At 48.9% G+C, this 70,955-nt stretch overlaps 2 protein-coding genes and 1 non-coding gene across 6 annotated transcripts; 2 read left to right on the top strand and 1 right to left on the bottom strand.

Annotated features, from left to right (window-relative positions):
- Window positions 1-17,413: 17,413 nt before the first annotated feature.
- Window positions 17,414-23,770, top strand: LOC116946585 (uncharacterized). Of its 3 annotated transcripts, none has more exons than XM_032961641.2 (5): window positions 17,414-17,817; window positions 19,588-19,792; window positions 20,463-20,604; window positions 22,021-22,125; window positions 22,554-23,770. In XM_032961641.2, the coding sequence occupies exons 2-5, from the start codon at window positions 19,597-19,599 to the stop codon at window positions 22,801-22,803; spliced, it is 693 nt and encodes a 230-aa protein (XP_032817532.2). In that variant the 5' UTR covers window positions 17,414-17,817; window positions 19,588-19,596; the 3' UTR covers window positions 22,804-23,770. The 3 variants fall into 3 exon arrangements, with proteins under 3 accessions (XP_032817532.2, XP_032817530.2, XP_032817533.2); XM_032961639.2 differs by having other exon boundaries at window positions 19,559-19,792; XM_032961642.2 differs by having other exon boundaries at window positions 19,559-19,792; window positions 22,499-23,770.
- Window positions 23,771-24,376: 606 nt separating this feature from the next.
- On the bottom strand, window positions 24,377-50,815 carry RPN2 (ribophorin II). 2 transcript variants are annotated; one of them, XM_032961636.2, is made up of 18 exons: window positions 50,746-50,815; window positions 48,231-48,409; window positions 47,543-47,638; window positions 45,803-45,978; window positions 45,098-45,173; window positions 44,276-44,410; window positions 43,592-43,768; window positions 38,965-39,083; window positions 38,222-38,327; window positions 34,704-34,795; window positions 32,720-32,834; window positions 32,070-32,264; window positions 31,396-31,482; window positions 30,946-31,041; window positions 29,009-29,084; window positions 27,975-28,104; window positions 26,528-26,599; window positions 24,377-24,972 (listed from the first exon to the last, which is right to left on the bottom strand). In XM_032961636.2, exons 1-18 carry the CDS (start codon window positions 50,756-50,758, stop codon window positions 24,954-24,956), a joined length of 1,959 nt encoding a protein of 652 aa, XP_032817527.1. In that variant the 5' UTR covers window positions 50,759-50,815; the 3' UTR covers window positions 24,377-24,953. The 2 variants fall into 2 exon arrangements, with proteins under 2 accessions (XP_032817527.1, XP_032817529.1); XM_032961638.2 differs by lacking the exon at window positions 26,528-26,599.
- A 1,692-nt stretch (window positions 50,816-52,507) lies between these two features.
- Window positions 52,508-52,581, top strand: TRNAI-AAU (transfer RNA isoleucine (anticodon AAU)). Its single transcript has one exon. It is a non-coding gene; the product is annotated as a tRNA-Ile (tRNA).
- Window positions 52,582-70,955: the final 18,374 nt, after the last annotated feature.

The raw sequence follows: 70,955 nt of genomic DNA, 5'->3' as shown, positions 1-70,955 counted from the left end.
TGGAGCTAGTGTGGCTGGCTAGTGCTAGAGATGGAGCTAGTGTGAGTGGCTAGTGATAGAGATGGAGCTAGTGTGAGTGGCTAGTGATAGACATGGAGCTAGTGTCAGTGGCTAGTGCTAGAGATGGAGCAAGTATGAGTGGCTACCGCTAGAGATGGATCTAGTGTGACTGGCTAGTGATAGAGATGGAGCTAGTGTGAGTGGCTAGTGTTAGATATGGAGCTAGTGTGAGTGGCTAGTGCTAGAGATGGATCTAGTGTGAGTGGCTAGTGTTAGAGATGGAGCTAGTGTGAGTGGCTAGTGTCAGAGATGGAGCTAGTGCGAGTGGCTAGTGTTAGAGATGGAGCTTGTGCGAGTGGCTAGTGTTAGAGATGGAGCTAGTGTGAGTGGCTAGTGCTAAAGATGGAGCTAGTGTGAGTGGATAGTGATAGAGATGGAGCTAGTGTGCGTGGCTAGTGCTAGAGATGGAGCTAGTGTGAGTGGCTAGTGATAGAGATGGAGCTAGTGTGAGTGGCTAGTGATAGAGATGGAGCTAGTGTGAGTGGCTGTGATAGAGATGGAGCTAGTGTGAGTGGCTAGTGCTAGAGATGGAGCTGGTGTGAGTGGCTAGTGATAGAGATGGAGCTAGTGTGAGTGGCTAGTGCTAGAGATGGAGCTAGTGTGAGTGGCTAGTGCTAGAGATGGAGCTAGTGTGAGTGGCTAGTGTTCGAGATGGAGCTAGTGTGAGTGGCTAGTGATAGAGATGGAGCTAGTGTGAGTGGCTAGTGATAGAGTTGGAGCTAGTGTGAGTTTCTAGTGCTAGAGATGGAGCTAGTGTGAGTGGCTATTGCTAGAGATGGAGCTAGTGTGAGTGGCTAGTGTTAGACATGGAGCTAGTGTGAGTGGCTAGTGCTAGAGATGGAGCTAGTGTGAGTGGCCAGTGTTAGAGATGGAGCTAGTGTGAGTGGCTAGTGTTAGAGATGGAGCTAGTGTGAGTGGCTAGTGATAGAGATGAAGCTAGTGTGAGTGGATAGTGATAGACATGGAGCTATTGTGAGTGGCTAGTGATAGAGATGGAGCTAGTGTGAATGACTAGGGCTAGAGATGGAGTTAGTGTGAGTGGCTAGTGCTAGAGATGGAGCTAGTGTGAGTGGCTATTGATAGAGATGGAGCTAGTGTGAGTGGCTAGTGATAGAGATGGAGCTAGTGTGAGTGGCTAGTGTTAGAGATGGAGCTAGTGCGAGTGGCTAGTGTTAGACATGGAGCTAGTGTGAGTGGCTATTGCTAGAGATGGAGCTAGTGTGAGTGGCAAGTGTTAGACATGGAGCTAGTGTGAGTGGCTAGTGCTAGAGATGGAGTTAGTGTGAGTGGCTGGTGCTAGAGATGGAGCTAGTGTGAGTGGCTAGTGCTAGAGATTGATCTAGTGTGAGTGGCTAGTGATAGAGATGGAGCTAGTGTGAGTGGCTAGTGTTAGACATGGAGCTAGTGTGAGTGGCTAGTGCTAGAGATGGATCTAGTGTGATTGGCTAGTGTTAGAGATAGAGCAAGTGTGAGTGGCTAGTGTTAGAGATGGAGCTAGTGCGAGTGGCTAGTGTTAGAGATGGAGCTAGTGCGAGTGGCTAGTGTTAGAGATGGAGCTAGTGTGAGTGGCTAGTGCTAAAGATGGAGCTAGTGTGAGTGGATTGTGATAGAGATGGAGCTAGTGTGAGTGGCTAGTGCTAGAGATGGAGCTAGTGTGAGTGGCTAGTGATAGAGATGGAGCTAGTGTGAGTGGCTGTGATAGAGATGGAGCTAGTGTAAGTGGCTAGTGCTAGAGATGGAGCTGGTGTGAGTGGCTAGTGATAGAGATGGAGCTAGTGTGAGTGGCTAGTGCTAGAGATGGAGCTAGTGTGAGTGGATAGTGCTAGAGATGGAGCTAGTGTGAGTGGCTAGTGATAGAGATGGAGCTAGTGTGAGTGGCTAGTGCTAGAGATGGAGCTAATGTGAGTGGATAGTGTTCGAGATGGAGCTAGTGTGAGTGGCTAGTGATAAAGATGGAGCTAGTGTGAGTAGCTAGTGATAGAGATGGAGCTAGTGTGAGTGGCTAGTGCTAGAGATGGAGCTAGTGTGAGTGGCTATTGCTAGAGATGGAGCTAGTGTGAGTGGCTAGTGTTAGACATGGAGCTAGTGTGAGTGGCTAGTGAAAAAGATGGAGCTAGTGTGAGTGGCAAGTGTTAGACATGGAGCTAGTGTGAGTGGCTAGTGCTAGAGATGGAGTTAGTGTGAGTGGCTGGTGCTAGAGATGGAGCTAGTGTGAGTGGCTAGTGCTAGAGATTGATCTAGTGTGAGTGGCTAGTGATAGAGATGGAGCTAGTGTGAGTGGCTAGTGTTAGACATGGAGCTAGTGTGAGTGGCTAGTGCTAGAGATGGATCTAGTGTGAGTGGCTAGTGTTAGAGATGGAGCGAGTGTGAGTGGCTAGTGTTAGAGATGGAGCTAGTGCGAGTGGCTAGTGTTAGAGATGGAGCTAGTGTGAGTGGCTAGTGCTAAAGATGGAGCTAGTGTGAGTGGATTGTGATAGAGATGGAGCTAGTGTGAGTGGTTAGTGCTAGAGATGGAGCTAGTGTGAGTGGCTAGTGATAGAGATGGAGCTAGTGTGAGTGGCTGTGATAGAGATGGAGCTAGTGTGAGTGGCTAGTGCTAGAGATGGAGCTGGTGTGAGTGGCTAGTGATAGAGATGGAGCTAGTGTGAGTGGCTAGTGCTAGAGATGGAGCTAGTGTGAGTGGATAGTGCTAGAGATGGAGCTAGTGTGAGTGGCTAGTGATAGAGATGGAGCTAGTGTGAGTGGCTAGTGCTAGAGATGGAGCTAATGTGAGTGGCTAGTGTTCGAGATGGAGCTAGTGTGAGTGGCTAGTGATAAAGATGGAGCTAGTGTGAGTAGCTAGTGATAGAGATGGAGCTATTGTGAGTGGCTAGTGCTAGAGATGGAGCTAGTGTGAGTGGCTAGTGCTAGATATGGAGCTATTGTGAGTGGCTAGTGATAGAGATGGAGCTAGTGTGAGTGGCTAGTGATAGAGATGGAGCTAGTGTGAGTGGCTAGTGATAGAGTTGGAGCTAGTGTGAGTGGCGAGTGCTAGAGATGGAGATAGTGTGAGTGGCTAGTGTTAGAGAGGGAGCGAGTGTGAGTGGCTAGTGTTAGAGAGGGAGCGAGTGTGAGTGGCTGTGAAAGAGATGGAGCTAGTGTGAGTGGCTCGTGTTAGAGATGGAGCTAGTGTGAGTGGCTAGTGCTAGAGATGGAGTTAGTGTGAGTGGATAGTGCTAGAGATGGAGTTAGTGTGAGTGGCTAGTGTTAGAGATGGAGCTAGTGTGAGTGGCTAGTGTTAGAGATGGAGCTAGTGTGAGTGGCTAGTGTTAGAGATGGAACTAGTGTGAGTGGCTAGTGATAGAGATGGAGATAGTGTGAGTGGCTAGTGATAGAGATGGAGCTAGTGTGAATGGCTAGTGATAGAGATGGAGCTAGTGTGAGTCGCTAGTGATAGAGATGGAGCTCGTGTGAGTGGCTAGTGATCGAGATGGAGCTAGTGTGAGTGGCTAGTGATAGAGATGGAGCTAGTATGAGTGGCTAGTGTTAGAGATGGAGATAGTGTGAGTGACTAGTGATCGAGATGGAGCTAGTGTGAGTAGCTAGTGTTAGAGATGGAGCTAGTGTGAGTGGCTAGTGTTAGAGATGGAGCTAGTGTGAGTGGATAGTGCTAGAGATGGAGCTAGTGTGAGTGGATAGTGCTAGAGATGGAGCTAGTGTGAGTGGCTAATGATAGAGATGGAGCTAGTGTGAGTGGCTAGTGCTAGAGATGGAGCTAGTGTGAGTGGCTAGTGTTCGAGATGGAGCTAGTGTGAGTGGCTAGTGATAGAGATGGAGCTAGTGTGAGTGGCTAGTGATAGAGATGGAGCTAGTGTGAGTGGCTAGTGCTAGAGATGGAGCTAGTGTGAGTGGCTATTGCTAGAGATGGAGCTAGTGTGAGTGGCTAGTGTTAGACATGGAGCTAGTGTGAGTGGCTAGTGCTAGAGATGGAGCTAATGTGAGTGGCCAGTGTTAGAGATGGAGCTAGTGTGAGTGGCTAGTGTTAGAGATGGAGCTAGTGTGAGTGGCTAGTGATAGAGATGAAGCTAGTGTGAGTGGCTAGTGATAGAGATGAAGCTAGTGTGAGTGGCTAGTGATAGAGATGAAGATAGTGTGAGTGGCTAGTGTTAGAGAGGGAGCGAGTGTGAGTGGCTAGTGTTAGAGAGGGAGTGAGTGTGAGTGGCTGTGAAAGAGATGGAGCTAGTGTGAGTGGCTCGTGTTAGAGATGGAGCTAGTGTGAGTGGCTCGTGTTAGACATGGAGCTAGTGTGAGTGGCTAGTGCTAGAGATGGAGCAAGTGTGAGTGGATAGTGCTAGAGATGGAGTTAGTGTGAGTGGCTAGTGTTAGAGATGGAGCTAGTGTGAGTGGCTAGTGTTAGAGATGGAGCTAGTGTGAGTGGCTAGTGTTAGAGATGGAGCTAGTGTGAGTGGCTAGTGATCGAGATGGAGCTAGTGTGAGTGGCTAGTGTTAGACATGGAGCTAGTGTGAGTGGCTAGTGCTAGATATGGAGCTAGTGTGAGTGGCCAGTGTTAGAGATGGAGCTAGTGTGAGTGGCTAGTGTTAGAGATGGAGCTAGTGTGCGTGGCTAGTGATAGAGATGAAGCTAGTGTGAGTGGATAGTGATAGACATGGAGCTAGTGTGAGTAGCTAGTGTTAGAGATGGAGCTAGTGTGAGTGGCTAGTGTTAGAGATGGAGCTAGTGTGAGTGGATAGTGCTAGAGATGGAGCTAGTGTGAGTGGATAGTGCTAGAGATGGAGCTAGTGTGAGTGGCTAGTGATAGAGATGGAACTAGTGTGAGTGGCTAGTGTTAGACATGGAGCTAGTGTGAGTGGCTAGCGCTAGAGATGGAGCTAGTGTGAGTGGCTAGTGATAAAGATGAAGCTAGTGTGAGTGGATAGTGATAGACATGCAGCTAGAGTGAGTGGCTAGTGATAGAGATGGAGCTAATGTGAGTGGCTAGTGTTAGAGATGGAGCTAGTGCGAGTGGTTAGTGATAGAGATGGAGCTAGCGTGAGTGGCTAGTGATAGAGATGGAGCTAGTGTGAATGACTAGTGCTAGAGATGGAGTTAGTGTGAGTGGCTAGTGCTAAAGATGGAGCTAGTGTGAGTGGCTAGTGATAGAGATGGAGCTAGTGTGAGTGGCTAGTGATAGAGATGGAGCTAGTGTGAGTGGCTAGTGTTAGAGATGGAGCTAGTGCGAGTGGCTAGTGTTAGAGATAGTGTGAGTGGCTAGTGATAGAGATGGAGCTAGCGTGAATGGCTAGTGATAGAGATGGAGCTAGTGTGAGTGGCTATTGCTAGAGATTGAGCTAGTGTGAGTGGCTAGTGCTAGAGATGAAGCTAGTATGAGTGGCTAATGTTAGAGATGGAGCAATTGTAAGTGGCTAGTGTCAGTGATCGAGCTAGTGTGAGTGGCTATTGCTAGAGATGGAGCTAGTGTGAGTGGCAAGTGTTAAACATGGAGCTAGTGTGAGTGGCTAGTGCTAGAGATGGAGTTAGTGTGAGTGGCCAGTGTTAGCGATGGAGCTAGTGTGAGTGGCTAGTGATAGAGATGGAGCTAGTGTGAGTGGCTAGTGCTAGAGATGGAGATAGTGTGAGTGGCCAGTGTTAGCGATGGAGCTAGTGTGAGTGGCTAGTGATAGAGATGGAGCTAGTGTGAGTGGCTCGTGATAGAGATGGAGATAGTGTGAGTGGCTAGTGATAGAGATGGAGCTAGCGTGAATGGCTAGTGATAGAGATGGAGCTTGTGTGAGTGGCTATTGCTAGAGATTGAGCTAGTGTGAGTGGCTAGTGCTAGAGATGAAGCTAGTATGAGTGGCTAATGTTAGAGATGGTGCAAGTGTAAGTGGCTAGTGTCAGTGATCGAGCTAGTGTGAGTGGCTATTGCTAGAGATGGAGCTAGTGTGAGTGGTAAGTGTTAATCATGGAGCTAGTGTGAGTGGCTAGTGCTAGAGATGGAGTTAGTGTGAGTGGCCAGTGTTAGAGATGGAGCTAGTGTGAGTGGCTAGTGATAGAGATGGAGCTAGTGTGAGTGGCTAGTGCTAGAGATGGAGATAGTGTGAGTGGCTAGTGTTAGAGAGGGAGCAAGTGTGAGTGGCTAGTGTTAGAGAGGGAGCGAGTGTGAGTGGCTGTGAAAGAATGGAGATAGTGTGAGTGGCTCGTGTTAGAGATGGAGCTAGTGTGAGTGGCTCGTGTTAGAGATGGAGCTAGTGTGAGTGGCTAGTGCTAGAGATGGAGCTAGTGTGAGTGGATAGTGCTAGAGATGGAGTTCTTGTGAGTGGCTAGTGTTAGAGATGGAGCTAGTGTGAGTGGCTAGTGTTAGAGATGGAGCTAGTGTGAGTGGCTAGTGTTAGAGATGGAGCTAGTGTGAGTGGCTAGTGATAGAGATGAAGCTAGTGTGAGTGGCTAGTGCTAGAGATGGAGCTAGTGTGAGTGGCTAGTGATCGAGATGGAGCTAGTGTGAGTGGCTAGTGTTAGAGATGGAGCTAGTGTGAGTGGCTAGTGTTAGAGATGGAGCTAGTGTGAGTGGATAGTGCTAGAGATGGAGCTAGTGTGAGTGGATAGTGCTAGAGATGGAGCTAGTGTGAGTGGCTAGTGATAGAGATGGAGCTAGTGTGAGTGGCTAGTGCTAGAGATGGAGCTAGTGTGAGTGGCTAGTGTTCGAGATGGACCTAGTGTGAGTGGCTAGTGATAGAGATGGAGCTAGTGTGAGTGGCTAGTGATAGAGATGGAGCTAGTGTGAGTGGCTAGTGCTAGAGATGGAGCTAGTGTGAGTGGCTATTGCTAGAGATGGAGCTAGTGTGAGTGGCTAGTGCTAGAGATGGAGTTCTTGTGAGTGGCTAGTGTTAGAGATGGAGCTAGTGTGAGTGGCTAGTGTTAGAGATGGAGCTAGTGTGAGTGGCTAGTGTTAGAGATGGAGCTAGTGTGAGTGGATAGTGCTAGAGATGGAGCTAGTGTGAGTGGATAGTGCTAGAGATGGAGCTAGTGTGAGTGGCTAGTGATAGAGATGGAGCTAGTGTGAGTGGCTAGTGCTAGAGATGGAGCTAGTGTGAGTGGCTAGTGTTCGAGATGGACCTAGTGTGAGTGGCTAGTGATAGAGATGGAGCTAGTGTGAGTGGCTAGTGATAGAGATGGAGCTAGTGTGAGTGGCTAGTGCTAGAAATGGAGCTAGTGTGAGTGGCTATTGCTAGAGATGGAGCTAGTGTGAGTGGCTAGTGTTAGACATGGAGCTAGTGTGAGTGGCTAGTGCTAGAGATGGAGCTAGTGTGAGTGGCTAGTGTTAGAGATGGAGCTAGTGTGAGTGGCTAGTGATAGAGATGAAGCTAGTGTGAGTGGATAGTGATAGACTTGGAGCTAGTGTGAGTGGCTAGTGATAGAGATGGAGCTAGTGTGAGTGGCTAGTGTTAGAGATGGAGCTAGTGCGAGTGGCTAGTGATAGATATGGAGCTAGTGTGAGTGGCTAGTGCTAGAGATGGAGCTAGTGTGAGTGGCTAGTGATAGAGATGGAGCTAGTGTGAGTGGCTAGTGATAGAGATGGAGCTAGTGTGAGTGGCTAGTGTTAGAGATGGAGCTAGTGAGAGTGGCTAGTGTTAGACATGGAGCTTGTGTTAGTGGCTAGTGATAGAGATGGAGCTAGTTTGAGTGGTTAGTGATAGAGATGGAGCTAGTGTGAGTGGCTAGTGATAGAGATGGAGGTAGTGTGAGTGGCTCGTGATAGAGATGGAGATAGTGTGAGTGGCTAGTGATAGAGATGGAGCTAGTGTGAATGGCTAGTGATAGAGATGGAGCTAGTGTGAGTGGCTATTGCTAGAGATTGAGCTAGTGTGAGTGGCTAGTGCTAGAGATGGAGCTAGTATGAGTGGCTAATGTTAGAGACGGAGCAAGTGTAAGTGGCTAGTGTTAGTGATCGAGCTAGTGTGAGTGGCTATTGCTAGAGATGGAGCTAGTGTGAGTGGCAAGTGTTAGACACGGAGCTAGTGTGAGTGGCTAGTGCTAGAGATGGAGTTAGTATGAGTGACCAGTGTTAGAGATGGAGCTAGTGTGAGTGGCTAGTGTTAGAGATGGAGCTAGTGTGAGTGGCTAGTGATAAAGATGGAGCTAGTGTGAGTGGCTAGTGTTAGAGATGGAGCTAGTATGAGTGGCTAGTGTTAGAGATGGAGCTAGTGTGAGTGGATAGTGCTAGAGATGGAGCTAGTGTGAGTGGATAGTGCTAGAGATGGAGCTAGTGTGAGTGGCTAGTGATAGAGATGGAGCCGGTGTGAGTGGCTAGTGCTAGAGATGGAGCTAGTGTGAGTGGCTAGTGTTCGAGATGGAGCTAGTGTGAGTGGCTAGTGATAGAGATGGAGCTAGTGTGAGTGGCTAGTGATAGAGATGGACTTAGTGTGAGTGGCTAGTGCTAGAGATGGAGCTAGTGTGAGTGGCTATTGCTAGAGATGGAGCTAGTGTGAGTGGCTAGTGTTAGACATTGAGCTAGTGTGAGTGGCTAGTGCTAGAGATGGAGCTAGTGTGAGTGGCCAGTGTTAGAGATGCAGCTAGTGTGAGTGGCTAGTGTTAGAGATGGAGCTAGTGTGAGTGGCTAGTGATAGAGATGGAGCTAGTGTGAGTGGATCGTGATAGAGATGGAGATAGTGTGAGTGGCTAGTGATAGAGATGGAGCTAGCGTTAATGGCTAGTGATAGAGATGGAGCTAGTGTGAGTGGCTATTGCTAGAGATTGAGCTAGTGTGAGTGGCTAGTGATAGAGATGAAGCTAGTATGAGTGGCTAATGTTAGAGATGGTGCAAGTGTAAGTGGCTAGTGTCAGTGATCGAGCTAGTGTGAGTGGCTATTGCTAGAGATGGAGCTAGTGTGAGTGGCAAGTGTTAAACATGGAGCTAGTGTGAGTGGCTAGTGCTAGAGATGGAGTTAATGTGAATGGCCAGTGTTAGAGATGGAGCTAGTGTGAGTGGCTAGTGATAGAGATGGAGCTAGTGTGAGTAGCTAGTGCTAGAGATGGAGATAGTGTGAGTGGCTGTGAAAGAGATGGAGCTAGTGTGAGTGGATCGTGTTAGAGATGGAGCTAGTGTGAGTGGCTCGTGTTAGAGATGGAGCTAGTGTGAGTGGCTAGTGCTAAAGATGGAGCTAGTGTGAGTGGATAGTGCTAGAGATGGAGTTAGTGTGAGTGGCTAGTATTAGAGATGGAGCTATTGTGAGTGGCTAGTGTTAGAGATGGAGCTAGTGTGAGTGGCTACTGTTAGAGATGGAGCTAGTGTGAGTGGCTAGTGATAGAGATGGAGCTAGTTTGAGTGGCTAGTGATAGAGATGGAGCTAGTGTGAGTGGCTAGTGCTAGAGATGGAGCTAGTGTGAGTGGCTAGTGATCGAGATGGAGCTAGTGTGAGTGGCTAGTGTTAGAGATGGAGCTAGTGTGAGTGGCTAGTGTTAGAGATGGAGCTATTGTGAGTGGATTGTGCTAGAGATGGAGCTAGTGTGAGTGGATAGTGCTAGAGATGGAGCTAGTGTGAGTGGCTAGTGATAGAGATGGAGCTAGTGTGAGTGGCTAGTGCTAGAGATGGAGCAAGTGTGAGTGGCTAGTGTTCAAGATGGACCTAGTGTGAGTGGCTAGTGATAGAGATGGAGCTAGTGTGAGTGGCTAGTGATAGAGATGGAGCTAGTGTGAGTGGCTAGTGCTAGAGATGGAGCTAGTGTGAGTGGCTATTGCTAGAGATGGAGCTAGTGTGAGTGGCTAGTGATAGAGATGGAGCTAGTGTGAATGGCTAGTGATAGAGATGGAGCTAGTGTGAGTGGCTATTGCTAGAGATTGAGCTAGTGTGAGTGGCTAGTGCTAGAGATGGAGCTAGTATGAGTGGCTAATGGTAGAGATGGAGCAAGTGTAAGTGGCTAGTGTTAGTGATCGAGCTAGTGTGAGTGGCGAGTGATAGAGATGGAGCTAGTGTGAGTGGCTAGTGTTAGAGATGGAGCTAGTGTGAGTGGCTAGTGTTAGAGATGGAGCTAGTGTGAGTGGATAGTGCTAGAGATGGAGCTAGTGTGAGTGGATAGTGCTAGAGATGGAGCTAGTGTGAGTGGCTAGTGCTAGAGATGGAGCTAGTGTGAGTGGCTAGTGTTCGAGATGGTGCTAGTGTGAGTGGCTAGTGATAGAGATGGAGCTAGTGTGAGTGGCTAGTGATAGAGATGGAGCTAGTGTGAGTGGCAAGTGCTAGAGATGGTGCTAGTGTGAGTGGCTATTGCTAGAGATGGAGCTAGTGTGAGTGGCTAGTGTTAGACATGGAGCTAGTGTGAGTGGCTAGTGCTAGAGATGGAGGTAGTGTGAGTGGCCAGTGCTGGAGATGGAGCTAGTGTGAGTGGCTAGTGTTAGAGATGGAGCTAGTGTGAGTGGCTAGTGATAGAGATGAAGCTAGTGTGAGTGGATAGTGATAGACATGGAGCTAGTGTGAGTGGCTAGTGATAGAGATGGAGCTAGTGTGAGTGGCTAGTGTTAGAGATGGAGCTAGTGCGAGTGGCTAGTGATAGAGATGGAGCTAGCGTGAGTGGCTAGTGATAGAGATGGAGCTAGTGTGAATGACTAGTGCTAGAGATGGAGCTAGTGTGAGTGGCTAGTGCTAGAGATGGAGCTAGTGTGAGTGGCTAGTGATAGAGCTGGCGCTAGTGTGAGTGGCTAGTGATAGATATGGAGCTACTGTGAGTGGCTAGTGTTAGAGATGGAGCTAGTGCGAGTGGCTATTGTTAGACATGGAGCTAGTGTGAGTGGCTAGTGAGAGAGATGGAGCTAGTGTGAGTGGTTAGTGATAGAGATGGAGCTAATGTGAGTGGCTAGTGATAGAGATGGAGCTAGTGTGAGTGGCTCGTGATAGAGATGGAGATAGTGTGAGTGGCTAGTGATAGAGATGGAGCTAGCGTGAATGGCTAGTGATAGAGATGGAGCTAATGTGAGTGGCTATTGCTAGAGATTGAGCTAGTGTGAGTGGCTAGTGCTAGAGATGAAGCTAGTGTGAGTGGCTAATGTTAGAGATGGAGCAAGTGTAAGTGGCTAGTGTCAGTGATCGAGCTAGTGTGAGTGGCTATTGCTAGAGATGGAGCTAGTGTGAGTGGCAAGTGTTAAACATGGAGCTAGTGTGAGTGGCAAGTGCTAGAGATGGAGTTAGTGTCAGTGGCCAGTGTTAGAGATGGAGCTAGTGTGAGTGGCTAGTGATAGAGATGGAGCTTGTGTGAGTGGCTAGTGCTAGAGAGGGAGCGAGTGTCAGTGGCTAGTGTTAGAGAGGGAGCGAGTGTGAGTGGCTAGTGTTAGAGAGGGAGCGAGTGTGAGTGGCTGTGAAAGAGATGGAGCTAGTGTGAGTGGCTCGTGTTAGAGATGGAGCTAGTGTGAGTGGCTCGTGTTAGAGATGGAGCTAGTGTGAGTGGCTAGTGCTAGAGATGGAGCTAGTGTGAGTGGATAGTGCTAGAGATCGAGTTAGTGTGAGTGGCTAGTGTTAGAGATGGAGCTAGTGTGAGTGGCTAGTGTTAGAGATGGAGCTAGTGTGAGTGGCTAGTGTTAGAGATGGAGCTAGTGTGAGTGGCTAGTGATAGAGATGGAGCTAGTGTGAGTGGCTAGTGATAGAGATTGAGCTAATGTGAGTGGCTAGTGATAGAGATGGAGCTAGTGTGAGTCGCTAGTGATAGAGATGGAGCTAGTGTGAGTGGCTAGTGATCGAGATGGAGCTAGTGTGAGTGGCTAGTGTTAGAGATGGAGCTAGTGTGAGTGGCTAGTGTTAGAGATGGAGCTCGTCTGAGTGGATAGTGCTAGAGATGGAGCTAGTGTGAGTGGATAGTGCTAGAGATGGAGCTAGTGTGAGTGGCTAGTGATAGAGATGGAGCTAGTGTGAGTGGCTAGTGCTAGAGATGGAGCTAGTGTGAGTGGCTAGTGTTCGAGATGGACCTAGTGTGAATGGCTAGTGATAGAGATGGAGCTAGTGTGAGTGGCTAGTGATAGAGATGGAGCTAGTGTGAGTGGCTAGTGCTAGAGATGGAGCTAGTGTGAGTGGCTATTGCTAGAGATGGAGCTAGTATGAGTGGATAGTGCTAGAGATGGAGCTAGTATGAGTGGCTAGTGATAGAGATGAAGCTAGTGTGAGTGGATAGTGATAGACATGGAGCTAGTGTGAGTGGCTAGTGATAGAGATGGAGCTAGTGTGAGTGGCTAGTGTTAGAGATGGAGCTAGTGCGAGTGGCTAGTGATAGAGATGGAGCTAGTGTGAGTGGCTAGTGATACAGATGGAGCTAGTGTGAATGACTAGTGCTAGAGATGGAGTTAGTGTGAGTGGCTAGTGCTAGAGATGGAGCTAGTGTGAGTGGCTAGTGATAGAGATGGAGCTAGTGTGAGTGGCTAGTGATAGAGATGGCGCTATTGTGAGTGGCTAGTGTTAGAGATGGAGCTAGTGAGAGTGGCTAGTGTTAGACATGGAGCTAGTGTGAGTGGATAGTGATAGAGATGGAGCTAGTGTGAGTGGTTAGTGATAGAGATGGAGCTAGTGTGAGTGGCTAGTGATAGAGATGGAGCTAGTGTGAGTGGCTCGTGATAGAGATGGAGATAGTGTGAGTGGCTAGTGATAGAGATGGAGCTAGTGTTAATGGCTAGTGATAGAGATGGAGCTAGTGTGAGTGGCTATTGCTAAAGATTGAGCTAGTGTGAGTGGCTAGTGCTAGAGATGGAGCTAGTATGAGTGGCTAATGTTAGAGATGGAGCAAGTGTAAGTGGCTAGTGTTAGTGATCGAGCTAGTGTGAGTGGCTATTGCTAGAGATGGAGCTAGTGTGGGTGGCAAGTGTTAGACATGGAGCTAGTGTGAGTGGCGAGTGCTAGAGAGGGAGTTAGTGTGAGTGGCCAGTGTTAGAGATGGAGCTGGTGTGAGTGGCTAGTGCTAGAGATGGAGCTGGTGTGAGTGGCTAGTGCTAGAGATGGAGCTAGTGTGAGTGGCTAGTGTTAGAGATGGTGCTAGTGTGAGTGGCTAGTGTTAGAGATGGAGCTAGTGTGAGTGGCGAGTGATAGAGATGGAGCTAGTGTGAGTGGCTAGTGATAGAGATGGAGCTAGTGTGAGTGGCTAGTGATACAGATGGAGCTAGTGTGAATGACTAGTGCTAGAGATGGAGTTAGTGTGAGTGGCTAGTGCTAGAGATGGAGCTAGTGTGAGTGGCTAGTGATAGAGATGGAGCTAGTGTGAGTGGCTAGTGATAGAGATGGCGCTATTGTGAGTGGCTAGTGTTAGAGATGGAGCTAGTGAGAGTGGCTAGTGTTAGACATGGAGCTAGTGTGAGTGGCTAGTGATAGAGATGGAGCTAGTGTGAGTGGTTAGTGATAGGGATGGAGCTAGTGTGAGTGGCTAGTGATAGAGATGGAGCTAGTGTGAGTGGCTCGTGATAGAGATGGAGATAGTGTGAGTGGCTAGTGATAGAGATGGAGCTAGTGTGAATGGCTAGTGATAGAGATGGAGCTAGTGTGAGTGGCTATTGCTAAAGATTGAGCTAGTGTGAGTGGCTAGTGCTAGAGATGGAGCTAGTATGAGTGGCTAATGTTAGAGATGGAGCAAGTGTAAGTGGCTAGTGTTAGTGATCGAGCTAGTGTGAGTGGCTATTGCTAGAGATGGAGCTAGTGTGGGTGGCAAGTGTTAGACATGGAGCTAGTGTGAGTGGCGAGTGCTAGAGAGGGAGTTAGTGTGAGTGGCCAGTGTTAGAGATGGAGCTGGTGTGAGTGGCTAGTGCTAGAGATGGAGCTGGTGTGAGTGGCTAGTGCTAGAGATGGAGCTAGTGTGAGTGGCTAGTGTTAGAGATGGTGCTAGTGTGAGTGGCTAGTGTTAGAGATGGAGCTAGTGTGAGTGGCGAGTGATAGAGATGGAGCTAGTGTGAGTGGCTAGTGATAGAGATGGAGCTAGTGTGAGTGACTAGTGCTAGAGATGGAGCTAGTGTGAGTGGCTAGTGTTAGAGATGGAGCTAGTGTGAGTGACTAGTGCTAGAGATGGAGCAAGTGTGAGTGACTAGTGCTATTGATAGAGCTAGTGTGAGTGACTAGTGCTATTGATGGAGCTAGTGTGATTGGCTAGTGTCAGAGATGGGGATCGATTGAGAGGGAAAGTGGGAATGGATATTGTCACCGTTGGGGGCTATTCCTGTGACCTGCAATGAAAAGGGGAGGTCTTGATTTGAAGCTTTCGTGACTACAGGAATCCATACTCTTTGGTTCTTCAGGTAAAATTACGTATAAATAATAAATCACGACGTTTCGGGCGCAACACAAGCGTCCGTCATCAGGTGGGAAAGCGATGACGGACGCTTGTGTTGCGCCCGAAACGTCGTGATTTATTTTATTTTCTACCTACGTGACTTTACCGAAAGACCCAAAGAGTGTGGATTCCTTCAGTCACGAAAGCTTCAAATCAATACATTGAATGCAGTATTTGGGTGTTTGTTAAACGCGCGCTGTGGAATGCAAAATGTTAACAGCATCTGAACCTGCTGTTACACGAGGGAATTGGCATTAAGCACTGCCGTCTTCAATCCCAACAGTCAGTGTGTAACAATTAATATATTAATTGGTCACACGCGCATATATGCACATGTATAAATATATGTATATTTTCAAGAACGTTTCTCTGCAGTCGCTCACAAATATGACCATAAGTGCATCGTGCATTCTAAATGTGAACGATATAACGCTGAACAATAATCATGGACAATACAACCGATTTAACCATTTTCAAATACTTACATAATTTTGGATTATCCGTTAATAATTGATGTGCTTCTCTTCAAATGAGTGTTGATCAAAAGATGCCTCCTGGTTTAGTTTGCTGGGAATGACCCTTTGAAGGGTGGCAGCTCTCTCACTAATTGAGTGAAAGCTGCTCTAATTGGATGAGCCTCCCATTTCCATACTCTTTGGTTCTTTCGGTAAAGTCACGTAGGTATAAAATAAAATAAATCACGACGTTTCTGGTGCAACACCAAGCGTCCATCATCAGGTGGGAAAGCGATGGCCTGCTGCTGAGGCAGACTGTTTTAAAAGGTTTGAAATGGTTGTAGCCCAAGGGTCATAAAGAAGTGGCCGGGTCTAGTGATGTTAAAGTGAGAAATTAGCATGTAACTGTAAGATATTAGGAGAGCGGCCTCCTAAACGAGGGCACGGAAGTGGCTATGTTAATGTGAGAGATTAGCATGATGTTAATGTGATAAATTAGCACTTTAACATCACTAGCCCCGGCCACTTCTTTATGACCCTTGAGCTACACCCATTTCAAACCTTGTGCCCGAAACGTCGTGATTTATTTTATTTTATACCTACGTGACTTTACCGAAAGAACCAAAGAGCATCCAATGGATTCTTGGATTTGCATGTGCGGAGATTTGAGTGTAACCCCCTCGTACGCGGCGTGGTGAGGCTTCTCAGGGGTTCTTCGGGTGCCTCGAACGCGAAGCCAAACGCCTCACGAATGGAACTGCCCCAACATTCCACTCGAGCAACGGCCCTCCCTCATAAAGAGTCTCGAGATTCAGCGGAAGCTTTCGTGGCGAAACGAAGGATTTTTAAAACGAAGTGATGTCAATCTAGATTTGGGGCTTTCGTGACTGCAAGAATCCACCCTCTTTGGTTCTTTCGGTAAAGTCCACGCAGGTAGAAAATAAAATAGATCACGACGTTTCGGGCGCAACACTGGCGCCCGTCATCAGGTGGGAAAGAACAAAAGAGTATACGGTTGATATCATTTAATTATCATACGCGGAGATCGTTTGCTTGGTGCGTGTCCATTATCGGGCTCTCTAACAGCACTTGCACCTATACAGCCGTGTGTGAAAGACCGTGAGCGTGTTGGGAGCGTCAGCGTGGCTGTTAGCGCACCGCGTTACGAACGCAGCGTCCCGAGCTCGAATCCGCTTCTAAACGAAGATGCTCTTGTTGTTTTACCAGGTAAGGCTCTCACTGAGCTATATAGCTCTGTTTCATGAGTGGACCCGGCCACAAATGATAGCCCAATGAAGTGGTTTATTACGTGGAAATGTATCGTAGCCAAATTCTCTAAACGTATGTTTCTAAATGTCGAGGGGAAAACCGGAGGACTCGGAGAAAATTCCACGCGACCACGGGGTGAGAGAGACACCGCAAACTCCAAATATACAGCAGCAGGCGTCAGGGTCGGAGTCTAACCCACGATCTCCCGTATCCGCCACCGCAGCACCCCGATTCATCGCTAACATTAGTGGCAAATGGTAGCAGAATCTGCCTCCCCTAGGTCGACTCAGCCATAAACGAATACCCGGCGCGATGTGTCAACAACAACGCTGGGGGAGACAAAGGCGGTCGCGCTTGGTGCTGGCCGCACTATCCCCTCGGGCTCCGTTCCGGTCCTTGATTAGGTGCTCGCGAACTGCACTTGCCCCAACAGCTTGTGTAGCCTACACGGGGAATCGTTGTCTTTGTTGATAAAGGTACGTGCGTGGGTTTGCAACGAAGGCGTGGAAATGTGCAGTTTCGAAATAAATGAACTCGATGACGCAAGAGGTAGAACCCTTTACATACCTCCCACACATAGAGACTAAGACAAAGTCCCCCCGTATAGCCTTAACAGACTGTTGGAGCAAGTGCACCTATGAAGGCTGGCACGGCACACGAGGGGGTGGGTGGTCAGCACCACGCCTGCCCGCCTTTGTATCCCTAGTGGCGATATTGACACAACGCATCAGGTACTCATTTGAGGCTGAGTCGACCAAAGGAAGGCCTGAGACCGGTTCAAATAATCGTCACTGGTGTTGTCCGTTAGCGGAAATTGAACTCTGGTCGTCAGGTTCGTAGTGCAGCGCGTTTACCACTACACTACCGCTCCCCCATGCGCATACACAAATATGAAGACAAAGATCCCCTGTATAGCCTTAACAGACGATTGGAGAAAGTGCTGTTAGCGAGCACCTATGAAGACCGGCATGGTACACGAGGGGGTGGATGGCTAATACCACGCCCGACCGCCTTTGTCTGCCGAGTGGCGATGTTTACACATAACACAAGGTACTCATTTGAGGCTGAGTCGACCTAGGGGATTCCTAGGGCCGGTTCAAATAATCATCACCGGTGTTGGTCGTGAGCGGGAATTGAAGTTGGGGTCCTTCCCCTGCACCTCCAATTATCACGGTTGGCTACGTACGGTGCGAAAGAAGTTCAACATGAATACGGGTCGTCGGGTTCGAAGCGCAGCTCGCTAACTACTATGCCACCGCTCCCCACATAAGCACACACACCTACAAAGATACACACACACACGCACGCACACGGACACCCGTTCGCCCTCCCCCGCCTCGCCCCGACTATAAAACCACAGGTGTTCCCACCGAGAACAGGACCAGGCAAGAGCCAGACCGAAGGTGTCACCTCCACAGAGGACTGCCTCTTACTTTCCCGCACACACAGACTCATAGAGCCGGTATATAAGCGCGTTTTGAGCCCGTTGCATTGAGCCGGTGTATACAGCGCCGTGAGACGGCTCACTGAATCGACATTTTACTGAGTTTTGAAACCGGTTCGCTCCGGTGTTATACCACTGCTCTTTGAAGCCGGTACATTAAGCGGGTATATTGCTGTGTTTTGAGTTAGGTACATTGAGCCGGTCGATAACTGCTCTTGGACTACCGGTATATTGAGCCGGTATTATTAAGGCAGCCGGTGGCTGCCCCATTGATCCCTGGAGAAGCTTCAGCACCACGCGGTGGTGGACAGCGCCTCCACGTGCAGGTGAGAGATTTCACAGCACACGCTCCCGAACGTGCGTCGCTCTGTCTGGCCCCATATCCAGCTATCTATAGATCTGTTATCACGGTATCTAAGATCAGCACAGATACTGGCATGTTGTACTCCAGAGAACATAATCATTAATATAGTTGGCATCATCATCCACACACTTACAAAACAGCACGGTGCATATATTCATAATTTACTCAAACACGATTACATTGCATATATTCATCATAAAACACACAATAATCATGACGATCATTATCCGCACGTATGCCTATGATCATCATCCACACTTAGCATCAGCATCCTTACATACAGATCATCATCATCATCCGCACATCTTATATAGACGATTGTAAGCGATGTCAATTCCAGTATTGTTCCAGGAGGGCAAAAAAGCTTAGATGTGACACAAGCATATTAAATTATACATGTTAGTTTTAGAGCATAATTCTACGACAGTTTGTAACTGGAGGTTTTGAAGGATGATTCAATGGAACATGAAATCGGATATTAAATTTAATGTACGATTTCCATTATGAGAGAATACAGTTATTGGTAACCATTGGAGTATGACACGAATGCCGGCAGGAAGTAGGGCGATGCTCACTAGAAAACATAAAATCGTCATAATCCACACGTACACATATAATTACTTATCCTCATCTCCACATTCACCTTCATCATCATCCCCACGTACACAACGCTGGGCGGCGGTTGCTATGCACTCCTGTAGTCTAGCACTGTGGAGGGGCAGCTAGGGCTGGTGGATCGCACAAATGTCTTAAGACTCCCCGTGGGCGTCGATGGCTTGCCAGAAGGCGTAGGTACAGCAAATGTGAACTCCACATGTTCCATCTGGATGGGATAGTTGCGTTGTCCCTTTGCACGCTTGGGTTTTATTTTTTTCCCCCGGGCGTTCCGGTTTCCTCCCACACTAATTTGCCGATAACAACCTTCATATATAGAGGGCCGCAGAGCTTGGGCAATTGTTGGCGCCGACTCACAGCGTGGCTGCTGCCTTCCTGCTTGTCCGTGGATCCTCCTCGTGCCTCTGAGTCATTGTCTTCGAGAGTGAGCCACAACTGCGGCGGGGCGTTCCAAGTGGGAAGTATGATGATTATAATATAAAGACACAAGTATCATAAACTACGACCCAATGAACTTGAATGCACACGACCTCGTCAGATCCCGGAAGCTAAGCAGGTTTGAGCCTGGTTAGTACTTGTACGGGTGACCACCAGCGTTTGCAAGGTGCCCAGTCGATGGCAGTGATCTTCGGTTTTCCTCCCGCGTGCCAATCATCTATTGCAGGACCCTCCTTCAAAGGAGTCTTGACACAGTGAGGCTCTCCTGGATAAATGATGATCATTGTTACAATTATTATCATCATGATTAGCCGAACATAACAATCTTCATGTACGCATACATAGGTCGTTTGCAGGTTTGGTAAATGTGTTCTGTTTGCTTTGTAATCTTTCCTCGCACTTTCAACCCTGTATCCAGTGCTATGCTACACAGTACGGCCGATGATGGCGATAACGCATACATATAACATCATAATTATCGGTCGTACACGCATCCTTATATCATCGTCACCCACATGCGTACACATGAACACCATCACTCGCACACGCGCGTTGACCGCATTATAACCACCGTGCACACAACCAACAACATCATCATCATTGTCGTCATCTTCCCCATCGTTTCGCACGCACGGCCGCGTGTTTCTCAGAGCCCGCGGGCGTCCCCTGCGAATCGCAGCTTCAAGCCATGCAGGAGAGGCGCGGCGCACGCTGCGGGGAAGCGATGCTGATGGTGATGCTGCTGCTGGTGGTGGGTCTCAGAGGGGCTGCCTCGCTCCCGGCTCAACCGCGTGCGTCCCCATTCCTCCCGCCTCGGGCTGGGGTCCCCAAGGCAGTGGACCTCCTACGCCTCCCTCTCGTCTGGGGGGAGGAGGACACGGCAGGTGAGGGCCGGGGGGGGGGGCGGACGAGAGGGGTGGGGGTTGGGGGGAAGAGACGTTTGTAGAGAGGGGGAGGGGAAGGCAGGCAAGACATTGGGTGTGAAAGTGGGAGATGGAGATAAGACAGGAGAGAGAATAGAGCGGGATACACTTGGACAGAGAGGAGAGATAAACTAAACTATCTTTTATTTTACTGGGTAAGGCCCACTGAGCTATACAGCTCTTTTTTTTCAGAAGCGACCTGGCCACAAACGGTAGCTCAACGAAGCGAGGGAGAAGAGGAAAGGGGGAGAAGAGAGAAAAGAGATACGAGATAGAAATAGAGCGAGATGAAGAGAGTGAGACGAGACACGTGGAGAGTTAGAGGGAGAGGAGGGGAGGTTTGGAGGCGATATAAAAATAGCAACATTGATGAGGATGGTGATAGTGGTGAAGTGATGATAGCTACTGCTGCTGAGTCGCCCTTCACAAAGAGCTTCATGGCTCAATGGGCTTTACTCGGGAAATACACTTCTGGTTCTTGTGATTATGATAGCGGCGTCATTGTTGATGATCGTACGAGCGATGCTTGTTATGATGATGATGAATTAATGAAAGTTCAGGTCGTCACGTGACATCAGCAATTGCAGTCAAAACCTTAACGAGCTCTCGATCTGTTGATGTCTCCGTACAGGAGCCCTCTACGCTCTCAGAGGTCGACTCCCTCGCCTCTCCCTCCCCGGGCCCGACCGGTATAGACGCGGGATCGTCGGAATCAACACCGTGTCCCGCGATCGAACCCACGACCTCCGGGGAAGAGTCCCACCACCTCGCATGTGAGTTCCCGCGACCAAGACTGGCTTGTGTTTGGGATTCGGGCTCGAGTGGGACTAGAACTCGAGCTGCCCAGGTGAGTCAGCATTTGTCTCGATGGGGTAGACACCTAGGCAGGTACCATATAGGTCGGCATGTGAACGCCGAGGTGAGTGAGTGAGCGAGCACCTGGGTGAGTGGGTGGGTGAGTGGGCATCTGGGTGGGTGAGCACCTGATTGAGTGAGCACTTGAGTGGGTGAGCACCTGAGTAAGTGGGTGAGCACCTGAGTGAGTGGGTGAGCACCTGAGTGAGTGGGTGAGCGCCTTGGTGGGTGAGCACCTGAGTGCGTGGGTGAGCACCTGAGTGGGTGAGCACCTGTGTGGGTGAGCACCTGAGTGAGTGGGTGAGCACCTGAGTGGGTGAGCACCTGAGTGCGTGGGTGAGCACCTGAGTAAGTGGGTGAGCACCTGAATGAGTGGGTGAGCACCTGAGTGAGTGGGTGAGCGCCTTGGTGGGTGAGCACCTGAGTGCGTGGGTGAGCACCTGAGTGGGTGAGCACCTGTGTGGGTGAGCACCTGAGTGCGTGGGTGAGCACCTGAGTAAGTGGGTGGGCACCTGAGTGAGTGGGTGAGCACCTGAGTGAGTGGGTGAGCACCTTTGTGAGTGAGCACCTGGGTGGGTGAGTACCTGAGTAAGTGGGTGAGCACTTGGGTGGGTGAGCACCTGAGTAAGTGGGTGAGCACCTGAGTGAGTGGGTGAGCGCCTTGGTGGGTGAGCACCTGAGTGAGTAGGTAAGCACCTTTGTGGGTGAGCACCTGAGTGGGTGAGCACCTGAGTAAGTGGGTGAGCGCCTTGGTGGGTGAGCACCTGAGTGCGTGGGTGAGCACCTGAGTGGGTGAGGACCTGAGTAAGTGTGTGAGCACCTGAGTGAGTGGGTGAGCACCTGAGTGAGTGGGTGAGCACCTTTGTGGGTGAGCACCTGGGTGTGTGAGCACCTGAGTGAGTGTGTGAGCACCTGGTTGAGTGAGTGAGCACCTGAGTGAGTGGGTGAGCGCCTTGGTGGGTGAGCACCTGAGTAAGTGGGTGAGCACCTGAGTGAGTGGGTGAGCACCTGAGTAAGTGGGTGAGCACCTGAGTAAGTGGGTGAGCACCTGAGTGGGTGAGCACCTGAGTGAGTGGGTGAGCACTTGGGTGGGTGAGCACCTGAGTGAGTGGGTGAGCACCTGAGTGAGTGTGTGAGCACCTGAGTAAGTGGATGAGAACTTGGGTGGGTGAGCACCCGAGTAAGTGGGTGAGCACCTGAGTGAGTGGGTGAGTGCCTTAATGGGTGAGCACCTGAGTGCGTGGGTGAGCACCTGAGTGAGTGGGTGAGCACCTGGGTAGGTGGGTGAGTCACTGAGTTGTCATGCGTCGCCCTCCCCCCTTGCCCTGCCGCAGCTCTGCGCGACACGTGGACGGCTTCTTCACGCATCGCTACAGCAAGCTGCTGGGGGAGGAAGCGGCGAGACATGCGCTCCGCGCCCTCCTCACCGGGGCTCGCAGGTGCGCACTCACCTGTCCACTCACCTGTACACTCACCTGTACACACACTCGCCTGTACAGTCACCTGTACACACACTCACTGACCTTACACTCACCTTTAGACACACTCACCTTTACACACACTCACCTGTACACACAAAGACAAAGATCCCCCGTATCGCGTTAACATACGGTTGGGGCAAGTGCTGTTAGCGAGCACCTATGAAGGCCGGAATGCCACACAAGGCGGTGGGTCACCAGTACCACGCGCGACCGCCTTTGTATCTCTAGTGGCGATGTTTACACACCGCACTCGGAACTGATTTTGAGGCTGAATCGACCTCGGGGAGGCATTGCTGTTGACCACGAGCTTGAATTGATCTCGGGTCGCCAGGTTCGTCGCGCAGCGCGCTAACCGCAGCACTACCACCACCATCACCAACCACCAGGGACGAGGTCGCAGATGATGGCAGCGAGCGACGGATACCGCTCAGACGGGAGGCACGTGGCTTCTGGGTCAACGGCGAGGACGACAACAGCGACAGCGGTGATGAGCAGCAGCAGCAGGATGGGTGGCCCCACCATACAGGCCGCTCCAAGTCCTCCCAGCAACGACCTCGATCCAGACCCCAACCTCAAAGGCGATACTTTGAGGACGCTCGCTTGGACCAAGAGTTCATGACACCCCTTCAGTACTGAATGCCAGCTCCCCCCCCCTCCCCACCGTGCTCCGCTGCACGCGGGCTGCGTGAATCATCTTATTTATTAAATGTTTTCATTAATATTGATGTCGTCACACCCTAGGTGTACGTTTATAGAAAGCGTTGTCGGTGTGCGTCTGCGTGCAAAGGCGTCTGCTCGTACAGAAACCCGAGCGGATTGTAGACCGTGATCTCACGGTCGAACGAGCGGTGGCTCTCGGGAGGTTACTGGACGATGACATCGGTTGGTCGAAGCGAGACCTTCGAGAAATCTCTCGTGGAGTTTTACCAACTCCAATGATGGCAGCCAAACAATCTGCAACCAACCCATGGGGCATTTAAGTAAATCAGTGAGTTGACGTTTATAAACGAAACTATTTATATATTTATTTGACTAGCTAAGGCCCACTGAGCTATGTAGCTATTTTTCAGAAACGACCTGGCCACAAATGATAGCTCAACAAAGCGGCTTATCACGTGGACATTTATAGCAGCCAAATACTCTAAAACGCACGATAATTCTAAATGTGGAGGGACAAACCAGAGGACCCGGACAAAAATCTCCAGTGTCGGGCGAGAGGATTGTTGAAGTGACGTAATCATTCTGTGATGTCATCTTCTGAACATTCCCCTGATATAAATTTTACCGATCGACGGAGTTTATAAAGCACATTTATATATATAAAAAAATACAAGCATGTATGGCAGTGATGCTGGTTATTGTTAAATCGAGTGACACCAGACAACTTAAAAAGTGGTTAGAAATTGATTGAATGAAGTTAAATGGCTTGTGGAAAGGCAAGGCTTTAAGTGGACGTCGCAAATTCCACAAGCTGGTGTTGGTGTCTTTCACATTTCGTCCGTTCACATTAAAAACGAAACGCTTGAACGACGTGTCAATTGTAAACAAGAGTGAGGCCGAAAGGCGGATTGGTGGTGATGAAATAAACACTCGAAAAACTTCACAGCATTCCCTCAAGTGTAATTCCATTAAACCGGATTTGACGTTTAAATGTGATAGTTTGGGAGCGACTGAGGAGCTTTGTCAAGTGTTGTAGATGTCAACGGGGAATCGGATATTGCGATGAGTGGGGCACATGGCCTCCTGGACATCTGTGAAAAAGAGCTTCATCGCTCATCGGATCCCTCCAGTTAAAATAAAGATGCTGATTCTAACGTGTGGAGGATGGATGAGGACAGGACATGGAAACGGGCATTGGGGTGGCACCCAGTGGTCAGTGACCAAGGGCAAGAACTCAAGTCAGATGATGGTGATGAGACTAGGGCTGGCTCTTGAAGGAAATACTGACTGGTGGTGGTGATGAGACTGCCAGAACAGGCATTGAAGGATCAGGTGTTGACTTTACTACAACTAGGGGAATCTAATGGAAATTGGCAAGGTGGTGGTATTAATTGCATTGGTTGTGATGACCTCTAGACACCGACTGGTTATAAGAGCCACAAGAGACTGTGAGATTTCCAAGCCAAGAACACAAAATGGTTTACAAGCAGCCTTGCAAGACAAAACACACACACAGGTTCACGCTGGCAACATTGATGCTCACAACACGTTTCTTTAGTTTTCCAATTTTATTTTGTGAAAGCCAACATCCATCCAGCTGCACCATCGCGCGATAAAGAGCCAGAAAATTCATTAAATTAAGGGTCTTTTCGACTTTGCTGAAATGATATTTTTTGCGTGATGCTTCATTAATATTTTCGCTGTTCACTTAATGAGGGCACGACATTGGTATGGGATCGGATGTCCCTCCCGTGAAAAGAATCACAAAATCCCCACCTCACCGTTCGATAAACTCGCATCTCGCTCGTTCAGAGAACGAGTGCAGACGCCGAGTGTATGCGGAGCCTCGTTGACATGCGACCCCCAGCAGTTCCCGTCTTCTGCTGCCTCAATGCTGCCTTCAATCCTCTGTCCCAACACCGATCCCAGCATCGCCATAACCCGACCCTAACCCAGATCCCAATGACCCGATTGTCAGCCCCAGCCAGGCCTCCCTCCCTCCACCTCCCCTAACAAAAAAGACCCCCCCCCCCCCCCGATCCTTTATGCACAACTCCCATCATCCCCTTTTTCAGATCACGGTCTAATCCTCGTGGGAGTTGTCGCTCGTCACAGCACGGCAGCCGTCAGTGAAGTTTCGATTTGCTGTGGGGTGGGGGAGGGGAGAGGAGTGGGGAGCAGAGGTTGTGGTGGAGGGGAGTGTTACCCGTGCAAGTTCATTGCACGCACGCACGCACGTGTGTATGCATGAACCACGCGTCGCGTACACATGCTAACATACAACAGCCGCCATTCGCCACTAAGGGGCAGTGACGACACCACGGCGTTTGTGCCAGCCCAGGTGCACTCCGAGACCACGTGAAGTGTCGAAGACTGACTGCTGGCAGGAGGTCACGGAGCAGACCCAGGTGCCATGGGTTGAACGACTGAGATGACTGTGTTGCATTTTAGCCGCCTGGCATGCACACATGCAACACACAAACCGTGCACTCTCGAATGGGGGCGAATCGAGGCTTGGAAGCTAGTACGCACAGGATTGTGGGATTTCTCCCCCATAATCCTGCTCTTAGACATGCACAACTTACAGAGTTGCTCAAACGCGAGTGCCTCACATGGTCCCCATGCACACAGTTTTGCGTATTCATCTTTGCCCACCTTGTCAATTCAAATGTGCATGGAGTCAATATTACAAATTATCTATGGGAAAACATCTAATGTATGTAATACATTACAAAAACGTGCTATGAAGAAGGGCCATTGCCACCTATTATACATTTCCTTTTCAGGCAGTGTTTTTGACGAATGTATTGAGTTTCATCTAGGAAATATAACACATTATGACGATACCGAGTAACTTAACAGCAATGTTAAGAGTGAGGGAGTGTAGTTGGTGGTGGCTATGAAACCAACGATTTAAGTTTGATTCTCAGCCACTGGCAACATCAGCGGGGAGAGATATCAGCATTGAGGTCCTTGGGAGTTTCCCCCCCCACCTTGCCCCCACTCGCCTTTATCCAACCCGCACATATTAGGGTGACGTATGGTCAAACAACTCCCATGACCAAGTGTCGGGATGCAATTCATCTCGTAGTGGAATCACAAGGGGCTGTAAATGATAACTTTTCTTGGATTTAGAATACATAGCAGGTGGTTACTGGGTATGAATAACAATTATTGGAATAAATATTTACTCATGAACCAAGTGAGCATCAAAAGGGTCCTGCTGAGGATGATTGCAATTTCCTTGCCAATTCGCTATGCGTGTAGTAGGAATTGGGAGTACCTGGAGAACGCACACCCATTTTAGGGGATACCACTCAGAGGTTTACATGAAATGATTCAAGAATCCACTCACTGCGCTACCCATGTCCTGGCGCCCTCAGAGCTCAGTGCGTTTGAGAGTTTCACAAGTCAGTGAATCCACCAATAATCGCCTCCAAAGTGCTGGATTGCAGGCATGAGCTTCTGCACCTGGCTCAACCTACTTGCTGCACTGCAAATATAGCAGCCACCGTATAGGTCTGTAAAATGGGAATCTTGTCAATGTGACAAACACTCTCCATGATCCGCCAACCCCTGCATCATCCAAAGCGCTGGATTTCACACCGATGTTTCCCCATTGAAAATAAAATAAAATTACAAACTCAAAACGAGTCAAACGCAGCTCCCAACTGCGTGCAGCCTGGTAACCTCGCCTCACTTTAGTCGCACGCCTCCCGTCCCCGACGCGGACCTAAACCTCGCCATCCTGCTGAGGTGCTCGTGCGAAATCCTGGAGCGGATCGGCCCCGGAGCCAGAGTAGGGGACAGTCGAGCCCCAGGGTTCGGTAAAGAAAGGGAGAGGTTGGGAGAGGGAGAAGGATAGGTGGGCAAAGGAACAGGAAGATGGGTCAGAGGGAGAGAGAGGTGGGAGAGAGGGGCAAGGAGAGGGAGGTTGGGAAGAGTAAGAAATAGGTGGGAGGAAGAGAGGGAAAATATGGTTGGAGGGAAATGGCAGATGAATTGGAGTACAAGGATGTTGTTGGCGGTGGTCGAATGGGTGGATGAGAGATGGCCGAGTCAAGTAAATTAAGAACGTGTGAAGGATGGGGTTCACAGTTGCTGGGGAGACGGGACGGAGGTGGGTGAGACGGGCGGGGAGGGAGGGTGGTGAAACGAATGAAAAGCGACAGGATACAGGTGTGGGAGGAAGAGTGTTTATCGATGGCAAATAAAATGTGATGAAAAGCACAGAGCACATAGAGACACAGACATCAGAACACCACGGAGAAATAGGACAAAGAAAGGCAATATACGGGAGAAAGGTGCCAAGTCGGGATTGTTGTGTTAAATCGGTGCTCATTCACAGCACTTGACCTGAGAGTTTTTAAGAATAACCCAAGCGAAAGTGCTAGTCAGCAACTATGAAGGCTGGCACAGTAATTAGTAGTCGTGTTAGTATGTGCATCTGTCCTGGCCTCCCCCCTAGGTCGACTCCACCTTACACGAGTGTGGTTTGCAAATATGAACACTGGAAAAGCTCATGGTTAAGGCCACACCATTCCCTCGTGCCACCTGACCTGAATAGATCGTCGCTGACGGTGTACTCGCCAATAAAGCTAAAGAAGCGATCTGCCCCTGTGAGTGAGTGCCCTGGATGTGCGTGTGATTGTGTTTGTATGCGTGCGTGTAAGTGGCCTGTGAGTGGGGAGCAGTAGTGTGGCGGTTTACTGCGCAGCGCTGCAAACCTGGCGACCTGGGTTCGACTCCCGGTCATGGCCAAGATCAGTGACTATTATATTATCTGAACCAGTCCTGGGCCTCCCCTAGGTTGACTCAGCCTTAAAATGAGGACCTAGTACAGTGTGCAAACATCGCCACAGGGGAGACAAAGGCGGCTGGGTGTGGTGCTAGCCGCCTACCCCCTCGTGTGTCGTGCTGGCCTTCATAGGTGCTCGTTAACAGCACTTGCTCCTACAGTCTATTAAGGCTATATGGAGGAACTTTGTTTTTTGCCCTGTGAGTGAGTGCCTTGTGTGCATCTGTATCTTTGTCTTTGCTCTTTGTGTCTGAGTGAGTGCTATGTGTGTTTGTATGTATGCATGCGAGTGTGTATGTATGTATTTATGTTTGTGTGTGATTGTACGCGTCAGTGTGCGCGTACGCACCGTTTAGCCGCCATGCGAGCGAGCACGCGGTTTCCGGTGAGGAAGGTGATGATGCCGAGCACAAGCAGATACTTGAGCGTCTGGAACATATTCAGCTGCGTCCAGAACACGAACATAAGCCCCAGCATGCCTGCTCGCACACAAGAGACACACGCAGGCACTGCATGTAACAACAGCCGCTGTTCGCCGCTAAGTGTTGATGTTGTCGCCACGGCGCTTGTACGAGGCTAGGTGCACTTTGACGTCACGTCAAGTGTGGAAGGCTCGCTGCAGACAGATCATGAGACAGATCCATGTTTCGCGGATTAAATCAATGACATGACTGGCAGATGGATCTTCTTTGCTCACAGCAGGAACAACTTGCTGTGGTTTTGCAGCTTAGCACTCTGCTTGCTTTGGTGAGCGTTGCTCACCTGCCCTTCTTTCTTACTCAAGGGCAATTGCCTTCAATTTCCCAATAGCATCCTATACCAGTCACCTCCACAGAGACCGATCTTTTTTGTGTGTTCAGTTTGTTGTCCATCCCCCGCACCTCCGATTAGCATGACTGGCTACGTACGGTGCGAATGAGGTTCAACATACATACCTACTGCAAGCTTTACTCAGCTGCATATATTTCAATACCACATCAGCATATCCCTTCTCAAGCCTGTGCCATGCCCGTTTAGCCCCCTCTATCTGGCAAAAGATATGTTGCTTGAGCAAGTGGTGGCTGGGCCTATGGGCTACATGACACAGGCAATATATCCTTGCCTTTCAGGAGTTCACTCCTCATAAAATCCAATCTGGTTGTAGGCAGGTCAGCCTGTCGATCCACGTTTTGCACGTGTAATGAAGGAGAGGCCATAATTGTGGCCGAGAAGACCTGGAGCTTCATGCGGAACAGACAGGCCAGGCAGCATCCACACAGCAATATGGAGCCGAAGGAAATATAATGCAGCTTGACTTAATCGAAGCTCTTCACTACCATGAGCACGTTGCCTAGGCTCGGGTACTCCTCCATCTGTTCCACAACCCCCTTACTCACGGCTCACCTGCATAGCCCAGGTGGAACAGCAACGTGCTGGGCGAGAAGGTGAAGTTGGAGATGTTGGCTCCGAGTTTTACCCACTGCAAGACACACAAAGGTTCCTCGTATAGCCTTAACAGACTGGTGGGGCAAATGCTGTTGGCGAGCACCTATGAAAGGCCGGCATGGCACAAGAGTGGGTGGGTAGCACCACGCGCGGCCGCCTTTGTCTCCCCAGTGGAGATGTTTATACACTGCACAACGAACTCATTTGAGGTTGAGTGGACTTAGGAGAGCGGCCCAGGACTGGTTCAGATAACCGTCACTGACGTGGGCCGTGAGCGGGAATCGTACCCGGGTCGCTGGGGTCGTAGCACAGCGCGCTAACTGCTACACGACTGCTCCCCACAGATTCTGACATGTGGAGGATGACATACGAACACATCCACAAAAACACTCACTGACATACGCACACCTAAAGAGCAAGGATTACTCAAATTAATGTACAAAGTACAACCATTGTCTGCCTGTGTCAGGGTGCAAATTCGCCAAATTAAAAACATCTATATTACTCCATTAGGATCAGCACATAGCAATCATCACCCCTGACTGGAAAGGAAATGCCCATTCAAAGGACCAAGTGGTACTGAGTAACCTTGTTGCTGCACAGGGACAGCTGCCACTGAGGGTGCCCTTTCAAATGCGATGTTAAGCTCTCAAGAGACGAACAAGCATACCGGAGGCTTTATCAATCACTATTACTGTATCATTAGGCGAGGTGGCTTAGGAAACTCACAATGGCTAAGTCAAAGCAGTTAGCTATAGTCAGCACTGCTGAGATTAATCCAGAAAACTGGATGCCGTAGCTACCTCTCCCCACTTTGAGGCTCATAATGTCTATAACCTGTGCCACTGAGCCATCTCAGATTAAATCAGGTTCCCAAGTTGTAGCGTGGTTGATGTGCAAACCAAGTCACAAAGGACTCTAAAATATTTATGCTGATAGCTGTTTTTTTTCCCAATGCAAAGACCGTTCTTGCTTTCGATAATTATTAATTCTGTTAATGGGATGTTATATATGTGTTTTTGATATTCAATTTACCTACAACGCCAGTTTGGGCACATAATGTTTTAGCCGCACATTACTCACAATATTTACTGTGTGCAAGTGTTCGCACACAGTGACCATAAAAGTCAGAGGTCCACTGCTTTACGCAACTTGTTTATACACAATCGGAGAGCTAATGTCTGCATTTCACGCGAGTGGTTTCTCACGCCATGCATAAATGCATCGGCCATGTATTATGTAAGCGCGGGTCATGTTTTATGCAGCACATACATATGCAGGAGTTATTGTTTAATGTATACGTCGCCAAAGCCAGGGCCTGCAGTGACACGGGGGGCAGAAACTACAGCTTCAAAGTCGAGTGATTTCCTGCTCAAATGATCTCATCTCATGTTTACAGCCCTGAATCAGTCGTGTAAATTACTCCTTCCTATGACGGGGCTGAGGACAACAACTATTGACTTTCAAGCGAGGTAGTAGTCAATTTCATTAACCCCAGAGGGATGATGGGCCGCGTTAACCTCCAACCAGGAATTAAACTCGCAAACTATGATTGCAAGCTGCTTGCGCGACAGCTTAGCATCAGCAACCACAGTGCAACATTACGAAACGTCTTCGTGAACATAGATTGAGAATGGAGAAGTCAGAAATTCAGCTGAGCAGGGATGAGAGAGGGGAGAGAAGAAGAGTTGGGAGAGGTGGGAGAAAGACGAGAGATTGGACAGGAAAAATAAAGAGACGGGAGAGAGAAGACAGCAAGATGAGAGATGATGGAGAGAGGGCAGGAGAGAGCAGAGGGCAGGAGAGATGGCAGAAAAGGAGAGAGGGCAGGAGAGGAGATAAGGCAGGAGAGGAAAAAGGGTAGTAGAGAGGAAAGGAGGGCAGGGCCCAGGTACCAGGATGAGCAGCAGCAGTAGCGGCGCCAGCACGAGCGCCGTGAATGCGTTTGACACGACCAGGGACGGCCGCTTCTCAGGCTCGCGGAACAAGTGCTGCACACGCACACAGAGGACACGGTTATCCATTAGTCACAGACTGGACCGAAGGTGATGTTAGCGAGTAGCTATTTAGACCGGCAAGGCACATGAGGGGGGGGTTGGTGTCCAAAACCACACCCTAACCACCTTGGTCTCCCCAGTGTCGATGTTAACGCTGCGCACAAGGCACTCGCTAAAATGTTCACACAGAGCACCGGTTAACACTGGTGAGTTAGTATTGGCAAGACACAGTTAGGATGTTGAAGCTGTGAGTTGAGGGATAGGAGGCTGTAAGAACCAGGAGGGTGATGAGGGTGTGGAGGGCAGCGAAAGTGAGGAGTGAGAATGTGAGGATATTGGGTGCCGTACATTGATCTCCGGTTTGGGCATGAAGAGACTCTGGGATTTGGCGGCTGCAGGGCTTTCCTCTTCTGGGAATTTCACCAGCACGTCCGCCTGGAACACACATGGAGAAATATAAAACAAAGATCCCCTGTAGAGTCTGAACAGACTGTTTGGTGGCAAGTGCTGTTAGAAACCACCGATGAAGGCCAGCACAGCACACAAAAGGGTGGGTGGCCAGTACCATGCCCCGCCGCCTTTGCCTTACCAGTGCTGATGTTTACACAACGCACCAGGTACTCATTTGAGACCGAATCAGCCTGGGGGGGGGGGTCCTGGACTGGTTCAGATATTTGTTACCGTTGTTAGCCGTGAGTGAGAATCGAACCCGGATCGCCGGGTTCATAGCACCACTACGATACCAAAAAAACATTAATTCACACACATTAATATACTTTCATAGACAAACACACACTCAAAAACATTCAAACACATACACGCATTCAAACACATATTAGGATCCGACGATGACCCTTTTAGACTTTCGACGGAAGTGCTGCTAAGTAAGCACCCATTATGGCTGACAAACAATTACACTGGAGGAGTTGAAACGCACACACAAGTCGTCAGATTCTCACAACATCATCATCATCATCGTCGTCGTCGTCAGCAGGCCTCAACCCCCAGGACCGCGCGCTCACCAGGAGCCAGTGCACGGGGTTGTAGATGGCGGCGTCGCCCACAAGGAGGTGCACTGCGTACGCGCCCGCGACGGAGGCGAGCTCGGCGCGACGCTCTAGCACGTCCAGCTCGAAGCGGTAGACGTGGCGAGCGTCCGCCTCGGCCACAAATAGCACCTCCTGCGCACTGCGCTCGTGCTGCAGTCGCACAAACACCTGCGGGGGAGGGGGGGGCACGGGAGAGTGTGGGGGGCACGGGGGAGTCATCAGTTAGTCATTCAGTCAGTCAGACACTCATTAAGCCAGTAATTCCTTCGATCAGTATGTCAGTCAGTCAGCAACTCATTTGCTCAGTCTTCACCAACTCAGTCATTAAGTCAAGTAATTAAGTCAGTTATTCAATCAGTTAGTCAGCCGCTCATTCAGTCATCGAGATAGTCAGCAAACTCATGAACTCGGTTACTTAGTCAGTATTTCAGACAGTCAGAGATGTAGGCATTCAATGAGTCCATTAATGATTCAAGACATGGTGAGGCCTTCATCCACCAGTGGATTGACACAGCTGCAAATGTTAATATTTCATTCAAATTCATATATTTAATTAATATTAATGATTGTTTGGTGAATGGGACATATCTGACTGTTACTGATAGAGGAGATGGAGGTCTTACCTGGTGAGGGGAAAGGTCAGCCCCAGAGTGTAGGTCAATGAGCTGGAAGGTGAGCACGAAATTCTGGTGTCCGTCTGCTGTGAAGGTGGTGGTTGCCTTGTGTGGATACGCCACACTGTGTACGCGACAATAAAGACAAAGGTCCCCCGTATAGCGTCAGCAGACTTTTGGAGCAAGTGCTTTTAGCGAGCACCTATGAAGACTGGCATGGCACACGATGGGGTTGATGGTCAGCAACCATGCCCAGTCGCCTTTGTTTCCCCAGTTGACGATGTTTACTCATCGCACCAGGTACTAATTTGAGGCTGAATCGACAAAGGGGAGGCCCAGGACCGGTTCAGATAATCGTCACTCGTGTTGGCCGTGAGCCGGAATCGAACTCGGGTCCCCGGGTCTGCAACGCAGTGCGCTAACCACTGCGTGCCACACACACAGACATGAAGACAAACATCCTCTCTTCACAGCCTCATAGTCCATTAGCAAAAGTGCTGTCAAGAGAGCCCTTATTCAGGCCTGCGTGACACAAGCAGTGGTGAAGAGGTCTGAATGATGCCCTGATGCTTGTCTGCCCCGCATGCTGCTCCAGTAATTATTCAAGGTTGAGACAACCTAGTGGAGGCTCAGGATAGGTACAGACACCCCTCTGGCCACTGATGCTAGGCACGGCCAGGTATGAATGGGATTTGCAGTGCAGTGTGCGAACCACTGTGGCACTGCTCCCCATCCACATGGGCACTGCTCACCATCCACATAAGCACGCAAAAGACTTGATTGTGCACACCATGTGATGCATGCACGAGTGGCGAATAGTGATTGTCGTTGTTGGCGGAGCGTTTGTACAAACGTGTATGTGAGCGATGGTACAAGTGCAACCTGTGTGTCCGTCCGTGTGTGAGTCGAAAGTGTGTACCTGTGTACGTGGCAAAGTGCGAATGTCTAAATTAGGATCTGACCACAGAGTTAGGCCTTCTGCTATTTGGCTTCTGCATTAACAAACAAGGGGAGAGCAAACACAGCCTGGGGACTCGAGAAGAGGCTCTGAAGCTTTAATTTAAACAAGAGCACTCTACTCCGGGCAAACGCAACCTCAAACGGGATATGACTTGGCCGGATGAAATCGGGGTGCTTTCTCATCCACCTCCCTCCTCTCTGGAATGTTTTGCCGATAAACATTGGCAAACAGTGCTCCCAGCCTCGTGCAGCTATGCAAACAGCACGATTTCCATCCTAGCGCTGTGTGTGTGGTGTGTGTGTGTTACGTGTGTGTGTGTGCATGTGGCGTAGGGGAGCGGGAGTGCAACGGCTAGCATGCTGTGCCATGAACCCGGGGACTTGAGTCCGATCCCCGCTCACGACCAATAAACAGTGGCAATTATCTGAACTGGTCCTGAGCCTCCTCTACGTCGACTCAGCCTTAAATGAGTACCTGGTGCGGTGTGTAAACATCGTCGCTGGGGAGAGAAAGGCGGCCGGGCGCGGTGCTGGCCACCCACCCCCTTATGTGCTGTGCCAGCCTTTATAGGAGCTTGTTAACAGCATTTGCCTCAATAGTCTGTTAAGGCTATGCGGGGGATCTTCGTATTTTTAGTATGTGTAGTCTATGTGCAGTGTACGTGTGTGATGTGTTGTTTGATGTGTGCGTAGTGTGATTGTGTGACGTGCACGTATAAGTACAGTGTGTGAAGTGTGTGTGTGTAATATAAATGTAAGTGGTTGTTGTTATGCAATTTTTCGTGCATGAGACCCTCATTATTGTTTTCCTTAAGAACCACATTCAAGGCTTGAAATTCATTCCGAGACCGTTTCATGCAACAGTCGGTATTCCGATGCTGCATGTTGCATCAAGGCCCAGATGAGTGGCAAAAAGAACAGAGCAAAATGCAGTTTCGCTCTAGGGACTGCTTTTTCTGAAGAAGAAAAAAAAAGTTAAAACAAATTGGTCCCGGCTCTTGCGGAGAGAAGAGGCGATGGGAGTCCAACTCACGACGTCGTCTTGGTGGTGATGCTCTGGTCCTTGTCCACAATTGCGATTTCCACGTTGGCAACGCCGACCTCGGTGGCGAACTTGATTTTCAACTGCAAACAAAACGTAAACAAGATGCAGAGAGGACGGAACCGGGTGTGGGCTCCATGGGGCTACCTCCATGTACCACGCACCGATCCGACACAGCCGAGATCCTTTTGAGTGAAGCGAGATGATTAATCAAAGCATGGTCACCAACGGGCGCCCACCAAAGATGTCATTAAATGTGATTTTTCGTTCAATTTAGCCAATTCTGTTAATATGTATTATTTGCTATTTAAAGCCAGGTGGATGTCAACCGAGATGAAACAGCTAATCTTCACACGTGAAACCTGGGTCACAAATTGGTCAAAGCAGCCTAATAAGTGGATCACGCAAATCAATACATTCAACGTTAGAGCAAAGATCAACAACACTGGCACAGAAAGAGAGTGGTAATTTATTGTTCTCGTGACATGACCCGGTGGACACAATTTGAATATAATCTTGAGTAATCAGTCACACCTGCCATTCTGAAGTCAACAGCATGTGGGGAATACTGTAATGTCACAACGTCCGGTAGGTAATACTATGATTGTTTTTGTAGGTATTGTCATTTTAGTTTGTATACATAGATAAATTTCCACACACTGTAGACACAAACACATCGACATGCAAAAATGTGCAGAGCCAGAAGAGGGCACCTACAATGTTATTTTCAGAGGTTCAGACAATCAAACCAAGGTGCTATTAAGTAAACTTAGGTTTCAGTGAAGTTGCTCAAGACATCTAAAGCAAGTATCACGAGAGTAATAAAGTCACAGGAAACCACCAAGTCGAATACAGACACATGGACAAACACAAAGACAGACGCATTAACAAAAAGATACCCCTTATAGCCTGAACAGGCTTTTGGGGCAAGTGCTGTTAGCAAGCACCTATGAAGGCCAATACGGCACAAGAGGTGGTGGGTGACTAGCATCACGCCTGGCCACCTTTCTCTCCCTAGTGGTGATGTTTACACACCGCACCAGGTACGCATTTGAGGCCAAGTCGACCTAGGGGAGGCCCATGACCGGTTAAGATAATCGTCACTAGTTGTTGACCGTGAGCAGGAATCGAACCTGGGTGGCTGGACTTGTGTAGCGCAGCGCGCTGACCACTGAACTACCGCTCCCCACAAAGGCAGATGCACGACACACAGACACACACGACAGAGAGATACACGTGAAACACTCAGATGCAAAGAATGACACATACAAGGACAAACATGATGTACACATACACAATACAACACGCACGGATGCACACTGAAAGACAAACACACGCAAAGATACACACAACAAACACAGACTCCGATGAAAAACGCACACAGACACACAAAAGCCCACAAATATTACGGTCTTGCATATTGACGACACAGGTGAATGGGGTGGTCATTATTTAGTGGAATCCAAAAATCTCCGAATTAGCTGTGGTATTTACCCGGGGACCGCGCGAGCGGCTCGCGCTCCTCGGGAAGAGCATGAGCCACCGTGGTGGGGCACCACGTTGGTGAGATGTTAACTACCTCGCCCAGTATACAGGAGGTTGTGGATGTGCTCCCGACCCTGACATCTGTATATTTGGAGTTTGCATGTTTTCCCTGTGGTCATGTGGATTTTTCTCCAGGTCCTGCGGTTTTTCTTTCCATATTTAGAAACACGCGTTTAGAGTACTTGGCTGCTGGAAATGTCCACATAAGCCACTCCTTTTCGGCTATCATTTGTGGCAGGTCGCTTCTGAAAAAAGAGCTATACAGCTGAGTGGGTCTTACCAGGCAAAATAAAAATATAGTTGGGTTTTTAAGAGATGGCACGCAATAGTGGGGATCGCGGCGGCAGCGCCGCCGGGGTACGACCACAAGCAACGACAAACATCGGCAGCCACCAGCGCAAATGGTAGGGCGCGGCGGTGATGCGGCCGGCGGGGCGATTAGATTAGTCAGAGGAAAACGAACAAAAAAAGGCAACGGACGAGGTGGGAAAATAAATAAATAATGGCTCACTGTTGCAATAGAGGGAGTGCCGGCCAGCCGGCTGGACCGAATGTGCTTTCACCTTTCACACAGTTTGTACCACGGAGCAAACAACGGAGAATCAAAGTGATTTTCTATGCTGCTTTAACACCCCCCCCCCAGCCACCCTCAATTATGTTCCGGTGGCGCCGACGTATTGGCACGGTAGGCAAAGACATTTAAATTGCAAAGCTCACAGAGAGCAGTGCATCACTCTGTGTTAGAGATGGCCCCAGAATATGTCTGGAGAGAAGTACTTCTGTGTCAATTTATTTAACTTGCAAATAGAATTGTGAAAATTGGGTTGAATCGTGTCGGGGTGAATTGTCACACCACTGCATAAGTAGGGTTTCTTGGTAATAAGAGGGAAAACCGAAGACTCAAAAAACAAATTTATCCAACATCAGCGGGGAGAAACGTCCCAAGCTGACCAGCACGGCTGCGTTGTTTAATCTTCAAATAATGTCGCTTAACCTTGAAAGACTTATTTGATTAATGACACATAGAGACCACTCAATTAAGCAACTAAACAGTCGGCAGGAATGTGAAAGAGGCCAGAAGAGCGGTGGGGCTACTGCTGAAGTGGCCACCGTCAGGGCCAATGACCCCACACATCATAAGGTGCGGCCGGCGTGTGCGTGCGAATGTGCGTGTGAATGTGTGTGTGAATGTGTGTGCGTTCCAAACAAGGGCCACACCTGCGCAGGCCTCCCACGATACATGGAAGCGTGCGCGACTCCGTCCATCCGTCTGTATTTATTTTCATTTTATTTACAGAGCGTATCTGCGCAATTCCTTTTTTTTTACGGATAACGATTTAACCACATCCGTGGTCATTAACGTGGCCGTCTGCCTCAAGAAACCGATGGGAAAAACCCAACAAAGTAGCATGCAAATGCATCGATAAAACTCTCACCCCGCACATTAACCGTCATAATTCTGGGTCACCGTTCAAGTAATGAAACGATTCTTTGTTGCCAGGTTTGCATTGTTCGTCTGTCGTTCGTGTCTGTAACGTTTCATCTGTATTGTCTCCTGTCTGTACTCTGTCTCATCTATACTGCATGTGCCGTCCGTCTCCTTTGCTCTAACCTTATGGAGGCATGGACAGAGAAATGCACGGATGGGACCTTTCTTATGTCCACTCATCAGATGAATGGACATAAGGACAACTGCATGATTAGATGGACACACAGATGGGTAGATGGCAGAACGCCAAATAAGGATGGACGAATTGACACAAATATCGCAACATGGATGACAAGATGGACACAAGGACAGATGGATGGGCAAACGGACAAAATTAATGGACAGACATACAGATGAACACACAGAAGGACAAATGAACAGAAATATGCACGGATAAACACAAGTGCAGACGGACGGACAAGACGGACAAGCGGACACTGAGGGGACGTGAGGCCACACGAGCGACTCCCCTCACCTCAGTCTCCTTGCCAAGCAGCCGAGCGTCTCCCTCCACAACAAGGCTCAGGTCGAAGTAGCCGCTGTTGGGGTTTGCCTGCAGGAAGTCGAACTCATGCACATCCCTGTGGGGCAGCAGCATGGCAGTGGAGGGCATCGAGTGAGGGGCAGTCGGCGCTACATGGGGCATCGAGTTTTAGGCGGCAGCAGGGTGTATGTGTGTCCATTCATTTATTCTATGTGCCCAACTGTCTGTTAGTCTGTCCATCTATCTGTCTCTTCATATGTTTGTCCATTCGTCCATGCATTTGACCGTCCGTGGGGGGTGGCAGTAAGCAACAGCAGCGTAACATCAGGGTGTGGACAGCAGGTGAGGCAGTAGAGGGCAGCAATGTACTCTCGGGACAGTAGTATGTATCAGAGGCAACAGAGAGCAGCAGTTTACACGAGCACGTGAAAGTAGCATTCGCTCGGGTGCAGCCGTATATCTGTGGCAGCGGTGAATAACGGGTGCAAGAGGGGTAGCAGGGGGGCAGCAGCAGTGGAGAGCAGGGCAGCAGGGCGAAGCAGGGGACATCAGGGTAGAACAGAGGTAGAAGGGCTCAGCAGGGGCAGCAGGGGTTATTTGGGGGAAGCAGGGTAGAGCAGAGGAGTGCATTTCTTAGCAGGGTATAGGAGGGGCAGTAGGGTACAGCAGGGGAAGTAGGACGAAGCAGGGGCAGCAGGGGGCAGCAGGGGGCAGCAGGGGGCAGCAGGTTGTACCCTTGCTCGGTGAAGGCGACTTGGCTAAGCACGCTGCGGCGACTGGCGGCTTCGCGCGCCTTCTCCAGGATGACGACGGTGCCGTGTATGGGGCGCGACAGCACGTCCGTGATGCGCAGCTGGGGCACACGCGCACAAACACACGTATGCTGTTGTTATTTTGTGTTCCATATACAAAGGTTTATGGACAGGATGCTGGGGAAAAGTGCTGATAGCGAGGAGGCAGTGTGGTCAGAATCACGCCCGGCCGCCTTGGTCTCCCCCCCCAGCGCTGATGTTTATACACGACACCAGAAACTCATTCATCAGTGATTTGACATAGGGAAGGGACCAGAACCGGTTCAGATATTTGTCACTGACATTGGTCGTGAGCGGGAATACGAAGTAAAGTTGATGGTAGCCCCATGGGTTCCCCCTTATCGCAAGTGATGGCGAATGTTTTCATGGAGAAATTTGAAAAAGATGCCATCCAGACATCCACCCCACGTCCTTCCTTGTGGAAGAGATAGGTAGATGACACTTTCGTCATTTGGTTACATGGCCTGCCAGCATTGAACCAATTTCTCAAACACATCAATTCCATATACCCATAGATCAAATTCACCATGGAAGTGAAGGATGGTAAGCTACCATTCCTGGATGTTTTGTTTGAGAAGGGACCTGACGGCTCGTTGGGACACTCTATCCACAGGAAAGCCACCCACACAGCTCCTATCTAAAACCTGATTCCCAACACCATCCGGCCCAGAAGAATTCTCTCATCAAAACACTACACCACAGGGCCCACTGCATCTCCGACCAACACTACCTAGCCAGTGAACTGTGAACATGTACACCAAGCCCTCAAGATGAATGAGTGCTCGGACCGCATTATTCGCAAAGCTGTTTCTACAATCATGGAGAAACAATCTCCTGAGAAACCAATCAAAACCATCACTTTACCATACACAGCAGATGTTGCCAAAAAGATTTCCAAAATCTTAAACAAACACAAGATCCAGGTCCGATTCAATACGGTACATAAAATCCGTGATCTAATCCCATCTGTGAAGGAGGTCATTCCTGACATGCAATACATTGGGAAAACAAAACGATATGTCTCGGACTCTGTTCGCGAACACAAGGCAGATCTGAAACATGGCAGAACCAATACCTCTGCCGTAGCTGACCATTGTTATAACGCTGTGGGCTCGCATGATATTGTTTTTTTCGACACCAAGGTACTCTGCAAACCTTCGAGCAACAATCAAAGGTTTGTTCATGAAGCCATCCAGACATATAAACAGACAAAAATTCAACCGAGAAGATAGATACAAATTTAACAATTATTGGAAGGATGTTTTCAACCAGGTAATGCCTTAACTGGTTGTTGTTTCCATCGTACCTGTCGGTTTACTAGCACATTTGTATCTGTTCTTCCCCAGCTTCCAACTTCTAGCCCCGCCCATTCCCCCCCCAGCCTCACGTCCTCTTCCCCTAGCGCTCACGCGGCCCCCCCCTCCCCCTACCCCACACCCCCCCTCTCTCTCTTCCCCCTTGCCTCCTCCCCCCTTTCTTACCTATATAACCTCTTGCCACGGCAGCTCTCCCGCCGACTTCAGCATTTTCTTGCTGTGGTTGTCCCACCTGATGAGGGTTGCTTGTGTTGCGATCGAAACGTAGTGATTTGTTTGATTTTATTTCTACCTACGTGACTTTACCGAAAGAAGCAAAGAGTAAAGTTGACAGGGTTTGTAGCGAAGTGCGCTAACCGCTACACTACCACACCCCATGCATTAAACACATACACACGTACACATAAGCATGGGGAGTGACAACACATCCATAACACACAGCTGAGGCACACACACGTGCACACACACACAACACAACAGCCGAGGGTCATAGAAATTATGGTTATGGGTCACACCAGGGTCAAGGTCGGGGTATTTGTTATAAGTGAGATACAGGGTTCAATTTAAAAATTGACAGCAATGTGACTGGGGCTATGGTTATTACCGAGTCCAGGGTTCTGATATGGAGTGTAATAATTGTCCATGTGGTATGATTAAGGTAGGGTGAATTTTTTACTTGTGTGTATGGCTATAATACTGAGACCATGGTTGTACTTAGGGTTATAGTTATTACAAGATTAGTTTGTAAGTTATGGACCTTGAATTTAATGCTGGAGGCCAGGTTAGACAGGCATTGGAGTGGCACCCAGGAGTCAGCGACCAAGGGGAAGAGAAGACCTAACGCCAGATGGTGGTGGTGAAGAAAACTCGGCTCAGATTTGGTTTTGGCTCTAGTGAGGTGGCTCAAAACGCACGCTTATCTTGAGCCGGCTATGAATATGGTCTCAGCCAAGCTCAAGATATCCGTGAGTTGAACCAAGCCACGGCTGAGTTGCTCCTGCATCTTCGAAAGAAAACGGAGCGGCTCAATCCTGAGCGGAGCCGTTGTTAGAGGCCAAGGCAGTGTTGAGCACTGACCAAAAATAAAACCATCAGAATGAACCTTAAAGGTTGGGTGTTAACTGCACAACAGCCGGGTGATCGAGCAACAGCAGTGCTGTCTGTTGGCATAAATGGCATGGGTCACGACGACCTATTGCCTTGATATATAGTAAGTGTTACTCTGGGCATTTCCTAAGTGTGCCTTGGTAATTAATGGCAAGACAGCAAACAGGAGGTGCAGCCAATTAGAGTGAACGCACAAATCAATACGGGATCCTCTGAACACAGTGAGACCCTAGCCTCCACGGGCAACAACAACCCGAAAGAGTATTCCGGCGAGTATTCCCTGCTGGATAATTACGGCATGCCCACCCCTGCTGCCTTCATTCCACTCACGAGCTCATCGCAGTTAGGAGCTGCTCAATGCAGAAACTTTAACGTAGCTGAATGAGGCTACGTCGGGCAGTGGTGTCCACGCAGCTTAATCAAAAGTGACGATTTATATCCCTTTTGCCGCATTTATATTACTTTATTAAAAACCAAAACGAAACCTGCGGAGACATTATGAGCACCCACTTAGGCTGGCTTTTCTGTTGACGTCCCATCAATTAAATGGACGTGAAGGAAAGCAGGCGGCCAATTAACCAAACAGCTCGAGAGATAACGAGCTGGAGTCCCACGAACAGAACGTAAGATCAGAGTTTACGCAAAACTCTGTGTGGGAGAGCCGGAGAAACGTCAGACCGATTAGGGCGCTGTACCCGGAACACTGTGACAGGGCACTGAGGTACACTCAGCCTGAAGAAGGCTTTCTGGGCAGTGCCACCCACAAGGTCAACTCAGCCTGAAATGATGTGCCAAGAAAACAAAGCTTCAACTTTCCAAAATACCCGTAAGAGACATTGAGTAGCGTACTTGATTAAACCTGTTAGGAGTTCAGTGTGAGCCTTCTAACTAAACATGCTATCATCTAATGATAGCATTAGGCAGATAAAACAATTATAATTTTTAAAAATTAAAATATCTCCTGTTTTTAATCCATTCGTCAAGTCTGAGAATTGGAGTTGGAGAATCTATTATGTTAAGTATATTTTTTACCATCTCATTTGTATTGAGTCTCATGTTTTTCTGTCTCAATTGCACAGCAACCGGAATGTAACATAAGTATGTTATTTTCAGCGATCGCTAATCATGTATTCTTTATTGGTCGTTTCAAAGTGTATACCATGAGCGCAAGGAAATATTTTAATTGACAATTCAATGCATCCTTACGTGCCTGACCCTGTTACATCTTCCTCTCGCTGTCTGCCAATGTGACCAAACCTCCCAGGTAGGACCCTCCTCTAAGCTGATGATTGGCAGGAATCACAGCACAGAGCTGTCATCGCTGTGATCCTGGGTTCGAATCTGAATTTCAGCCACTGGCAATGAAACTGGGTTTTCAAGTGTAGTGAGTTGATACTCATAAGCCCGATCAACAATGTACAGCACGAAAAAATCATTCCATTAAATTAGTTTTTTAAACTTAGATTTTCAAAAATTCTAGCTCTGAGAATTAAATATATACATTTGGCTACCATGCAACCAACATTTCTATGTAATAGAGTATGTGAAGAAGTACAGTGCCCTCTATTCTGTAGATAAGGCACTCTTTAAATAAATTCTATGAAATACGTTTCTGCGGGCTGTTCTCCAACACAGGGTGATGCTCTGCGATAGTTAAGGGCATTCCTTCCCCCATGAAATGCCGCTGACAGAACAATTACAATAACATTGCAATTTTTTATGTTATTAAGGAAAGAAAACTAGGGCATATGCATGGATTCCACAATGTGTTCCAAAGTGCGTTTGTATTTAGAAATATAGAATTTGTGATAACGTTACATTCTGAACCGCACACGTGACACGGTGGCGCATCATGTGCGATGTTATGAGATGACCGTACTGTGTAATGACACCGAATGAGGTGAAGAGCAGCCTGAAAGGGGGAGAGAGCCCGCTTTGGCTGAAAAGGTTTAACTATTTGAATGCTGGTTTTATCGTTAATTTTGGCCAATCCTTTGATAAAAGTAGCTGTATAAGGTCCCTATACTACAAAGTAAATTATATTACAGAAAGATAGACAGACCGAGCGAATGCCTCACCACTTTTGACCTCAGTTGTAAAGAATTAAATAGTGCGGTGCCCCTCACCCGCAGGGTGGGCTGCTTGTGGGAGAGCGCCGACGCGCCGTCCGGCTGCACCACAAGGGGCACGTGGAAGCGGTTGTTGGAGAGTTTGGCGGCCGCCAGAGCCACGCTCGATGCCTGCGCCAGCGTTGCCAGCGAGCTCCGGCCCAGCACCGCGTTACTCAGCTGCACCACCTGGTTCTGTATGGGCAAAAAACAAAGATCCCCCGCATAGCCTTTAACAGACTGTTGAGGCAAGTGCTGTTGGCGAACACCTATGAAGGCCGGCACAGCACACGAGGGGGTGGGTAGCCAGTACCACACCCAGGACTGGTTCAGATAATCGTCACTGATGTTGGTCGTGAGGTTGAATCAAATGGGCACACACACAAATAAATGAGTGCATCTAAGATGGACAATAGTAATTTTCTGGCAAGACAGAAGAGGCTAGGGCTATGTCCAAGTGCCGGGCCTGCTGCGACCGTGTGACACATGTATGCATGCATGTTGAACTTCTTTCGCACCGTATGTAGCCAACCATGCTAATCGGAGGTGCGGGGGAAGGACAACAAACTAAACACAAAAAGCAGTTCTAAAGATGCGAGTTTTCAATCTGGATGATTTAAAAGTGCAGAGCTCCAGTGTCTTCCTAACATCAGAAGGAAGAGCGTTCCAGATGGCCGCAGAAGTGCAGATGCGGCTACTCACGGGTTTGATGTTGGGAGCTGTGCCCATGTGCTCAGCGAGGCTGTAGGCTGCGTGCACGAAGCGCCCGGTCACCTCCAGGCCCTCCTCGAACTGCAGGTAGAGCCCCCCATGCTCATCTGCTCGAGCAACCAGGTCCTGCGAGCACGGGACAAAAAAACCCAAAACAAATGAATGCGCGGGAGGTAAGAGATTTAACAAGTGGTGTTTTCGTAGCCACTTGTAAACTTGTAATCCAAGCGTGGTCTCGTGCACTGCTGTGGGAATCTTCAGTGATGATCCAGCCGTGGGCTTCTTTTTCCTTTCTCCCATCGTGGCTGTCACCTCCCTTTGCCTGTTCATAGGTGCTCGCTAACAACACTGTTAAGGGTATAGGGGATTCTTTGTCCTTGTATAAATGTGTATACGTGTATACTGTGTGCATATACTGTATGTGCTGTGTATATCTATTGTGTCTATATGGAATTGTGTGTATATGGATTGTGTATATGTACCAACAAATGTGTGTGTTTGTGTACGTATATGTGGGGAGCAGGAGTGCAACGGTCAGCGTGCTGCGCTATGAACCCAGTTGCCCGAGTTCGATTCCCGCTCATGGCCAACAACAGTGACGATTATATGAACCGGTCCTGGGCCTCCCCTAAGTCGACTTAGTCTCAAATGAGTACCTGTTGTGGTGTGTAAACATCACCACTGGAGAGACCGAGGCGGCCGGGCATGGTGCCGAACACCCAACCCCTTGTGTGCCGTGCCGGCCTTGCCCCAACAGATTGTTTAGGCTATATGGGGAAAATTTGTCTATGCATTGTGTGGTGAATGGCTCACCTCCACCTCCTGATAGATGCGGTTGAGGTCGGCCTGCTGTGAGAGGTAGGAAGCAGCCAGCAGGGCCTGTATCGTCCTGAAAATGTAACACCAACTCGGCTAAATGATCGGAATCGTCTTTTGCCATCACAAACACAAACCAGGTTTTGGTCAAATAAAGTTCAAAGGATACACATACAACAGACACTCTGCTGCTGTCATAATAAATCGGTCATGGTGCTTAACAACAGATATCTCTCGATGCTGTTGCTATTAATTGTTAGTGCTGTATAACAAGTAGAATATTTAACTTCTGTCATCATGAATTGTAAGTGGTGTGGAACAATGAATAGAACCACTCGCATTGCTCAAATTTTCATAGCCAAATGTAGGGGGAGAAGCTGGCACAAGGTACCTTGAACGCCTTATTCTTTTAATTGAAGAAAAAAACATATCCGAAGTGAAACGTTACGCGTGAAACTAATTACAGCCCGGCGCTACCTCTGTCACGAAGCCTAATTATAATTTGCGAGCGCTAAGACAAATTTAATTTGACAGGCGGTGAAAAATTCCCCGATTACAAATTACGGAAGTCAGTCCCCTCCGTCTCCCTCTCAAGGGGCACAGGGCAGACGTGTTGTTGGCGGTGACATCGCGTTCAACACGAAACCGACGATAACGACGGTTGGTGGTGGGGGGGGGGAGTGGACGCGGTTGGCGACTCACGCGGGCGGGCTGTCCTCTCTCGCCAGTGCGACGGCGAGCGCCGTCACCGCTTGCTGTGAGGAGAGCGGCAGATCGAGAGCCACTAGGGCGCCCACGGCGTGCGCCACCTCGGCCACCGTCGCGTCCTCGCTGATCAGCGCCAGCAGCCCCTCGCGCGTCTCGTTGCTCACCGACAGCTGCAACCGGGCACAGCGCGATGGCACCGCGTTGTCAGAACGGCTTTTGTGATGGCAGAGCCATGTGGGGGTCAGACAGAATTGGCGGAGGATCGAACTCGGGTCACTGGGTGCACGCTGCCGTGTGCGAACCGCTGTGCCACTCTGCTAGCCCCTCTCACTCAGAGGAAGGGGCTCATAACGGTTGGGTTAGAGCCAGCACGATGACACCACTGGGCAGGCATTTAACGCCACGCACGCATCATGACCATACATATTAAGTTAAAATTGCCGATGCATCGTTATTTGCCTTATAATGAGATGTTGGGCTCAAGTCCTAGTACCAAATCTCTATCTCTCTCAGGGCACTGATTCATAACGGCCATGACAATTACGGAGAAGACACCGCCCAGTGGCTACAATAAAGTCTCGGATCTGGGCATCTCGTAGCGTTGGTTTATAATGGTCACGTATACATCCGAATCAGACGGTTTAATTGATTGATTGTCCTATCACCTTTAATTGGCCGTCTGTACTGGCTCGTTGATAAGAGAGCGAGGTACGGAGCAGCGGCGATGGAACAACGTCGCCCCCTCGTGGCCGTGGTGAACACGGGCATGCGGCTTGCCACGATATAATTTTCCTCAGAAAGATGATCAATGTCTCTCGATTGCGATACTAGTTTCAAATACATATGGAATTGTATTGCGCAAGTTTAATTACACTTTTTTGCGCTTTGTGGTACTTTTAGTACATGTAAAAATTACTCTAAAGTTATTCGATTCCAGTTCGCGCAACTTAAGCCTGACATGAGTCTTTTAATCGTAGCAATTTTACAATCTATACAACTTATGTCAGTTTCACAGAAAATAGATACCTCAATGCTCTGTAAAAATAATGTCATAATTACTATGTGGTCAATGACTCTGAAAAGCATTTTGCAAAGCACTATTTAAATAGGTGCTTCTATCATTCCATATTGTCACGCACGGTTATGGGTGCATCAATTAATTGCAACAGTCAATTCCTTACGCTCACGATGCATGCACATAGCACTGTGCTTGTGAGAATCCATCAAATAGGTACGCAAATTAAATGACAATGCTGCGAGGCTGCTCCAAATGTGACAGGGGCGGCCAAACCACAGGCCGTGAGCCGCAAGTGGCTCTTGGACCATTCAAGCGTTGCTTGATCGAGACGCAGCTCATTTGCAACTTTTCCACGTAAATTTACTCGAATTAGAAAAAAATATGTACAAGTGCGAGCGGCCTGGAGCACTTACCCCTGGCAGCAGAGTCAGACACGAGTACTCATGGGCATTCCCACAGATTTTTACATAAATCCACAGCACAAGCGTGAACAAACTGGCCACGTGACCACTGTGCCTGTCTTGTGGCAATGGGCCGTATGAAGATTTTAGTATGCGGCCCCGCAGGGTCAGGAGGTTTGGCCACCACTGCTATACGACTATGACACTAGCTTGACTATGAGGCCCTGGGGGCTTGGTGAGGATTGTTGCTGTTTGGTCAGAGGGGTGGGGGTGGAACCTGGTTGGGGGTGGAACCTGGTTGGGGGAGGAAGGTACCTCGCAATCGGAGAGCACTTTGCTTGTCCGGGCTGCGTAGTACACGGAGTGAACGTCAGAGGGGTCCAACTCGGCATTAATGAACTCGCAGGCAGACTGCAACACACATGGCAATTTCACACACAGGTGCATTAAAAAGTGTAACTGCTGTGTCTGCCATCATACCCAAGTTTATTCTGTGAGCCAAATGGAACTTCAGGGGCAGCGTTGGCAATTCATATTAAAATTACCGCTGACTAAGTGTTATCGTCACAGCTTAAAATAATCACGACAGACGTTTCCAATATGATGATAGCTGTCTCAAAGTTGAGATTATCAAAAATGTATACGATCTAATGTAAGGGCTATTACATTATGGTTAACTTTACAACTGTCCCGTTCGGGTCCGGTTATCATGGGGGCTATCCAAACATTAATGTTAACATCAATGCTGATCCAATGTTAAGGTTACTTATACACCTCTCAGTTTAAATGGTAAACTAATAGCTGTACCAATGTTCGGGGTAATCACAACTATCATAACAGCTGTTCAAACATTAACGCATAATCACAACAGACCTTCCTATACCGAGTTAAGCACCATTGTCCGAGAAACCGTTGGGAGGCAGCAGCTCAAAGCGGACATGGCTACACAATTCACAAGTTAACGACCCCAACCATGACCTCAACCTAATCCTGGCCAGGTCACCTGCTCGTCTGGGAGCTGCTCGCCGAGTGCGGCGAGGCCGGTGGCGGCATGGAACGCCTCTTCCAGCGAGCTGTAGGGCCGGATCAGGGCAGCGCGCAGCCTCTCCACATCGCCGGTCGTGTAGAAATGCAGTACGGTGGTAGCGTGGGCCAGCGCCAGAGCCAGCGGCAGCAGGAGTACTGCGATGACACGCAATAACAATGGTGATGAGAAAAATAACAAGCTGGCAAAGCTGGTTTACGTCATGAATTAACATTCATGACGTAAAAAAACAGCATGAAGGCCATGCCATTTCATGGGACGTTTTTGCCAGTATCGAATAAGAATAAGTTTTACCCTTTCTAGCAATTCAAACAGGAGGTGTTAAGATATTCAAACACCAAATAGAAACCTTTTGCAAGGAATCAAGTCTGCATTAACCACACACAGTACTTGTGGGGAACATGCAAACAAACATGCTCCGATAATACATGCACTGTCTTCGAAACTCATTGGCCTACACCAGAGCCAGCCTTCTTTAGTGTCAGACCAGAGAACGCCAAAAGGCGAACCGTACAAACACAATTGACTATCAGAGCATGTATAGCTCTGACAGTGCATTGTCAGAATGGGTAAAACCTATTCCTATTTTTTCATGCCAAGCTATTTGTCTGAATGTAATTCAGGTTTGGTGGCCATTGCCGGACAGGGGCCGGGACGTGACCTAGTGGCAGTGCATTCATCGCTTCTTCTTTGGTTCTTTCGGTAAAGTCACGTAGAATGAGAATAAAATAATAAATTGATAAAATAAAATAACACAATATTCTCACGACGTTTTAAATCGAAATTCATTCATCGCTTGTTGCAGAGGTTCATGTTTCAAATCCAACAGCCACCCTTATTATTTCTGCGGGTGTAATAGCCGTAATACTAAACGCCGTCTAAAATCCCGCGACATTATTCGTAACAGTAGAGGTTTGTGTGCTCGCATGCCAAATATGGAAATTACCCACAAATTACTCTAATTGGGATTACACAATCATCGCCCCCTGCTGACAGACTGATGCCCCAGGTTACTCTTGCAAACTAGGCTATCCTGATCTCTTGAGTTCTCACCTGGTTAAACAAACTTAAAATTTCAAAGAACTGCTACGGAAAGGAATTTAATACTAGGTAGGCCTTTGTCCAACAGTGGGAAGCTACGGGCTGATAACTAACTACAATTGCATTGCAAGAGTGGAATGTAAGACTCAATTCGCTTTGTTAGCATCAGCTGATAACATGGTGGGGGGGGGGGATCAGCTCATCATCCTTCCTGGATTGACAAAGTCGGCATCATTTTTTGTGTGTAAGTCAACAGTGGTTGAAGTATGGAAAAACTGGCTTGTCATAGCAATGTGGAATTTCCACCGATAGCTCAGGGATGTAAACGGGAGATAAGCACCAACGGTCATTTGAGGATATCTTAACATCTGTGTTGCAAGTGTACATTGTTAGACTTGACGATTCATCATGTCACCATCAGTGCTACAAAAAAAGTTAAATCCACTGCTGGACGAACACCTCTCAACCGCTGCCACATCGTACGGTTTCAATATTAACTCTTAATTAGTTGATGCTGTTGCGTTTGCAGAAGTACACAAGCAACAAAAAGAACGCAACAAGTTCGTCAATAACACTTATGGGCAACTGTAAACCGCATCCGCACAAGCCATGGCGGATGTTGACACAATGGAGAAATTGAAAAGAAATAATTGATTAAAGAAAAACGCCATAGAATCTCGCTGTGCTGTGACTACAGTCACCCAGAGAAGACCATGGTATATATAACGAAGCAATGTCAGATTATTAAACACGAATGATGTCATCACAGCGATACACTCCACTACTGCTCCTCCTAACGCAAGTGCAACCACCACATTTGTAAAATGAAAGCCGTTGCTCCACATCAGCCATACGAGGAAGACCGTGAAAGACGCATAAAACCGGCGACGTTCCGGGCAACGTGCCTTCTTTATAGCGCACCTATGAAAGCGGAGGGCCATTGACCGAAACGTCGCCTAAAAAACAATGATCGCACGGATTTGGCAATGCGCGCTGGCGAATGGGGAGCGACGCTGGGGACCTCTCGCTACGACAGCGGAAGCAGCGGGGAAACCCAAGAAACGCAGCCCGCCAGCCAATCGCGGCGCTCCACGAGCCCCCTCCACATTCCCAAGTTCACATTGGCGCGCGCGGCCGCCGCCCGTTGGTCCGCTAGCAACGCCACGTGACAACGCACCCAGCCAATGGGGGGGGGGAAGGGGGGGTACAGCGCACGCCCATCAGAACTAGGGCTTACAAAGAGGCTTCGATTCAATGTAAAAAAAAAGAGAAGCGCCTTAATCGTTATAATGAATTAAAAATAGCGCCCGCCGACCGAATTAACCCGGCCGCAGAGAGCGGCGGCATCCCAAGGGGCCGTTGCACAAGCCGCGGCTCGGACGGCGTCTGCGGGGAAGTGTTGGAGAGACGAGCGAGCCGAGGAGCCACTGACCTGAAGCGCGCATCGTCGCCGCTTGCGTTGACGCTAGAGACCGGAAGCTGAAACCTTTGACCCGGAAGTGCTAGAAGAGGGTGGAGTGGGGAGGGGGTAATCAATTTGTGAATGACAGGGACGTGGAGCGGCCCCTGCTCTGATTGGTTAAAACGACTCATCATTATAACTTTTTGAGAATTTTACTCGTTAATTCAAATGGGTGTAACGCCTTGCGATGATCGAAAGGCTTTGTCCGTTACGCAATAGCTACTATTAGGTAACTATTCGCGTAAATTTTAAAACTGGTCGATTCAAACATAAAACACGTATTTATCATCAGGCCCCATGGTGTAAAGTGCGGTGTCTGACTCTGGACTATTTACGTGCTCTGAAAAAGGGTCTTTGCCCGAAACGTCACATCCACGGTGTTAAGATACGAGTAAAAAAAGTTTTGACAGGGGGGCGGGGCAGATCCTCAAGTGCACGCCCACTTACCCGTGACGTCAACTCCTAGCCAGCCATGCGCTCTCCGCTGCTGGATGAAGCCACAGCTGTGAACCCATACGGTTTGCCCCGTATTCTTGTACAGGGGAATTGAGTTTTCAGCTCCATACGCCGTACAGCCGTTTTAATACGCGCAACATTTGTGTTTGTCTATTTGTTTGTGTTTCTCCCTTGTGGTGGGACTTTGTAGGATGAACGTTGAGATTTATAAGGGGCACGGGGTGACCAATAAGGTCTGAATTGGTCTGTAATAAGGTAGGGACACTGATAAGGGGTTGACAGGAATGCAACCTTAAATGTTAGACGATATGCAACAAACTACGTCTGTTGTATTGTTTTAAACGCTCGTTAACATTAACTTACTGTGCGCTCTTATCAAAATAATTGTACACTATTGCCAGTTCTATTTCATGGCGCAATCACACGGCTCGAGACTGGAAAGTGCTTGGATGGGCGACCAAAGTGCATAACAAGGTGCCATAGGCTTGTTGCGTGCCTACGTGGTGGGCGGAAAGAGGTCGCTGCAGCGAAATCTACGGCTTGTGCTGTACGTCTCTGACGAGCGTGGTGAAGTATGGTTTAAAAAAAACTCCCACCGATCCGCGGGGGCGTGGGGAGGCGGGCGGCATTCATCCAGCTGTGGATTGACACGTGCGCGCACAGACGGTGAACACGTGGAAGTTGCCACGACCTCACTGTGATTGGTCAAGCCATCGCGCACGCCCCATTCAACCCGGACCTGACCAATGGAAGGCGGTCTCGTCATTAGCAGCAGCAGCCAAGGTCAATCCACTGCTGGATGATCCTGAAATGGCTGGCACGGCACAGAATTGGGTGGGTGGCCAACACCACGCCAGGCCGCCTTTGTCTCCCTAGTGGCGATGTTTACACATCCCACCAGGTACTCATTTGAGGCGGAATCGACCTAGGGGAGGCCCAGGACCGGTTCAGATAGTCGTCACTGGTGTTGGCCGTGAGCGGGAATCGAACTCGGGTTCGTAGCGCAGCGCGCTAACCGCTACACGACCGCTCCCCTGCTATGTAATTAAAAGTTAACCTCGCACCTGCACGCAAGCTAATATCGCTCCATCTCCTCACTCATTTATTATTCTTTGACGATTCGGTCCATCATTAATTCGAGCTGTGAGGTGTCCGAAAGAAGCCCAATTTACTTAATTCACAGTTTGAATGATGTAATGAATATGCATATACTCTCATCCACACGGTCCTGTCGACTTATCCTTAAAGGTGTTTTAAGAAGGCTTGGCATGCAACTGGCCGGTTAGCTCAGTTGGTTAGAGCGTGGTGCTAATAACGCCAAGGTCGCGGGTTCGATCCCCGTACGGGCCACGATGTTTTATTATATTTTTTTACATGCGGTAAAGAGCTTATAGTCTGAAAATTTTCCAGTGGTTTACAACCTAAACGCACACTTTAGTTTTGTATCAGTGCACTGTACGAAACTCAATCGGACATTCTTTTGGTGGTAGAGTTTATTTAAAAAAACATTGTGGTGAATGACAGCGTCACCAACAACTGCAGCCACTAGAGGGAGCAATATTCAACTCAATGGGGCCCAATTTAAGTTTTAGGTTTGATTTAATCTAACCAGATCAGAACTCAGGAGAGTAGGATTGAGTCTCGTTTGCGAGAGTACCTCGGGGCATCAATCTGCCAGTAGCGGGTGATGATTGCTGCTGATTAATCCCAATTAAGTACTTTACGGTGTAATTTAAAAATTCGTCAAATTTCGCTGTGGCTGAGAGTGGTTTCAGGCGTGGAATGTGATGAGTTGTGGGGTTGGAGGGTCACGACAACCATATTTGAAATAAAATTAAAATCGCAGTTGCTGAGCACAGGGCCAGAACGCCAAGCGACCAGCAACAAACACCACTATTCAAATTCTAGTCGTCAAAAGTCGAAGTGCTTTCTCATCCATATAAGCATTTGGGCGGTGCTTATATCCTCTTTACATCCCTGAACCAGTGGTGGAAATTACACATTCCTATGGCGGGAACGAGTCTCCCCATAGGACAATCACTGTTGACTCCCCCCGCAAAGGGGTATATATTTTATTGATCTCAGCGGGGTGATGGGCTGTATCAATCCCCAACCAGGATTTGAACTAGCAACCATTTGATTGCGAGCCAACTGACCGGTTTGTCATAGTTAGGTTGTGGATACGAGTCAACAAGTTTGTAGAATTTAGCAAGGTTATTATAAGTGGAGCGGTGCGAGGGGGGAAAGGCAGAAAAAGGTGATTATGCATGTTAAACTTCTTTCACACCGTACACAACCAACCGCGCTAATCAGATGTGCCTGATCTGAATCACACTGTGATTCAATTCTTTTAGAATCACACTGTATCTCACAATCTGATTCTAATATTGGTTCAATATTGGTTCAATATCAGAAACGGATGATGAGATTAAGCCGTCTGGAATAACTATTCTCCACGTGGGTGGAGGAATCAAAGAGTGAAATTCGCGGGAAGAGTAACCATGGTAGGAGCGATAGCAGAGCGATAGAGGGACAAATCGGTGGTGTCTACAGAAGACAGGACAGAGAGTGCAGGCAAGCTAAGTGTGCAGCAGTAGACTTAAGTTAGCAATCTCCTCACTGACTTGGGGTTTTCTCTGGAAACTCTGCAAGGCTTCCTCCTAAATATATCAAAAGTAACGTCACAAAACAATTGGATAAACATTCCAATCTAAAGAGAGGCCATGAATCAAAGGGCATTTATTTATATTCTTAGCTCTTTTGGTAAAGTCACGTTTATTGTTTCCCTTCAACGTGACTTTACCGAAAGAGCTAAGAATATGAATTATTGCAGTCACGAAAGCTTTAAATCAGGCATTTATTTACGTGCATTGTAGTGTAGGTGGGACTTTCACGCCACTGCTTTTCTCGCTAAATAAAGAACGTGTAAATAAAACATCGCTATGAATCGTGAGTTGTGGTCGCTTCTACGTTGGCAGTGAACACTCGGCCTCATTTATTTAAACAGGGTGTCTCTCTGTTATGCCAAACTCGGCTCATGTACCAACATCGCTGACGGTTTTTGTGAAAACACAGGGAGCCGTTAATCCGCGTCGATTAGAGGGCTGCACACGTGTGTGTAAGCAACACCACTAATCGCCGCAGTAATCTTGCGACATTAAATAAACGCGTGCCATGCGAGTGTGTGATCTGTCTGTGTGGGTCAGCGCGCTGCGAACGCGGTGACCCGAGTTCGTTTCCCGCTCACGGCCAACACCACCAGTGACGATTATCTGAACCGGTGCTGGGCCTCCCCTAGGTCGACTCAGCCTCAAATGCGGTGTCTGAACATCGCCACTGGGGAGACAAAGGCGGCCGGGCGTGGTGTTGGCCACCCACCACCCTGTGGACCGGCCCGGCCTTGATAGGTGCTCGCAAATAGTACTTGTCCCAAAAGCCTGTTAAAGCTATACGGGAGATCTTTGCCTTTGTTTGTGAGCGTGGGGCGCACTGAACTCCGTATTTGGGCGGTTCCAGTTCGTACTCTTTGGTTCTATTGGGTAGAACGTAAGTGAAAATAAAATAACAAAAAATCACGACGTTTCGGCCACAACACAAGCGGCCTTCATCAGGTGAAGGGACGAGACTGTCTGATGAAGGCCGCTTGTGTTGTGGCCGAAACGTCGTGATTTTTTGTTATTTTATTTTCACCTACGTGACTTTACCCAATAGAACCAAAGAGTATGGATCCTAGCAGTCACGAAAGCTTTAAATCTAGGTTCCAGTTCGATTTCCGCTCACGGGTCAATAACAGTGGTGATTATCTGAACCTCCCTCGGTCGACTCAGCCTTAAATGAGTACCTGGTGCGGTGTTAAAACATCAGCATTGGTTGAGATGAAGGCGGCATGGGCGTGATTGTGGCCACACCGACCCCGCCTTGTTGCGCCATTCTGGCTTTAATAGGTGCTCGATAACACACGAGGGATCCTTGTCTTTCTCTCTCTCTGTGCGTGTAATCTGCCTGCGAATAAGGGTTGCTTGATTTTTCACAGTTCCTGCGGATTACAAGAGCACAGCGGTGGCAAGCCTCACGTGTCGCAGTTGTATGAAAGGAATGTTTTTTTTAAACGGAACAAAACCCTGGCTTTGTACGTGGTGTACATAACAGTCTTTTGAATGTGCGTGGGCTATACAAGAATGTGTAACTTGCATTTTCAAACGGGCGCGAATTCACATTACCCCGCACTCTTTCACATATTAACTGAATACTTTGGGATATACGATAGGCGACGTTTCTGGTAATGGTCCTTCTTCATAGCACCTCTTTCAAATAATGTGGAACAACAAAAAAACTGGCGCGCTTGTGAAGGATTGCGGAGAGGTGATTCATGCTTGGAATTGCGTAGAGAAAGTGAACGCGTGCACAGTCGAAGGCTCGCTGGCTGGTCTGACAGGAAGTCACGGGGCAGACCCAGGTGCCACGGGTTGACTTACCCAGACAGATGCTCCATACTGCGCCAAATTACTGCGTTTTATTCACCCGGCGCTCCGCTGGTTGTTGTGAGCGCGGCTTCTCTGCCCTCCATTGTTGCTGGAGGGCGACTGCCTACAATAACGTGAACGTACACAAAGACAAATATCCCCCGTATATCCCTAACAGACTCTTGGGGAAAGTCCTGTTTGTGAGCACCTATGAAGGCCGGCACGGCATACTAGGGGATGGGTAGCCAGCACCACGCCCGGCCGCATTTGTCTCCTGAGTGCTGATGTCTAAATACAGCACCAGGTGCTCATTTGAGGCTGAGTAGACATAGGGGAGGCCCAGGATCGATTCAAATAATCGCCACTGGTGTTGGCCGTGAGCTGGAATTGAACTCGGGTTGCCGGGTTCGCAGAGCAGCGCGCTAACAGCTACACTACCGCTCCCCACAATAACATGGACGTACATACACACCAGCACACAAATACACGTACGTACACACACGTGGATGTTGGGAGTAACGCGTGCCAAAGAGGGCGCATTGTGCAGTGCGTCTCGCCGGCACACAGGCGCCTCGCATGAAACGAGAGGTTTGTTTGAAAAGTAAATAGCGCAGTGATTTTTTTTTCTTTCCACCAAAGCTCTACCACCACCAAACACCACACGAAATAACAATTTAAATTAAGCGTTTAAATAACGATACACACAGCACGGGCGGGAGGAGGCACCGGAGCTCCACTGACCACCACGCCCTGGGCATTCACGCACACAAAAAGACAAAGACCCCCCGTATAGCCTTAATTTACTGTTGGGGCAAGTGCTGTTAGCGAGTAACACACCCATGAAGGCGGGAACGATACAGGAGGGGGTGTGGTTGGTCAGCACCACGCCCGGCCGCCTTTGTCTCCATAGTGGCGATGTTTACACACCGCACCAGATACTAATTTGAGGCTGAGTCGACTTAGGGGAGGCCCATGACCGGTTCAAATAATCATTACTGGTGATGGCCGTGAGCGGGACTCGAATATCGGGTCGCCGAGTTTGTAGCGTAACGCGCTAACCTCTACACAACGGGGAGTGGTAGTGTAGCGTTTAGCGCGTTGGCCAGCAACAGTGACGAATATCTAAACCTGCCCGAGACCTTCCCTATGTCGATTTAGCATTAATTTAGTTTATGAATAAAGTTACGCACCGGATTATACTCTCAACCTATGCTTTAAAAATATAGGTGAACATCCATAAAGGAGGCATTATTAAAACACACTTATAAAAACACATATTACAAGGAGGCTCACTTGTCATACAGACTTACTCAGCTTGTCAAACGAAATCGCTTGGCCAAAACTCTCCCAGCCGTCCCTCCCACGACCGGGCAGGCACCCACACGCGCGCGTAGCAATTAGTGCCTCCTTTATTTAAGGATGTGAGGGTCTCTTTGAGAGCTAGCGAGGTCTCTTGCAAAATATCCCAGGCGTGGTGGTGCACGCCCATGCTAGCATGCAGGATAACACTGTGACGCGTGGCTCAGCGTGAGACTCACGAGACTCATGTTGGGCTGCGACGTGGCCAAGAGATGGCAGTACATCAAGTGGGTTGCTGATGACCCGTCTTCTGTGGTGTAGTATTTCTGTTGAGTGTTGACCCCTTGTATGTGGGCGGGGGGGGGGGGGGGGCTACACCCTCGGCGTTCTCCTGCTTTCACCCACACGCAAAGCATTAAATGAAAATGTAACTGGCCAAACATCCCAAAGCAGAATTCTCATGAAAGAGGTTATTGGGACTCAGTGGGGCCTTCCTGGATAAATGAAATCCATTATTCTCCCACTCGCAAAAATACAAACTCACATACCTTGTCACGCTGACTCATTTATTCCTCTAACACATGTCGTGAAGAACAGCCGTCACTCGCCACTAAGTGACAGTGACGTCACCACAGCGCTTGTGCCAGGCTCGGTGAACTTCGAGGACACGTGCAGTAGCCTGAATCTGATGGTAAGGCCCCACCTCTTAGTCGTAAGCTCCAGGTTCAGCAGCAAAGTATCCCACTCCTCAGAGTAAGCAACAATGAAGGGGTCAATCCGTGTACATAATATGGTTGAGCAGTATGGAGCCATCCCTTGACCGCAGATGAAAAGTACACTGGTAGAGCCATGGAACGGTTCTCACACGATGTGGTAAAAAAAGTTTAATAAATATCAGAGCCACATGAACTCCCTGTGACATCTCAAGGTGTACAGGTAATGGCCCCGACTTCTGGCCACGCAGATTTACCTGGGCCTGCCCACCATCGTGAAAGTCATTAAAAATCGCACACACAGAGGGACAGGGTCCCCGAAAGCAAAAAGAGATAACTAATAGTCCTGGCGTAATGTAAGTCTCTACCAGGCCAATAAAACAACAGAGGCACACATCCTGTCCTAATCTAGATTTGAAGCAACCCTTTTGCCCACTTCAGCAATTATTTCCTGCTGTGGTTGTCACACCTGATGACGGGACGCTTGTGTTGCGCCCGAAACGTCGTGATTAAATTTATTTTATTTATATTTTTATATCTACGTGACTTTACCGAACGAACCAAAGAGTATACATCCTGTCCTGTTCAGATTCCCTACAGCACCTTTGCTGCAACCAAGCATAGAGTGCACGTGCAGAACTGCCCTGGCCTGAAAGTCCACTGGAACCCTGCAAACTTCTTGCCCACCGTACCTGGTAGAACAATGACGTAATACTCCTCGCCCAAGACCTTTCCCGGCACGCCGAGGAAGGATACGCGCTTGTCGCTGTTGCTATCAGTGCAGTCCACGACTTTTTAAAGGGGGGGGGGGGACGGGGGCACAAGGGAATGATTGCAATCCTGCGGAACACGTTCTGGTGATAGCAATTTAACAAAATCAGAATATTGATTTATACTGGAGGAATCCGATGAGCTATCAAGCTCTTTTTCACAAGTGTCCAGTAGGCGCGGGTCAGAACGTTACAACAACAAACAATACAAAAAAAAACTACGATATGAGTACAACGTATAGGAAAGGTAAACAAATGTACAGCAAGCAGTCTGGACACAATGACAACCATCCCTCAACAGTTCGCTGGTGAGATTATCCGTGCAGGGCACTTGACACCATCGCAAAGGCTCCATCCAGGTCGCTCTTCGCACCACCGCGGCGAATTGGCAGCGTCGCCTCTCCCACCCACATTGGGTGGCCGCCCGCCCGCATCCTCCAAACGTTTGAGGCTCGGCAATCATCACAGGGTCAGCCTTCCCTGAAAGCATTTCGGAGCATAAACGTTTAGCACAAAAAAATCCGCAGAAACAATCCTCGTGTCAGAGATCAGACTGCCGTGCTTCCCCTGAAGCTTGGGAATAGGTGTGGCGTTGTAGGTTTATATTTTGTTTATATATATTTTTTTATTAAGACTGAATCGTGATCGCGGGCCAATGTGGCACTTTCTATTTCCAAGGCAACCCACGATCACCACTTAAACATTACAGTGCCCGCACGGCTCTCCGAACCTCTCAGGGAAGGCTGCAGCAAGCCTCCTCATTCTTAGGAATGCGAATTAATAATTCTTAAGAACGTGCCCATTGATTTTTTTCCCCTCAGCTAGCGGGAACACTCCTTGTTTAAGCCAAACTTAATGGGACGGTCTGAATCAGATTAACAGCGCCGCCGTGGCAGCTACAGGAGCCACAGTACTGAAACCTCACCCATTTCTGCTCGGCATCAGGAGAGGAGAAGGTGCAAACCTTAGCTGCAAGCGATGAACACATTCTTGCCTGCCGTTTGCAGCAGCTGAGAGCAGGCTATCACGGGTTCGAATCAGGTCACTCCGAGGGTGAATGCCCATCATCACAGTGGAAGAATACTGAGTCAAGAAGCGCGTGGCATCGGTGGTGCTTTGCTGGGCCCAAGCAAGAGCAGTGACAAATCATTCCCCGTATAGCCTCAACAGACTGTTGGGGCAAGTGCTGTTAGCGAGGACCTATCCGAGCGACCACCTAACCGATGCACTGCCGCTCGCTACACGTGCACACGCACACGAACAAAGACAAAGATCCCCCGTATAGCCTTAACAGGGCTGTGGCGAGCACCTATGAAGGCCGTCACAGCACACGAGGGGGTGGGCGGTCAGCACCACGCCAGGCTACTTTCGTCTCCCCAGTGGCGATGTTTACACACCGCTACACCAGGTACTCATTTGAGGCTGAGTAGACCTAGGTGAGGCCCAAAACCGGTTCAGGTAATCGAACTCGGGTCTCCGGTTTCATAGGGCGGCGCGCTAACAACTACACTACTACCGCTCACCAAGAAAGAACACGCACACACGGACACACGCGTGCACGCACTGCAGAGACAAAGATTCCCCGTATGGCCTTAACAGACTGTTGGGGCAAGTGCTGTTCGCGAGCACCTATCCGATCGAGTTCGTAACCTCTGCTGCACGTGGACATGAAAAACAACCCACACACGCGCATATACACACAAGGCGCTCCCCTCTCCGTCCAGGCCGGTTGTTTTGTTTAATAAGGAATGGAATTTGAACATTTGCGGGCACGTGTGTGCATGTGTCCATGTATGTATGTGTGTGTATGTATTTATGTGTGCATGTATTTATGTGCGTGTGTGGGGAGCGGTAGTGTAGCGGTGGGCTAAGTTCGATTCCCGCTCACGGCTAACAACCAGCGACGATTATTTGAACCGGTCCTGGGCCTCCCCTAGGTCGACTCAGCCTCAAGCGAGTACCTGGTGCGGTGTGTAAACATCGCTACTAGGGAGACAAATGCGACCGGGCGTGGTGCTGGCCACTCACCCCCTCGTGAACCGTTCCGGCCTACATAGGTACTCGCTAACAACACGGAGGATCTTTGTATTTATTTGACTATATACAGTAAAGAGTGTGGACCCGTGTGTGTGCGCTAACGGTTGCACTATCGCTCCCCCACACGATCACCACAACCATCATGAAACTAAAGCTATTATTTCAAACTACAATTTGTTTTGTGAGCTATATAGCTCTTTTTCAGAAGCGACCTGCTCAGAAGCGACCTGCTCCACAAATGAGAGCTCACATGGATAATTCTAGCAGCCAAACACACGAAACGCATGTTTATACATGTAGAGGAAAAACCGGAGGACTCGGGGAAAAATCCACGCGACCACAGAGAGAAAATGCAAACTCCAAATATACAGGCGTCAGGGTCGGGATCGAACCCACAACCTCCTGTATGCAAGGCGAGGGAGTTAACATCTCACCAACGCGGCGCCCCATGACCATCAATATGACCACCATCATCATCTACGTCAGCAGCCCTACACTATTCATCCTGAATTCATCATCACCACCACTAGATATTACTCTGTCAACAACATCATCATCATCGCCATCCGTCCCGCCCTAGGAGAACAGTCTGGTTAGCCTTGACCCTGATGTCTCCACAGCTGCGCTTATTTTCTTATCCTTTCCGCTGTTTAAAATAGAACGTGTGTGTGTGTGTGCGCACGGGCGTGTATCGGTGTCTGTGTGCACCGTGTGTGTGCTATATATAAGGCGTGTGTATGTATACTCTGTGTTTATATGTGTGTATGTATGTATATGGGGGAGCGGTAGTGTAACGGTTAGCACGCTGCGCTACGAACCCGGCGACTCGAGTTTCGATGACCGCTCACGGTCAACACTGGTGACGATAATCTGAACCGGACCTCGGCCTCCCCTAGGTCAACTCAGTCTCAAATGAGTATCCCACTAGGGAGACAAAGTCGGCCCGGTGTGGTGCTGGCCACCCACCATCTCGCACTGACCAGCGTGGCGAAGTATGGTCAAACAACCCCCGTGACCAACGCGGCTTGAGGATGGCCTCATCTAGCAGTGGATTGACAAAGTTCCGTAATAAAATAGGAGAATATAAAATTCCGGGGAATTTTTAAAGTCATATTATTATTATTTGCAATTGTTAATACGGAGTGATCCATTTACAGCTATCCCATTGATTTTTTATGACCGTATTTCTTCTCAACAGGTGAGTGAGTACAATACTGTGAAAGCGATGGCTTCGTATCTTACAGAGAAGACAGATATAATAATCCATAGGTCACATTGCGATTGGTGGGAAACACGCGCAGAGAGAGGCTTTGTAATAACGTGCAGTTTTCGCTAGAATTTATCACAATTATTTTAGTGGGGTATCTATAAAGGGTTCACCGTGCGTATTCCTTATTTGTCCATTGCAAACAAATGCGTGAAGTGCCTCGGGTAATAAAACACACATCGTAAGCAGAACTCTGGTCTGCCTCTCAACGTAGAAATAAATACATATATGTTTGAGACCGTCAGCATCTTGGCTTCCCAGACCGATGTAATTCAGCAGGACTTGTTTACTTAAGCAAGCGAACTCTGGTGCCACAATTTCGATGGAGTGCTCTTGCCAATAACAGCTGGTAACATGACAGCATTTGTTTAACGAGCCTGACTCTGCTGATGAGACCCGGAAGGTCGAAACCGGTCCAGAGTTTGCCTGCTTAAACAAATGCTGCTTGATAATATCCGTCCGATAAGCCAATAGGCTGATGGAATAACACTTGACACGGAGACACAGAACGTAATTATGCTTGCATGTATTTTACCCAAAATGTTCCACGGATTAATCTTGATTTGAAGCTTTCGTGACTGCGGGAATCCATACTCCTTGGTTCTTTCGGTAAAGTCACGTAGGTACAAAAAAAAAAATTTAAAAAAAATAATATATCACGACATGTCGATCGCAACACAAGCGGTCGTCCTCAGGCGTAAAAAAATAATATATATAAATAACTTCTTGTTGTTGGAACAGCTCTCTCGCTGGTTCAGCAGTTAAACTGCTGGATTGTTTTTCCGCCTGAGGACGACCACTTGTGTTGCGATCGAAGCGTCGTGATATATTATTTTTTATTTTATTTTTCTACCTACGTGACTTTACCGCAAGAACCAAAGAGTATCGGTTCCACGGATTGTTGAATCGAAAAATCATGGGAGGTGGCGACTGTGGCGGTTTGGGTGAGGCCTTCATCCAGCAGTGGATTGATAATGGATGATGATGATAATCATGATGGTAATAACGACAATTATTTGTATTTAAGATTTGTTTTTAGATGGCCCTCTCCTATTCGCGTGCCTGTCTCAACGCTTTTTGCATCTCGCCTCAACACATTTGAATGGGCACCCCCCCAGTAAGTGGCAGCTGTCCCCGTGTGGCACAAAGTCTGCCGGAGGAGGGCGGTGATTGCTGCCGTGCGTAATCCCGATTGACTGACGATGTTCCGCAGAAAATGCATCGCGCGTTTGTACAATGAGCATTACATTCATTCGGGTCGTTATCAAGTTTGTAACACCGCGCAAATGTCACATGCAGTAGATGCGCGGCAGAATGATGCGACGAGAAAGAGAGACAGTGTGAAAAAACTTTTACTGGCAAAAAGGTCCCCATTTTTTGAAAGAGAGACGTCTTCGGATTCTGACAGAAGTGACGACACAGAACTCCTGGGGACTGAAGCTGCGACAGAGGCCACGCTCGCCTTGTCTGGTTCGAGAGACCCAGCGGAGGAGGCCCCTTGAGGCAGATCGGAGGCTGCGAGATGGAATGTTTGATGATCCCGCGGAAGCTTCATCGGCCGGTTGACCCTGCAGATTGTGCGTGTGTGTGTGCTTTGTAACACGGGACAGCGACGTATTGTGAGATATTATATTTCAAGAAGGCACGTCGCCTGAAGTCCACAAGGAGGTTACATACGGCTTGGATTGCGGCTGCTGCAGCAGCTGGACCCTGGACTGGACCTCCTTTGAGACGTTTTCCACGATCTCTTCAGAGGTTTCACTGTGTGCCTTGAAAGAGCTCAGCTATTTGCCCGAGGCCATTGTCACAGGGCCAAGCAAGAAGTCTGTAGCACTGACTCAATTAAGATCAGTAACGGTCATGCGAACACCTGGGGGAGTTCAGCTGGTGTTGATAGAAATCTGCGGAAGCCTGCTGGCCCCCTGGGGTGGTCGGGTGGCCGGGAGGCTACCTCATATGCTCACAATGAGACAAAGACAAAGATCCCCCGTATAGCCTTCATAGATTTTTTTTTGGCGTACACACTCGCTGACATAGCCTATACAAACATACACACGTGCACAAAATATACAGACCCCCCCCCCCCCCGTACAGCCGTTTGGGTAAGTGTTGTTAGCGAGCACCTACATACAAAGACAAATAAATCCCCCGTTATAGCCTTAACTGATTTCTGGGCAAGTGCTTTTGGCGGGCATCGATATACATACGAATCCAAATACAAAGATTTCCCGTATAGTCTATAACAGACTGTTTGGGGAAAGTGCTGTTAGAAGGCCGGCACGGCACACGAGGGGGTGGGTGGCCAGCACCACGCCCGGTCGCCTTTGTCTCCCCAGTGGCGATGTTTACACACCGCATCAAGGGCTCATTTGTGACTGAGTCGACCTATACACATACAAAGACAAAGATCCCCCTTATAGCCTTAACAGACTGTAGGGGCAAGTGCTGTTAGCAAGCACCTATAAAGGCCGGCACGGCACACGAGGGGGTGGGTGGCCAACACCATGCCCGGTCGCCTTTGTCTCCCTAGTAGCGATGTTTACACATCGCACTAGGTACTCATTTGAGGCCGATTCGACTTAGGGGAGGCCCAGGACCGGTTCAGATAATCGTCACTGGTGTTTGCCGTGAGCAGGAATCGACCCCGGGTCGCCAGGTTTGTAGCGCAGCGCGCTAACCGCTACACCACCGCTCCCCACAATATACATAAATACACATGCGTACACACACACGTACATATATAGCCCGTTCAGACATACACACACGTACACACACAAAATACAAAAAAAACCTACATAGACTGTTGGGGCATACACACGTACAGGTATAGTGTTCATTATAATTTCCCGAGCAAGTCTTTTTCAAAGGGGCAACCACTGTTGACTTGCCCACAGAGTGGTCCTTTGTTTTCATCTACCCTGGAGAAGTATGGCCAAACAACGACAACCCCTGTGACCGACGCAGTGTGGGGAGGCATCCCTCCAGCAGTGGCAAAGGCTTAGAATTTGTCTATGTAGTTGATTACAAAAACAGGGTAAGCAGCCAGTGCACGGAAGGCATCCTAGAGAGGGGCACCAGCCACGGGGGAGATGGAGCGATGGAATAAGTTGGGATGTTCCATTAACGCACTGCAGAATCATTTGAAGTGGCATCGGCGTGGGGAGGCCTTCATTCAGCAGTGCATTGACCATGGTTGTTGATGATGACGCTAATAATGGAGATTTCGATGCTGAGGCCACATCCGAGTTGTATCCGCTGGTGATTAAGGCCGTGGTTGAAGTTTTATGGTTTTGTTGGAGCGGAGAGGTTGGCGCGGTTGGTGCTGCCGGTGGTGGTGGCCAGCTGTGATGAAGGCTGTGAGCGAGTGGTCTGTGTTAGAGTGAGCGCCTTTGATGTGAGATAAGCTCGTTTTAAGTCAGAGAGAACACGTGTGCATTTGCACACACAACGCACAAAGAACCCCCGTATAGCCTACGCTTGCTGTCGGTGCAAGGTGCTGGAAGCGAGCGTGGCGCACAAAGGGATAGTTTAGCGCGCGCCACGCCTGGCCGCCTTTGTCTCTTTGCCATCGCTCACCGTTGATTCACTGTGCCAGGTACGCATTTGAGGCTGAATTGACCTAAAAAGAAGCCAAGGACATGGTGAGATGCCACTCGCCACTGATGTTAACCGCGGCAGACCGCAAATCAAAGATTGCCAGGTTCGTTCCCAGTGCACTAACCATTACATATATACACGTATGCATATACCCCCCCCCCCCCCCCCATTAACACACTGTTGGGGCAAGTGCTGTTAGCGAGCACTTATGAAATGCACATGAGGGCGTGAGTGACCCCAGTGGCGAAATTTGTACGCACCGCACCAGGTACTAATTTGAGGCCAAGTCGATCTAGGGGGAGGCCCTAGTATCAGTTCAGATAATCGTCACTGATGTTGGCCGTGAGCGGGATTCGAACTCGGGTCGCCAAGTTCGCGCTAACCGCTACACTACCGCTCCCCCCTGAACCACACACACAGATACACACACATACACACAGATACACACACACATACACACACACAGATACACACACACACAGGCACGCAAAGACAAAGTGCCGTGACAAAGGCAACCTCTGCATCAGGTGCGTGCACACGATTGGGAAAACGAAAACTTTGAGTTATGGTGACAGCTCTGTACAGTCTGGCGAGTAGAGAATTCCCAGATTCCACGTGAAATATTACCCTCCCGGTCAGAGTGCGCGCGGACTCAGCGTAAACAACACGGCGAGGAATGAGAGCCGTGATTGCAGCTCGCCACGTCGGAGGGATGAGGCGCGTGGGAGGTGATCGGGACGCGCGTGACGCGCAGAGCTGGGGGCGGGGGCGGTAGTTGTAGCGGTGAGCGCTGCGCTACGACCACGGCGACCCGAAGTTCGATTCCCGCTCACGGTCAACACCAGTGACGATTATCTGAACTGATACTGGGCCTCCCCTAGGTCGACTCGGCCTCAAACGAGTACCTGGTGCGGTGTGTAGTAAACATCGCCACTGGGGAGACAAAGGCGTACGGGCGTGGTGCTGATCACACGCCTCCTCGTGTGCCGTGCCGGCCTTCATAGGTGCTGCTCGCTAACAGCACTTGCCCCCAACAGTCTGTGAAGGCTACACGGGGGATCTTTGTCTTTGTGTGACACGCAGAACGGACAGAGAGATTTATCGAAGGGATGAATGCAAGGACACGGCTATACTGGATGGATGAACGCACGAAAGAGGCATGGAGAGCGACATACGGAGAGATTAATGGATTGCCAAACGGACACGTGAACGAAGAGAAATACAAACGGATACAAGAGGAAATAGATAAGCAGACAAATAGGTCTCATTGACATGTCTGCCTTTCTACAGATACTTTTAAAGTATTATTTACACAGCCTCTACTTCCTACATCGTTCTGGGAGTTTATAATTTCAGCAGCATTGATTCAAAACAAGCAGATTCTGGACCAATTCTGACACGCATCAGCATTCATGCTTGCTTATAACAATGCTGGTGAACTTGTTATAGTCGAGTGCACTCTCTGTTAAATATGGGTCCTAGTTTGCCTCAAAATTATATAATACACAGCACAGAATAATCATTATCGTCGTTATGGAGATTATAAGTAACAATATTGAGATTAACAGACACTATGCGACCTTCATATGAACCAAACGGGCACACACACAGATGGATAAGCAGATGAATGAATGCATGGATGGGCAAAGTGAGAGATGGAGAGACAGACGCAGGGATTTAAACAGATACATGAAAAGGCAGACATCCAGACGGACCGATAGACAGACCACCAGATACAAAACACGAAGAGCACGTGTGTGGATCTACAAAGACAAAGATCCCCCGTATAGTCTTAACCGACTGTTAGGGGCAAGTGCTGTTAGCAAGTAGCACCCATGCAGTCCGGCACGGCGCACGAGGGGTGGGTGGCCAGCACCACGCCCGGCCGCCTTTGTCTCCCCAGTGACGATGTTTATAGATCGAGCCACGTACTAATTTGAGGCTTAATCTACACACGCGCACAAACGCACACAACACAAACATCTGCAGTCATAACACATTTCTCGTCGCTGATACATAGCTCATAAAGCATTTTTTGTTGAAGATTATCCCCGAACTCACCCGGGCAAATACCGCCCCACTCCTCGCCACCCCCTCCCTATAAAAACCCTCATCCCAAATAATTCGACAGCTTTCACAGGAATGATACAGTAGCAACACTGCATTACACAACCCACCACCACCACCACAATTGCCAGAGCATCACCACCACCCCCTCCGACCCCGTCTCTCCGGAGGCTCTGTACGTTACCACGGCCTTCGCAGTGCGTTTGATCTCCAACACAGGAAAGTCCATAACGCCACCCGGTATTTGTGTAATCTTTGTTCACATGGAGTCTGCGTGCCACGTGAGATGGGCACACAGAGAGAGACAGAGAGAGAGAGAGAGAGGCGGGGTGGGGGCGTTAGGGTATTCTTATGGTAGTTTTGGGTAGAGGTTGGATTTCAGCCGTGTGTGTTTTTTAAAATATATTTGTTTTAAAGTTCCCTGCCCGCTTCTCTTACTCTTTATTATTATGATTGTGGGGTGTTTGTTTGGGGGGGGGGGGGGGAGGTAGATTTTAGCTCTCTCTCCCAGGCCCTATTTTATCCGGGGTCACGGTCCTGCAAAGTCAGAAACGAGTTTGCGAGCACTCGATGCATTGCCTCCTGAAATGTTTATATAAAAATAGAATCCTGGGACGGCTCTGCAGCAGGGAAGGGCCTGGCTCACAGCAGCGAAAAGAGGCTGAGGTGAAATCAAGGTCAGGGGTTGGCTCAGATCAGCATCATTCTCATCCTCAATCAAGCAATCATCATCATCATCATCCATTCTTCAGAATCAGCATCATCCAACCATAATTACTCGTATCATCATAACCAATCATGAGCATCATTATTAATTCATCGTTATACAATCAATGATCATGAAGATATTCATGGTGATCATTCTCATACTTTAAGATCCTTATTCTCATGATGATCGTGATCATCATTATGATCATCCTAATAAGGCATGACACTCATCAACTATCATCATGACAATGATTGTCCAACCAACCAACCATCAACATCACCATCGACATGGGGCCAATACAATTAGCAGCGATGCTTTGCAGGTAATCAAGCCTGCTCCCCGCCATATGAATGTGGAATTCCCACCACTAGCTCTGGGTTACCAATACAGCTCAGTGCCACCTCATACTCACTTGAGCAGGAGACTCTTTGACTTTGACCCAGCAAAGCCTCACGGATTTCCAAAGCTATATTTTGTAGGCGTTAATTGAAGGGATCTTAGAAGTAGGTCTGCGACATCACCTCCCAGGGCGTTCCTCCAACACATTGAGGTGCACTGGCGCCCTGCATGAATTGCCATTGGGATTCCTCCGCCTCATGGCAAAGATGCCGATAACACGGCTGGGAGGGTGGGGCGGGGACATGATTTCGTCGCTATACGTGAGGAGGAGTGAGAGGGACTGAGTGGGATGAGTGAGAGACGTGATTATCGATCCTGATGGGCCGATATGCCAGAGAGAAAGAGAGAGAACGAGAGACAAAGAGAGGGATACAGAGAGACACGTGTTCTGTGAATCTGCCCGCGAGGCTTTTAAAGGACATCGTGTGCACAATCTGCCCTCTCTGTGCCGTCGTGTGAGACGGGGCCACGTTTGCATCAATCGTGGGCAGCCTTGACAGCCCGCTGTTGAACTCTGAGTGGCCCAGACACCAACACTTAACCAGCCACTCACCTCTCCCCCCAGTCACACACCCTCTCACCCGCTCCCCGCGTTCGTCGACTCACCCAATCACTCAGTTACGCGCTCGCTCGCTGACTCCCAAAGCTCACTCACTAACCCCACTGGTATGCACACTCATTATATGTGGAGCTTTTACTTATAAAACGAGACAATAATTCATAATGGGTTTGTATGGCTTATTGTTTTTTTGTGTTGAACAGGGACCCATCGTTTAGATGGAGTTCTCTTACCAATAACGTCTGGTCAGCCAAAAGCATTCGTTTACCAAGCCCGACTCTGTTGTAGAGACCCAGAAAGTCAAAACCGGTCCAGAGTTAAATCAAATGTCGCTGGATAATATTGATCTGGAAAAGCAACATGCTGATGGACCATACATATGTTTATTTATGTTTCAAGTCTCAAGACCAGGATGAGTGTAATTTTCAAGAGTGTACTGGGTCATCAAAACGACAAAAGTAAATTAAACAAAATGAAAGCGCAGCGATGAAAGTAAATATAAACAGGGGCAAAGAACAACAGCTTCACGCGAGAAATTGAAAACGCTACACAAACACAGTGGCACATAATAAACTCCCTACAGTGTAAGTCAGCTTGGGTAAATGATCCCTAGACTGGTGGTAGCAGAATTACAAAATTAAGTTACAGACACACTGAAGTGGTGACACAGAGTTCTGCTTACATGCGCTATTACTGTACACTCACTCACCACCTCCCCCACTCACTCACTCACTCCACCCACTTGCATGCTCACTCACATTCCGACTCACCCACACATTCACTCGAGCTCACCCACTCACACTCCTCCCCCACTCACTCCACCCACTTGCATGCTCACTCACATTCCGACTCACCCACACATTCACTCTAGCTCACCCACTCACACTCCTCCCCCACTCACTCCACCCACTTGCATTCTCATACACACGCCGACTCACCCACACATTCACTCGAGCTCACCCACTCACACTCCTCCCCCACTCACTCCACCCACTTGCATGCTCACTCACACGCCGACTCACCCACACATTCACTCGAGCTCACCCACTCACACTACTCCCCCACTCACTCCACCCACTTGCATGCTCACTCATACGCCAACTCACCCACACATTCACTCGAGCTCACTCACTCACACTACTCCCCCACTCACTCCACCCACATACATGCTCACTCACACGCCGACTCACCCACACATTCACTTGAGCTCACCCACTCACACTACTCCCCCACTCACTCCACCCACTTACATTCTCACACACATTCCGACTCACCCACACATTCACGAACTCACCCACACACACTCCTCCCCCACTCACTCCACCCACATACATGCTCACTCACATTCCTACTCACCCACACATTCACCCCAATCTCCACCCCTCCCTCCTCACCACCGCTTACCAAAGGTCTCCTTTCACCTGGGAGCTGTGATGGTCACACCGCAGTGTCCCTACTCAAAGGCTCAATGGGTGGCTCGAAGCCAGTTGTGGAAATTCCACATTCGCATGTCGGTGACCAATATGTCCACAATGACGATCACTGTTGATCGCGTGCCCTTTGTTTAACCTGGTGAAATCAAGGATCAAATTTGACCGCCTCAGCTGTAAAATAAATCAGTGTGGTGTGTGGTGTGCTGTTATGCAGTATGTATGTTAAATGTCTTTCGCACCGTACGTATCCAACCGTGCTAATGTGAGGTGGTGTGATGGCATTGTGGTGTGTAGTGTAATGGTGTGCGTTATGGTGTACGGTGCAGTGTAATGATGTGCGTTATGGTGTGGTGTGATGTGTAATGGATGGTGCTTTAGTGTTGTGTATTACGTGCTGCGTTGTGATGGTGA

This window comes from Petromyzon marinus, chromosome 27 (assembly GCF_048934315.1).
Source record: "Petromyzon marinus isolate PM22_M1 ecotype Great Lakes invasive population chromosome 27, UKy_Petmar_22M1.pri1.0, whole genome shotgun sequence".
NCBI lineage: Eukaryota > Metazoa > Chordata > Hyperoartia > Petromyzontiformes > Petromyzontidae > Petromyzon > Petromyzon marinus.
This window is presented reverse-complemented; position numbering and strand designations above follow the sequence as displayed.

Coding starts and splice junctions, on each gene's coding strand:
- LOC116946585 (XM_032961641.2), top strand. CDS start 19,597: ATGCAGGAGAGGCGCGGCGCACGCTGCGGGGAAGCGATGCTGATGGTG. Junction 20,605..22,020: donor AGAGTCCCACCACCTCGCAT/GTGAGTTCCCGC, acceptor GCCCTGCCGCAG/CTCTGCGCGACACGTGGACG. Junction 22,126..22,553: donor CTCCTCACCGGGGCTCGCAG/GTGCGCACTCAC, acceptor ACCAACCACCAG/GGACGAGGTCGCAGATGATG.
- RPN2 (XM_032961636.2), bottom strand. Junction 44,411..45,097: donor GCATCTATCAGGAGGTGGAG/GTGAGCCATTCA, acceptor CCGTGCTCGCAG/GACCTGGTTGCTCGAGCAGA. Junction 39,084..43,591: donor ACAAGCAGCCCACCCTGCGG/GTGAGGGGCACC, acceptor CGTGTGCCCCAG/CTGCGCATCACGGACGTGCT.